The 72089-nt window shown below is 30.4% G+C and overlaps 4 protein-coding genes and 3 pseudogenes across 6 annotated transcripts; all 7 read right to left on the reverse strand.

Annotated features, from left to right (window-relative positions):
* LOC114733206 (vicianin hydrolase-like) overlaps nucleotides 1-1745 on the reverse strand; it is a 4086-nt pseudogene extending 2341 nt beyond the window's left edge.
* Nucleotides 1746-7796: 6051 nt separating this feature from the next.
* Nucleotides 7797-13790, reverse strand: LOC114732817 (vicianin hydrolase-like). The gene is made up of 13 exons (XM_028920218.1): nucleotides 13620-13790; nucleotides 13220-13289; nucleotides 11644-11702; nucleotides 11277-11352; nucleotides 11101-11172; nucleotides 10856-10943; nucleotides 10098-10350; nucleotides 9838-9953; nucleotides 9026-9243; nucleotides 8853-8884; nucleotides 8469-8571; nucleotides 8220-8328; nucleotides 7797-8095 (listed from the first exon to the last, which is right to left on the reverse strand). The coding sequence occupies exons 1-13, from the start codon at nucleotides 13788-13790 to the stop codon at nucleotides 7927-7929; spliced, it is 1536 nt and encodes a 511-aa protein (XP_028776051.1). The 3' UTR covers nucleotides 7797-7926.
* A 1756-nt stretch (nucleotides 13791-15546) lies between these two features.
* On the reverse strand, nucleotides 15547-19219 carry LOC114733375 (vicianin hydrolase-like; annotated as a pseudogene).
* Nucleotides 19220-26214: 6995 nt separating this feature from the next.
* Nucleotides 26215-38779, reverse strand: LOC114732984 (vicianin hydrolase). 3 transcript variants are annotated; one of them, XM_028920429.1, is made up of 13 exons: nucleotides 38600-38779; nucleotides 38374-38443; nucleotides 38168-38226; nucleotides 29713-29788; nucleotides 29530-29601; nucleotides 29336-29423; nucleotides 28976-29228; nucleotides 28621-28736; nucleotides 28046-28263; nucleotides 27900-27931; nucleotides 27078-27180; nucleotides 26837-26945; nucleotides 26215-26554 (listed from the first exon to the last, which is right to left on the reverse strand). In XM_028920429.1, exons 1-13 carry the CDS (start codon nucleotides 38777-38779, stop codon nucleotides 26386-26388), a joined length of 1545 nt encoding a protein of 514 aa, XP_028776262.1. In that variant the 3' UTR covers nucleotides 26215-26385. The 3 variants fall into 3 exon arrangements, with proteins under 3 accessions (XP_028776262.1, XP_028776386.1, XP_028776325.1); XM_028920553.1 differs by lacking the exons at nucleotides 38168-38226; nucleotides 38374-38443; nucleotides 38600-38779 and adding exons at nucleotides 29895-29953; nucleotides 30360-30429; nucleotides 30581-30676; XM_028920492.1 differs by lacking the exons at nucleotides 26215-26554; nucleotides 26837-26945; nucleotides 27078-27180; ... (5 more) ...; nucleotides 29530-29601; nucleotides 29713-29788 and adding exons at nucleotides 33459-33714; nucleotides 34224-34332; nucleotides 34511-34613; ... (5 more) ...; nucleotides 37631-37702; nucleotides 37830-37905.
* A 3767-nt stretch (nucleotides 38780-42546) lies between these two features.
* Nucleotides 42547-47750, reverse strand: LOC114733468 (vicianin hydrolase-like). The gene is made up of 13 exons (XM_028920970.1): nucleotides 47566-47750; nucleotides 47312-47381; nucleotides 47137-47195; nucleotides 46785-46860; nucleotides 46642-46713; nucleotides 46393-46480; nucleotides 44778-44841; nucleotides 44510-44625; nucleotides 44093-44310; nucleotides 43230-43261; nucleotides 43026-43128; nucleotides 42820-42928; nucleotides 42547-42715 (listed from the first exon to the last, which is right to left on the reverse strand). Exons 1-13 carry the CDS (start codon nucleotides 47737-47739, stop codon nucleotides 42547-42549), a joined length of 1350 nt encoding a protein of 449 aa, XP_028776803.1. The 5' UTR covers nucleotides 47740-47750.
* Nucleotides 47751-52573: 4823 nt separating this feature from the next.
* On the reverse strand, nucleotides 52574-59195 carry LOC114733566 (vicianin hydrolase-like; annotated as a pseudogene).
* Nucleotides 59196-64297: 5102 nt separating this feature from the next.
* On the reverse strand, nucleotides 64298-68534 carry LOC114733287 (vicianin hydrolase). The gene is made up of 13 exons (XM_028920763.1): nucleotides 68332-68534; nucleotides 68073-68142; nucleotides 67897-67955; nucleotides 67550-67625; nucleotides 67405-67476; nucleotides 67156-67243; nucleotides 66732-66984; nucleotides 66464-66579; nucleotides 66039-66256; nucleotides 65448-65479; nucleotides 64982-65084; nucleotides 64771-64879; nucleotides 64298-64666 (listed from the first exon to the last, which is right to left on the reverse strand). Exons 1-13 carry the CDS (start codon nucleotides 68503-68505, stop codon nucleotides 64498-64500), a joined length of 1539 nt encoding a protein of 512 aa, XP_028776596.1. The 5' UTR covers nucleotides 68506-68534; the 3' UTR covers nucleotides 64298-64497.
* Nucleotides 68535-72089: the final 3555 nt, after the last annotated feature.

Here is a 72089-nt window from a genome sequence, read left to right on the forward strand (position 1 = left end):
TATATATATATATATAAATGAGTAAAAAATAATATTAATAATTTGGAGATTAACTAAAAAAATAGGCTGACCATTTGCTAGGAGTTCATTTATGACATTGTTGTAGAATTGGACACCCAGTTCATTCACTTTTCCCCTGCCCTCTGCACAAATAAAAACAAAGTAATAATTATTACTTTGATGAACAATATATATGCATCATGAACGTATTATAAATATATTTCCACCTTTTTTTTCATGTCATCATTTTATTTTTCAAAATTATCTTACCATCGTTTAATTAAAAAGAGAAAATAATAAAACTCACCAGGGAAAATTCTGGGCCAAGAGATGGAGAATCTAAAGGAGTCCAGCCCAAGTTTTTTCATGAGATGTATGTCAGTCTGCAATAGGGAAAAATGGTAATTTATGCGTATAAAACAAATATATAAAACAGAGTTCGTGAGTATTTGATAAAATAGCTGAGTTAATTATCCAACAGGAAAAAAATAAATAAAATTGATGAGTTCAGATTGATGAGAGCACCTTGTAGTGATGATAGAAATCGACTGCCACGTCGGCATTACTATGATCCACAATCTTTTCTGCTCATTATTGCACACCAAATTAAAAATTAATCTCCGTGAAGTTTAACTACTTAATTAATTGAGCCTTTGATGATTAATGACAGAGAATGAGAGAGATTAATCACATCCACATATATAAGATTATTAAATAATAAATTCAAATTCGATCCTTTAATGACTTTGTTCAATTTTTCTAATGACTAGATTTTTTTTCCCCGCGTGGTTCTCAAAACGCATGATACTATCTAGCACGAGGGATCATATAATTCATTTTAAAAATTGAAAAAAAAACTTCTAAAAAAAGTTTGAAAAAATAAATAGCGTGATTAAATGTAGCGTGAATAATGATAAAGAGGATTATTTAACAAAAACAAAAACAAAAAGGAAGGGACAAGGGCATCGAACTTTTGGTCTTTTCTTTCCACCCAAAGGAAAATACATTTTATTATAAAATAATAATAAGTAGATTTTATATTTAAAATTGGAGGTGGTACATACAAATTCAACTTCAGTTTATGCAACAAGACCCGGCACAATTCCTAAAAAATTCTAAAGCTGGAGACACAAGGCCCAAAAGAGAGAGAGAACAGAAAAAAGATCCTGACAAGGAGATGGCAAAATAAATTTATTGAATATATATATAGATTTTATATGAATATATTATTTCTAGCGGAAAAAAAAAGAAATATACTAAAATATAAAATCGAAAAGTCCGAAAGAGATAGAGAGAGACCTGGGTGCTGCTTGGTGAAGGTGTCCCAAATGCTGGGTCCCTTTCCATCAATATTAGCTGCTCCTTCGTTCTGTGACAAAAAAGGGCCCCAGGGGGAAAAAAAAAAAAACTTATCAGTCGAGAATCCAGAATCTTCATCACAATTAATTTGCTGATCTCGAAAGCAAATGATATTATTATGTGTGAATCATTAGCAGAAATGAAGGAATGAAGCACATATGTATATCACCTGATAAGAAGATGAACCAGCTCCGAAGACAAAATCGTGAGGGAAAAGGCTTCTGTTGAACGGAACCGAGTAACGGCCGGGCTTTGCAGAGCCACCAGCAGCCGCTGCGACGGTAGCCGCGGTGGCCACCGCTGACACAAACAGGAGGAAACCTCCACCTGCCATTCTCATATCCCTCCCCCTCTGCTATTACTGCCTTTCACTTTCTCACTGCTCACACTGCGGAGCTCATCATTTGCTTTCTCTATATTTATAATGAATAATCGCACACGTGGCATTAAAATAAACACGAGAGGGAAAATAATTGGGGAGAAGCCAAATTTATCCGATCCTTAATATAAGACCCATTTAATTAATTTGATTAGATTAAGGAAATTAGGTAAGTTAGTTAATTATAAGAAAAATGACACATTTTTCCTAAAATACCATAATCATCTTTCTTAATACCCCCTCTCCCTCTTCTACTTGATTATGGTTGAGAGAGTATCCATAGGGGTAATTTAGAGAAAATTGATAAATATGAGAAATGAGTCTTATATTTAGAATCAAAACTAATACAAAATTAGATCCTATATTAAAGATAAAAGGAGTAACTGTATACCTTTTCGTAAACCCTGTGACACGTCTGTCTCTGTCCTGTATGAAATTTGGACTTAATGGGACAAACATCATTTATAATTTATACAAAATGTGATTTGTGAACATTTTTAAATATTATATGAAATAAGTAGTTGCTCCACGCAAGGCCTGATTTTGAAATTAACCTGAGCATGCTATTAAGTATAATCTGGGCTAGTTGTTCAGTGTACTGTATCTGGTCATTGATTTAAGAGTCAGTTTATTAATGTGGAAATATTAAAGAAAATGTTAAGATGCAAATATATCATAAAATTTTTTTACCCATAAGTATTAAGTATCTTGAAAATTTCTTTTAGCAGGTTTACTTTAAAAATTTAAAATTGTAACAATATTATCATCTATCATTAAAAATGTTAACCGTCAACGTTACTATTTTAACTGTTAATGTTAATTTTTTTAATAGTACGAGACAATATTGCTACAATTTAAAAATTTCTAGAGCATATTTGCTCACAAAAAAACTTTTAAATATTCAGAGTTTCAAAATAAAAACTTTTGAGACAAATTTGTTCCTTAACCCATTAGAAAATTTAGTTATTTGTCATAAATATATATTAGTCTCTCTAAAATATCATTTTCATTCATGTGCATTGAATGATCAAAATTATCTTTCAGTGCAAACTCCTCACAATCAATGAAAATATTTTTTAAAAAAAACGACAAAATAAACTAAAATATTATATTTAAGATCAAATTAAACTATAACTAATTCTTATATTAACTATGGATGGGAATATTTTATTTGATCAGTCTCCTCAACATTTTTGAATGTTTCGATGGAATTGAATTTTATATCTTTTTGTTAAGCTTGTAAATTTGTCGTTTAAAATTAAAAAGTAACAATCCATAATATATGGATATGAGTGCTTTAATAACGCTATTTTATTTGAGTATGCGTGGTTTGTATCATATAACTTTATTTGTGACTAGATTGACCTGGATCCAGCCATAGCTAGATTTTTTTTTTGTTGCCAAAGTATTGTTAGATTAGTCATTAGTGATTTTGAATAATTATGTCAATCAAACCCGACTTTGGATTCTTTGCCAGAGAATGAGAATCACGTGGTCCTGATGTGATATTCCACCAATGCCCCCCTTGCAATCAATCTTACGTGGAAGCCCCTACATCATCTTCAAACATGTCTCCAACCCCCAAAATTTTAAAACCAGGACCAAAATAATTTTCGAAACTCAAAATAAAACCAAAGACTTGTTTACGTCTGTTTATTTTTTAAGTATTTGTAAGTATTTTATATCAGTCAAAATAAATTTTTTATCACATACTTATCTCGTATTCTATATGTTATTATTAAAAAATTACTTATAAACTATTTTAAACAAGCTATAAAAATATGTTCATCTTACATACAACTTATAAGATTTGAATTTTCTTCAAAAGTATGCAGTCAATGTTATGGATGTCTACAAGTTTTTGAGGTTTTAATGAAACCACAAAAATTACAATAAATGCAGCAATTTTACCCTAATAGTTATCTCAGTTAATTTTAAATTTTAGTTTGACCCAATTACTCACATGGCATGTCACATGGCATGCTTATTTTCTAAGTTCACACTAATTTAATTCTCATTAAAAAAAAATAGAAAAAGGTAATACAAAAAGATAAGTTTTAATAAAAATAAATTTAAAATATTTTATTCATTTAGTGCATTTTTAGCATGTAAGAACAAGAAAAAAATGAAAAAAAATATTATAAATTTTAAAAAATAAATAAGTCATGATGACTATTCTTATAATAATTTTAACTATAAATATAATAATTTTTACTACTCAAAATTCATTAAAATCACTTATTTATTATTTTAAATTTTTTTCTGTCATTTTCTTTAAGAATAAATTACAAAGTGAGAACGGCATCATTAAAGGGGTTCAATTTAAAAACAAACAGATCCCAATAAATTCAATGGTACAATTAACATCAAACATTGGTAGCATTCGATTGCAATTAGTGTAGTTGTCGTAACGATCAATTGACCGATCAAATGAAAACAAACGAGGCTTTGAATTATATCCACACAACAGGGGACCCACACGCCCGGCAAGCTTTTTCACACAGTATATTGTGGGACCCAGCCAACCATGACGCAAAATTGCAAATCAATATGAAGGAATTCTTGGGTACTTTGAGAGTACCAACTCATCTAAATATTTGTCCAATCACAATGCACCGTCATGCTGTCAGATAAATGAAATAATACCTCACGCCCGCTCTTCCTCTTCCCGCACTCTTCCGGTTCCTGATGCCATTAACTCTCTCACTCCTTGGCAGAACAGAGGAACACGGCCCCAAGGAGTGAGAGAGTGAAATTAAAAAAAAAAAAAAGCCGCAATTGGGTCATCCATCAGCATACATTATGCAGCCCTTAAAAGCTCCTCAAAGTGGGATCATCAAGGACGGCATCTTTTCGGCAAGGTTTTTTTTTTAAATTTTAAAAAAAGGATGAGAGAATCACAAAAAAAATCCCATAAAATTAAAAATTACATATAAGAATCTGTTCATAAAAATTGTTTTCAAAGCACATACTAATATTGTAACGGATCCCTATTTATGATTTTTTTATTTCTGCAGTTTTTTTTTGTAATTTTCCCAAAAAGAATCCTATCCTTTTGTGGACAAAAACAAAAAAACTTATTTAGTAATTTGTTTTTAGTTGAGTGTTTTAAAAAACAAAAAATAGTAACATGTTTTTAAAAAATCAAAAAACCAAGACGACATTTAAAAGTTTTTTGTTTTTGTTTTTGTGTTTTTTATTTTTTGTTTTGAAAAGTTTTGAGAAATCTTCTTCTCTTCTCACCTACTATCTACCACTTATTATTAGCAAAGACAGCTATCACTTACCAAGTATGATTTTTTATAATTTTTTTTAAGCATGATTTTTTAAAATTATTATCCAAACAAATTCTTTTATCTTTTGTTTTCAAAACTTATTCTAAAAAACAGTTATATAAAATTATTTAAAAATAAGAAAACAAAAAACAAAAAGAAACACACCCTGAATAACTTGAAAATATTTACAAATGAACGTTTAATATTTCAAAGTTTTTTTTTGTTCTGAAATATTTAGGAAGTTTTATTTCATAATATTTTTTAGGGAAAATTTCAGAAAAGGTCATTGGAATATAAGAAATTTCAGATTTGGTCATGGAATTTCAAAAACAACAAAAAGGGTCAGTGACCCAATCTGTCATTTGTCAATTAAGAGGAATTGACAATTTTGCCCTCATTTGTATTCATTCACTACAATGATTTAAGGAATCACTATAAGGGTTTAGGCATTATCTAGATTCATGTAGCGAATAACTACTCACTTTTTCATATTCAGGTGTCTTGTTATTAACTACAACTAATTTTGTAATCACTAGAACAATGTAAGTATTACCTAGATTCGTGTAGAGAATAACTACTCACTTTTTCATAGTCAGGTATCTTATTATTATCTGGTACCTTATTATTAACTACAAATAATCATGTAATCACTAGAACAATGTAAGCGTTATCTAGATTTTTGTAAAGAATAACTACTCACTTTTGTTTAGCCAGGGGTAAAATTGTTAATTGGTCTTAATTTCACAAATGACATATTGGGTCACTGACCCTTTCTGTCATTTTCGAAATTCCAGGACCCAATCTGGAATTTCATATATTCCAAAGACCTTTTCTAGAATTTTTCTTATTTTTTATCTTAAATTGTAATTTACTGTTAAGTTTGGCTGTTTTAAAAAACATGAATCCAATTTGACTGTGATAATAACTCCTTAAAAAAAGAGAAGGGTGAAAAAGAAAGTGTAAAGGGGGGGGGGGATAGAGCACGTCCATAGAGGTACCAAACAACTATTAAGGATTCCTCAATTATTGATCGATAAGTAATGGTTCCTTAAAATTAATAGACTCGTAATATATCGATTTTTTTTTTGTCTTGGTCAAACGATTATAGAATATAATGTAGAATGTAAAATTTATCTCACATTCTACTATTGATAAATTATACATTATACTCTCTCCTCTATCTTTCAATTCTTTTCTTTCAAAACGACAATAGAGGACTAAGTGGAATTGTTGCAATAATATGAATATTTGAGGGAAAATATAATTTCAAACATAATTAACTAATTTTATTGGAAAGGTCATATAATTTTTATTAGAAATACTTAGGTTAAATTCCTTATGTTTATTATATTAAATTTTTTGACGTGCTTTTCATTTTACTCTTATTTTAAAAAAATCAATAATCAATTATCGTCGTGATCATCATTTGTCTGTTTATAGGTGTCACTATGTCAGACTGTGAGTCTCCCTTTCTCATCATTTACTGATTCGACTCCTTCTCTTTGGACCCCTTCTCTCCTTTTGTTATCATTTTATGTCACTTCACTTGGAAAAGTTTGTCCATGTGTTATTATTGGCTCTCTGTTTTTTCCTTTTTAAACCATGGGTTGTTGGCTTATTTAGGATTATATCTCTTTTTCTAAATATAAAGTCTAATTTATAATATAAATTTGGTTAAAATTGAGATATTTTCCTATGAAAAATAATCTTATTAAAAGGCACTAGTATAAGCATTCCTATTAATAGCAATTTGAACTTTAATCTATTTAATCTATTACAAGAGATTAGTCTCTCCTACCAAATCTAGTCTCGGAGAAGATTCAGATCACCCATTTCAAAAAAGACATGCACATATGGGTGTGTTTAACTTAACATCTGTCCCATTCTCTGTTCCCTTCCTTTTTCTGACCTATTTTAGTCACCCACTTACCCAATGTAATAGCTATCATGGCCCCTCTTCCAAAAAAAAAAAAAAAACTTAACGGGGTATCTTGTGTAGAGCATGGAGTTTAAAAAAAATTATTATGAAAATAAAAATTGTTATAATTATTATATTCATTTAAGATTTTTTTGGCTAAGTATTATATAAGATATTACCTCATCATCATGTTGATGTGATTATTACGTAGATCAACATATATTTATGTGCGCAAACATTCTTTAGTGATGGCCAAAGATCAAAAGATGGGAAGACAAATGAGTTAAAATTGTATCTAATTCAAGAGGAACAACACTTACAAAAAAAAAATGAATATAATAATATGTAGATTTGGAAAATTTTGTTAAAAGATACTATAGCACTACTCCTTAATATAATAGCCAATTCACTATGAAACTTAAATGCCTAAATCGCAACTGGGATACACACACACACACATCCTTATATTTATAACGGTTTGAATTAATATCTACAATATTTGAAACTAGATTTATTAAATAAACAAAGAATGAACAGGAATCGGGGGATTGTTGTCTTCTTCAAAGAACTCTCATCTCGTTCGTGGAATACAAAGGATTCGAAATAATTCAAACTCTCTCTGTGTGTGTGTGTGTGTGGTGATACAAACTTAAAGAGAGGATCCTAATTAATTACAACGCTAATATATAAGCACACACACACACATGTCCATTTTTTGTATAGCATCTAATGTAAGAAATTAAACTGATGACATCACAGCGTCAACAAGGTCATATTTATTTCTAAGTCTTCATTTATTTAAAATTGAGAAAAATTACATGATGATCATTTATTTTGGAACATGTGGCTAGTGATCAAATAAAGGAAATTACAAGTTCATTTGGAAACGCTAGGATATGTGGTAATTTAAACCACATTTTTATTGTGTTGCCAATCATATAGACTGTAAATAAACCTGAAATATTACATATATTTCACTCCAAAGGCTTGAATTATTAACGTAGGAGGAACATCTTAAACCAATAAGCAGAATCTTTGAGATATCTCTTAAGGTTGTTCTTGTAATCTACATACGTTAGTCCAAATCGAACTGCGTAGCCAGAAGTCCACTCAAAGTCATCCATAAATGACCATGCATAGTACCCCTTCACGTTCACCCCATCCCTAAGATACATATATATAATCAAACACAAATTAATTAGATCAACATAGTTAATATTCAATATATGAACAAGCATTGTTATCATAAAGTAATGCGTGTGCGTGTGCGTGTGTGTGTGTCACTCACTTGATAGCTTGAAGAAGACTTCTGAGATGGCTGTCATGATATGTAATCCTAATACTGTCTTTGATGGCTTCTTGAACTGGTTTTGATGCATTATTTGCTTCAGCAACCCCTACAAATTTTCCTCAAACAAATCGATATTACAATTGACAAAGCTTAAAAAAATAATTATAGACAGAAGTGCTTCTTATGTTGTTTATGAAAAGAAGCCATAAATATGAAAGTGTATAATATATAGTTAAAGTTAATTACCATTTTCAGTGATGTAAATTTGTGGGTTTTGGTATTTGTCCTTTATGTATACCAAAAGTTGATGGAGTCCCTCGGGATAGATATATAGCCAGCTCAAATCAGTCTACAAAAGCAAATTAAGAAGGGGGGGAAAAAACATACATTATATGTCAATTATTTGGATCCTCTTAATTAAACTGTACAGTCTCATGATTATTATCTGAAGAGAGGACAAGGATAACGATAACTGGGCGACTCGTATCACTATATAATTATTAACTATGCATTTAGTATTCTCATCTTATTTTTCAGGTGTATCTAACATTTCGATTTTTTATATGATGCATCCAGCACCCTAATATTAATATATTAAAAAGTATCCAAATCTGCAGAAGAGGAACTTACCGGGGTACCAATGGGGAGGCCATTTCTTGAGGCTGAGATTTTGGAAAGAAAGTAAAGTGAATTAATATAAAATGTCAGTACATTAATTAAAGGGCAATTTTTGAAGAAAGATTAATCTATGATAGTAGAGTTATACCAATAATATTTTATTTTAATTTAATTTAATTACTTACTTGAGAAAGTGACATGGATATCAGAAGTGTAACTTTTATTAACAGTGCTGGTAGAGAGAGAATTTTCTGCATAATTAGCAGTATAATAATTGATCCCAAGAAAATCACAAGACCCTTTCAACATTTCTGATTCTGATTTTGTGAATTTTGGGAGCCTATCTCCCACAATAGACCTCATGCTTTGAGGATAGTCTCCATACGTGATAGGATGAGCATTCCTACAATATTATTAACCGATTAGCTTTATATTTGGCTAATTTAAAGTTGATAATCTGAAAAAATTATTATTAATATACTATCTCCGGTCCTTAATATAAAAGCTAATTTGACTTTTAATTTGGTCCCAAATAGAATATCCTAATCCATTTTATCACTTATATTCTTCTATTTTTTTTCAAGATAGTCTTTGTAGTAGTTGTTTATGTTAAAGGTTTTATCAAATAATAGCTCCAACTAATATAAATGATTAGTAAAAGTATTTTATAAAAGACAACACATATTTATTACAAATAACTAACTTAACAAATTTTCTTAATTTACTCAAATCAGTTAACTAATTCTTATATTAAAGACCGAAGATAGTATATATATATATATATATATATAAAAGGGTTAAGGAGCAAATTTGCCCCAATCATAATAATATTGTCTGATGCGGTTAAAAAATTAATGTTAACCTTTAACATTTTTAATGATGGGAGACAATATTATTATGATTTTAAATTTTCAAAACAAATTTGTACCTTAACCAACTAATATAAACTGTCAACATTTGATTTAATTGATCCAAAACTCAAATTTTTGTTGGTTACCATCCAAAGGAAAAATCTAGAGCTCGATTTGCAGCCTCACGGTTAGCTGCGGCTTCGGACTTGAGCACAATCCAATCTGTCGCCAATGAGATACCCATTTTTCCTTTTTGAGCAGCCTGTATATAAGCATAATAGTTAAACAATTTGGTATCACATATGTTTGTGTAAATAATTTTCAAGAGAAAAAAATTAGAGATTACATATTTTAAACCATAATAATAAAAAGCTGAATCCACACAGAACATGATTTGAAATGAAACCTGATATTTCGTCTTGTAGAGTCTCGCAGCAGCAGCATGAGAAAGAAGGAGATGGTGAGCCACCAGGTAAGGCTCAGTGGCGGAGTCGCCGGCAGTGCAATTTCCGACATAGTTTGAACACCTACTCGGTGCATAGATGCCACCATTGTAGGCGTTCATAGTGAATATGTGAGGTTCATTTAGAGTGACCCAATCTTTGACTCTATCTCCAAACGTTTTAAAGCAAAAGTCTGAATACTCTTGAAAATCACCCCTAAAATCATCAAGCAATTAGAAAATTAACAAAAATACAAGTATAATGGTATTTGATTCCATCATCTTCAAATATCATAAAACTTTTAACCTTCTATATATAGAGGATTTTTAAAATTTGATAGTATTGAATTCTTCAGCTTAGCTTTGCATTATTAATTGATCTATCATTTCACCAATATTGAAAAATTACTTAAAATACAATCGTATGATAATATCTCATTATTTTAATTGCCAATTCAAATAAACTTAAATTAGTATATGTATATCTTATGAATAATACAATTTGTAATAGAATTTTAATATAAACAAGCATATTACATAGATATAGATTATTTATAGAAGATTGAGTCATTTGGCTCAACTGATACCAAAAACCACTTTAGGTCTTGGTTTAAGTCAGAAATTGTGAGTTTTGACTTTTTATGAATATGATGAAGGTAATAATTTTTTTTTTCTTTAGGTGAAGAACAGAAAAGAATAATTTATATAATAATATTACTTACACTACTTTAGGATTGAGAAATCCACCGTACTCATCTTCAAGAGCTTGAGGAACATCCCAATGAAAGAGAGTGACAAAAGGTACTAAATCTACAAGTCAACAACTACAATAATGAGTCAACAAATTTGAAAAAGAAAAAAAAAAGCTTATTATACATTTCAAAATTAAAGTTCATGTTATTACAGAAATTAATTAGTAATAATTTGGATATTAGTAAATAATTAATTGAAGGGATGGAGGACTTACCATCAGCTAGGAGCTCATTTATGAGATCGTTGTAGAATTTGACGCCCAAGTCATTCACTTTTCCCCTCCCCTCTGTACAAAAGGGAACATGCTAAGTTTTTCTCCATGACACAATTATTTTTGGTAAATAAAATTATCATAATTAATACCAGCGTTTAAAAACAAAAACAAGTTACCAGGGAAAATTCTGGACCATGAGATGGAGAATCTAAAAGAGTCCAGCCCAATCTTTTTCATCAGCTGAATGTCACTCTGCAATATTTGAAAAAAAAAAAAGAAGAAGAAGAAGATTAGCATTTATTTACGCCCACACATCTAAAAATCTCACACTGACTTTTTGAAATGTGAAAAATTTACAGCTGTTGTTAAAAATTTTCAATATTTAAAAAAAAATTAAAGAAAAATATTTAATTAATAGTACTAATTTAACTGCAAAAATTGTACCCTGAGTTTTCATAATTGAATTTGATATATGAACGATTTGAAATGAATGTTCCAACTGTTAGCGTAGCAAATTGAATTAAAGTTGATGATTATTATTACCTTGTAGTAATGATAGAAATCGTCGGCCACTGAACCAGTGCTATGATCCGATATCTTTTCTGCTCATTAATTACAAACCAAAAGTTAATCTTTGTATAGTTTAAGATCTGATCTTTGCTTCTACATTATATGATTAATTAATGGTATCTTTCAATGTTATATACAATGAGATTCAATTTACATCTAAGATTACATGAAATGAAACAAAATATGAGGTTGTGTAGAAACAAATACTCTTTCGGTCCTTAATATATGACCTAATTATTGAATTAATTTTGGTCCTAAATATAATACCTATTTCTCATATTTATCAATTTTTTCTAAATTACTTTTATGGAAATTCCCTCAAGTCTTAACCATAATCAAGTAGAAGAGAGAGAGAGAATATTAAGGAAGATGATTATGGTGTTTTAGGAAAAACATGTCATATTTCTTATAATTAACTAACTTACCTAACTTCTTTAATCTAATCAAATTAGTTAAGTAAGTCTTATATTAAGGACCAAAGGAGTAATAAAGTTAAGCTCCAAATTGAATAACACAAATACAAGTTTTAAAGCATCATTTCTGGTCCTTACTATAAGAGCTAGTTGACTAATTTAAGTAGATTAAAAAAATCAGTTAAGTTAGTTATTTGTAATAAGTAGGTATTATCTTGCCTAAAATACTTTTACTAATGAAGTGTTATTTGATTAAACATTTAACGTGTGTAACTACTACAAGGACTATCTTAAAAAAATGGATAAATATAATAAACTAAGTGAATTGTGGTCTTATGTTTATAACCAAAGTAAATGTCAAACTAGCTCTTATATTAAAAATCAAAATAATATAAAATATAAATTACCTTAAGGTCAAAGTTTCAAATTCGAAATTAAGTATTCATTAGTCATAATCTTTATTATCCAAAAACAACAAGGGAGTAAATGTAATTTCCCCTAATTTTTAATTTGTAATAGGGATGTTTTCTCTCTTAATTAAATTATTTAATTATATTTGGTTAGTGTTGTTAATTCTTATAACTTTGCTCTGTTACTATCGTTAGTCCTTATATAAGAGTTAATAGTACTAAAAAATAGAGTTAAATGATTTAATTAGGAAAAAATATACGAATATCAAATTAAAAATTAAAAAACAATGCATGTACCTACTAAAAGATTTTTCCAAAATAAACAGATTTTTCCAAAATAGCTCGAGCCCAAGTCCCCCTTCTATTTTTTTTTGACCAACCCCAAGTCCCCCTTCTTGGGTCTTATAAGAACGGAATCTAATAATAGCCATATTAAGAAATGTGAAAAAATGGATATAAAGGAAGCTCTACTGTTGTACCAAAAAAAAGAAAGAGAGAAAGCGATGCCACAAAGAATTAGATATATTGAGCTTTCGTGTATGTTCTCTCTCAGAGAGAGATCTAATGTTATGGACTTATAGTCACATGGTATGAAAGTTTTTACTTTAAGTGAAGGTCGTAAATTTAATCCGTTTGTAGTTTCAGGTCATTCATTAATACTATTCTTTTTAATAATTTGAAAAAATAAAAATAAAAGGAGAGAAAGGGAGGGAAGACGGTGGAGACCTGGGTGCTGCTTAGTAAAGGTGTCCCAAATGCTTGGTCCTTTTCCATCAATATTTGCCGCTCCTTCCGACTGTTATTATCAACAAACCAGGAAAAAAAAAAATTCAGAAGCTTTTACATGCACATAAATAATTACAATTACAAATAAATAAATAAATGAATATATATAGGTACTGTTGATAGAAAAGGACTATTGATGTCATAAATCTAAGAGCTTTGGTCGCTTAAATAAGATATTCTGAATTCGAGTCCTTACAAGTACAAAAAAGGTTTTAGAAAAGTTATTTTGAATTAAACTCGACAATACTCGAACTTGAACAAGTCGATCAAATAATTATATAAGAAAAATATTAGAAATATATGTATATATATAGAGAGAGAGAGAGGCATGCATGCGGACCTGATAAGCAGCAGAACCAGCACCAAAGACAAAGTCAGAAGGGAAGAGGGTTCTATTTAAGGGAACGGAGTAATGGCTGGGCTTTGCATCGCCACCGGCAACCGCCGTGAGAGTGGGGGCGGTGGCCACCAGAAACACACACAGCAGGACAGCAATACCTTCAACTCTCATACCTCCTTAATCTTGATATTGCTACGCACAATTGTAATCACCAACTTATATTCTATCTTGCCTACTTAATTTATAGCCATAAAATCTACAAAATAAATGAGGCAACGCTAATTTAATTTCTTCTCATCTTTGTGTGTGTTGGGGGGGGGTTTAGAGCATGATGTTCGGAATCAAATTTTTTTATTTAGATGTTACTTCTTCGATCCTATTTATAAGTCACTTCCAACATGTTTTATATAAACAAAAAAAATCTTAAATTTTATTAACTTTCATTTAAAATTTAACAACTTTTCAACTTTATCCCTATTTAATATACATTATACCTCAAATAAACAAAGTTATCATAATAATAAATAAGGGGTAAAATTGTATATTCATATAAAAATTTTCGCTCAATACCTTATAAATAGGACTAAAAAATATTTTTTCTCCTTACTCTATAAATAGAACCAGACGAATATATTAAATTGAAAAAGTGGATTTAAATCAACCTAACTAATTAATTTTTCCAGCTACTTACCATTTCGGCCCCCCTGCCCTATACAGGTCTTTAATAAAGTGGGCTCCCTGGTTCCCCCGCCACCCCAGGTCACAACCTCCCCACTACGTAAATTACGTAAATTTAAAAAAAAAAAAAGCACCATATGATATTATAAAAATACTACTTACAGCTCTTAGTATAAGAGTTAGTTGACTAATTTGAGTATATTAAGAAAATTAGTTAAGTTACTTATTTGTAATAAACAGATGTTATATTTTCTAAGATATCCTTACTAATCAAATGTATTAACTAGAACTATCATTATTATAAGAACTACATTAAAAAACTAAATAAATATGAGAGACAAAATATATTGGGATCTTATATTAAGGACCAAAATACAATTTAAATAAAGTCTTATATTAAGAACTGGAGGTAGTATTTTTTTGAAAAAATAAAGGGAAAAAAACAAGAAGATGAACATGTACAAAAGAAAAGGTCATTGGAAGTCCCACTGGGACTATTAATTGTTCATGGAAATGCTTATTACTGTGTTTTACTATATGTAAGAACTTAGAGGATATCGGTAATGTAGTTTTTTATGCCATCATCTATAATGTAATTTAAGATTGAAGAATTTGTAGTATGTTGGCTTTTATAGCTTCAGGAGCTCCTCAAATACTAATACTATAGCTGTAAAAAGACTCCATGCATTATTATTAATATATTTATAATCATTATTTTATTTTATTAATTGCAAAAATATAAAAATATTAAATTATTAATAAAAAATTAATTTTACACGATTATAAAACTAAAACTGTAATAATGCGTGCAGTGATTAATAAATTATTAGGTCTTTTTTGGGGGGGGGGCGTTGGGGTAAGGGGGAAATAGCTTGAACCCTTTTATCACTTCGGGGATGAAGGGCTCTAAAGATTTGTCTGTGTTTTCAAAAAAAAAAAAGGGGGGGTCTTTTTTTTTTTTTTGCAAAAGAGTCGATTTGATTTGAGATCGAATTATAAGTAATTGTAAACAATATTTGTATTAATGATAGTGAAAGGTCATATATTTAAATTTTATAGAAAAATGTAATATTTGAAAAACTACTATTTTTTATAGAAATTTTGTTTAAAAAAACTACTTTAAACGCTATTGATAGCATTTAAATAGAATATTTTTTTTCTTTCTAATAATTAAATATGAGAAACAAAATAAATTGGTGTTTTATATTTATTACTAAATTAAATGTCAAATTAGCTTTTATATTAATAATTAAAGATAATAGATAGTCGTAAAAAAGTTATACTTTCTTGTTTGGTATCTGATCCTGATACTGTCTTTAATGGCTTCTTGAACTGGTTTTTGACGCATTATTTGCTTCAGCCACCCCTACAATATTTTCCTCTAAACAAATTATTGTACGTATATATTATATGCTTTTTGAGTAAATGTATTATTTAATAATACAGACAGCTCTTTTGGATATATAAGTTGCTTATTATAAAAAGAAGTCACATGAGACTTGAAAGCTAATTGAAAGAGTTTAATATATATATATATATATATATATATGCCATTTTCAGTGATGCAAATTGTTGGGTTCTGGTATTTGTTCTTCACATATACCAAAAGCTGATGGAGTCCCTTGGGATAGATATAAAGCCAACTCAAAGCAGTCTACAAATTAACAGCAAAAAACAACTCTCCATATATAAATGGCCCAAAAAAAAGAAAAAGGTTACAGTGTGATCTGTGTTCGAAGAGGAGATAGAGATATAGTGATAAAAAGAACATAGCGGCGTACCAATAGGGAGACCATTTCTGGAGGCTGATATTAGAAGAAAAATGAAGTGAGTTTATGTATTAATCACACATATTATTTAGGGAAAATTTCACTGTAGGACCGCAGAAGACAATTAATCTCAAAGAGCCCCCAAAACTTTCTGAAATCTCACTGCAGGACCAAGGGGCCAATTTGATATTAATTCCACAAACGAAATGACGCCACTGCCCCTAGTAGAAACTTATTTCCTTGAGGGAACAAGTGCGGGAGAGCGCATTTGCAAGAGGAACTAGCCAATTTGCAAAATAAATACATATATTCACACGTGGAATCAGTCCGTTCACATGTAGACTGGTTCAGTTGAAGCATGTGTCCGTGAGGGAACAAGTGCGGGAGAGCGCATTTGCAAGGGGAACTAGCCAATTTGCAGAATAAATACATATATTCACACGTGGAATCAGTCCGTTCACATGTGAACTGGTTCACCTAAAGCATGTGTCAGTGAGGGAACAAGTGTGAGAGATCGCATTTGCACGGGGAACTAGCCAATTTGCAGAAGAAATACATATATTCACACGTGGAATCAGTCCGTTCACATGTGGACTGGTTCACCTGATGCTAAGGGTAGTGGTGTCATTTCATTTGTGGAATTAATATCAGATTGGCCCCTTGGTCCTTCAGTGAGGTTTCAGAAAGTTTTGGGGGCTTTTTGAGATTAATTGTCTTATGCGGTCCTACAGTGAAATTTTCCCTATCATTTAAGGTTTGAAAGATATATAATAGGGAAGTTTTTATGAGATACTTGAGTTATAAACCAATAATATCTTAATTATTTAATTACTTACTTGAGATAGTGGCATGCATATCAGAAGTGTAACTTTTATTAACAGTACTGGTAGAGAGGGGATTTTCTGCGTAATTAGCAGTGTAATAATTGAGACCAAGAAAATCATAAGATCCTTTTAACAGTTTTGATTCTTCTTTTGTGAATTTAGGGAGTCTATTTCCCACCACAGATCTCATGACGTGCGGATAATCTCCATACGTGATAGGATTGGCATACCTGCACAAAACCATTAGCTTTATTCACTTTGGCTAATTTATATAAATTTCATAATTTATAAAAGAATATATCATCATCATCATCATCATCATCAAAACATAAACATAATGAACTAGTCTACACCATTTAAATTTGATTTGAGCGGTCCAAAACCTCAACAAAACAGAACTCCCATGCTTATCTGACTTACCATCCAAGGTGAAACTCTAGGGCTCGGTTTGCAGCCTCACGATCTGCTGCAGTTTCAAACGTTGGCACGATCCCATGTGTCGTTAATGTGATTCCTATTTGTCCTTTTTGGGTAGCCTATAATTGTAATGAATCATTCAGTATATTAAAAAAGAAAAAAGTACATATATATATATATATATGGGGAATGCTTTTCCGATTCTAAATATATATATGAGTAATTAAGAAACAATTTTTTATCATAAATGCAGGTCTTTGATCAATTTTATTTATCATATTTATCATTTTTCCTTCAAACTAAATTTATCTGACTTATAAATTTATATCTAAACTAATATTACATGTGGGTATTTTGAGAAGATTATATCGTATTTGTTAAAATTAAATAATTTTTTTAATTTATCTAAATTAATTAGTTAAATTACTTTTATATTAAGAATCAAATCGAAAGAGTCCAAAAAGTTGAATCGACATGCTAATTTCCCAAGGCTAAAAGAGTATGATTTGCAAGGGAACCTGATATTTGGTTTTGTAGAGTGTAACAGTGGCTGCATGAGAAAGAAGCAGATAGTGGCCCACCATGCAGGGCTCGGTGGCAGAGTCCCCGGCGGTGCAATTTCCGACGTAGTCAGAGCACCTGCCTGGTGCTGAAGCACCATCGTTGTAGCCTCTTACAGTGAATATGTGAGGTTCATTTAGAGTAACCCAGTATTTAACCCTATCGCCAAACGCTTTGAAGCAGAAGTCAGCTTAATCTCGAAAATCATCCTTAATATAAAATCATTAATCAATAATTAACTTATTATTTCACTAACACATATATAAAGAGATTTGATGTACAATGATGTAACATTTACACTATTTAGGATTAAGAAATCCACCATACTCATCCGTGAGAGCTTGAGGAACATCCCAATGAAAGATTGTGACAAAGGGTAGTATTATACCTATACATCAACAATGACGAACAATATTCCCATTAATTTCGGAAAAGTGCATGCTATCATATTACAGAAATTATTAATTAATAACAATTTGGATATTAATAATCAATAAGTGAAGGGATAGAGAGACAGAGCCTGACCATTAGCAAGGAGCTCATTTATAACATCATTGTAGAATTTGACACCCCACTCATTCACTTTTCCTTTGCCCTCTGCAATATTAAAAACAAATAATAATTATTTTTAAATCACTTTGATCAATATTATGCAAAATTATCTTTACCGTCGTCTAATTAGAAATAAAGAAAAAACTTACCAGGGAAAATTCTAGACCATGAGATGGAGAATCTAAAGGAATCCAGACCAATTTTTTTCATCAGTTGTATGTCACTCCGCAAATTAAATATGCATTTTCACTCAAAAATTATATTTGTGCGTGTGTCTATATATATATAAGGGTTGGGGAATATTGATAAGATAGATATGAGAACCTTGTAGCGATGGCAAAAATCGTCGGCCACTGCACCAGTGCTGTGATCTGACATCTTCTCTGCTCATTAATTAATAATTACACATAAAAAATCAATATTTATCTGTATAGTTCAAGATTTGATATCTTGCACTCTAATTTTTGTACATATTCCCTCTACTAATTAATTAAACCTTTCACAACACATATCCCAATGAGATTTACTTCACATTTAATATTGCAGTGTTTTCAATCGATCATTCAAAATCCTTTGTTTTTGTCTTTGTTCATCATGGGCCTTATGATATGTGTTCAAGGGATCTCCAGATTTCAGATTATGGTATTAATTTTATATTTTATTATTGATATTAATCTTAAAAATTGGGTAAATTTTGTGTGTGTGTGTGTGTGTACTCTGGAGGGGGAGAGAGGCCTGGATGGTGCTTATTGAAGGTGTCCCAAATGCTGGGTCCTTTTCCATCAATATTTGCCGCTCCTTCTGACTTTGAACAACCACATTTTTTAACATCACAAAACCATTATCAGTTACCCAGAAACTTCTATACATGCATATCTTGCAAGAAAAGAGAAGGATTTTATTTGCATGTTTCTAACATTTATTTATTTAGGTACGTACTTAATCAAAACAATCACAAAGGAGGCACCTAATTCCCTTCATTATTTATCAATATTTCGGCTTATTAATTTGCTATGCGCCATACATTTATTTATTTAGGTACGTACTTAATCAAAAAGTCGACTTAAATCAACCTAACTAAACTATTTACTTTTTTTTTTTGGCCAGCTGTATTTTTATACTTCTCTCCCCACAAGTCCTGCCCCGGTACCACCACAGCCTCCTTTGTTACCGTATGCTTCCTTCAATTCCACGTATGATTAAAAGTTTAATTGAATTGTGTGAATTTTGGGCTCACTTGTTATGAGATACTTCTAACATTTTTACACATATTAAAAAATTATTATTATATTTATTTATCAAAAGAATTATACACTATCTTTATTAATAAAATGAATATTTTGTTAAAAAAATAAAATGAATATGAAGCCTCCACTCACAATTCGTAAACAAGTCGACAGAATTTTACAGGCAAAATGTTTTTAAAAAAATTATTGGATACTTCTTTATGACACCTTATATTTTGAATCAAGAAATCCTTTTAGGAGACTTCTTAAGAACAGAAGGGAGTATATTATAATATAGCTACAATGAATTATAATTTCATTTTTTTTATTAATAAATCAAACTCACATGCATAAAAACAATAAAACATACATCTTTTTATAAACAACTAATTTAAGTGTTATTTTTTTAATCTCTATAAATCAATTATCAAGTTTTTAAATTTAGCATAAGAGAGACTATCGTTTTTATTGACGATTCACATTGGTGATATGCTGATTTAAATATTTTATGATTTTGAATTATGAAAAAATGACTTGGGCCATCTGATCCGGAACAGCCGAGGGCTGGATAGAGGTGGGGCCACATATTTAAAAGCCTGTTTTAAAATGGGGATGTGAATCACTTGGTGTTAGGGAAAGTTTGGTAACCCTAAAAAGTATTTTTGGAAAACACTTTTTTATAAATCCAAGTAAATTTTTCTACATATTTACTTCTTATACCGTAAAAACACTTTTAAAATCATGGTTTTGTTTCTACCCAAAAATTCCCTTAATCTTTAAGAGATAATAAAATACGATAGTTGGTTTTTCCAGCTTAGCTCTCCTTTGTATCAACAACAACAACAACAGGCCTTATCTCACTAGGTGGGGTTGGCTACATGAATCACACAACGCTATTATGCTCTATCAATGACAAAGTCTTTAGATATGTTGTTGACTAGGAGATCTCTTTCAGTGATTTTATTGAGCGTTTTTCTCGGCCTTTCTTTGCTCATTTTTATGGAACTCCATACTGTATGATATACTCTCCTCATCGGGGCCTCCAATGGCCTTCTCTGCACATGCCCAAATTACCTCAAGCGATGTTCAACCATTTCTATACGATAGGTGCCACACCGACTCTTCCTATGATATTTTCGTTTCGGATCTTATCTTTTCTTGTATAATTACACATCTATCTCAACATCCTCATTTTTGCTACCCCAACTTTATACTTTTGTTTTTCCTTTATTGCTTAACATTCACTATCGTACTGGTCTTATAGTAGTCTAATAAAATTTTTCCTTAAACTTCTCAAGTACCTTTTTATCGCAAATAACTTTGGTAGCCTTCCTCTCTTGTATAAAAAAAAATAAATACAGAGAGCTCATGTGTGGGCATAAACAGTGTTTGATTTTTTGTTTTAAACATACAGTTCTTTCTCTTTTTTAAATCAAGACACACATTTTCTAGTCTAGTATTTGTTTGAAATGACAGTAGAATTATTAAAAAAATAATTTTTCAATTGTAATTTATAAAGTAAATATGTAAAGAAAATTATTTAAAATTATTTGAATAATTGCTTTTGGAGTACCCTATTATGATCCAAACAAACACTAAATTGATACGTGTGCGCATAAGAATTTGGATTTAAAGCGACATATATATACCATCTTTTTTAAGATTCATTAGTAAAAAGATATTACCTATATTGTAATTATATTATTTTCCGAATTTTTATATTTTAATAGGTAACTGTTTTATAGATTGAAACATGATTCTTTCGTAGAAATGTTATTTGAGCAATGTTTGTCATAACTTGTAAGGCTATAAGACCAAAAATCATTTTTCCCCATATTATTTACAAGTTGTAAGGTATTTTTTATTTAATTTCTTGCTTATGATCAATTTATTCCACAAGGTAACTATCCTATATTCAAATGCTTGCATTGATTTAAAAGAACTGGAAAAAATTATGTTCATTTTGTTCAATTGCAATTATATCTTTAAAGAAAAATTAATCAATTAACCCTTATAATCTTACTGAGTTCGTAACTTAGTCCTTATAATTTGACTCGTCTCTTGACTCAATCCTTAAATGCCCCATTTAATATGATAGAAGAGTTTTTGATGGAAGTGGAATTAGAATTAGGAGTGGAAGAGGAAATAAGTTGTAAAACATGTTTGGTACAATCATAGAAGTGGGATATAACTTTAAATTGAAATATGCATTAATAAAATAAAAATACCAAATTGCCCTTGGAATAAAAATCTCCCTGCCAAAAAAAATCTCCTCCACCACCATATGCAAAACACAATCAAAGGAACCACCATCGAACAAGTGATTTCAGTTTGAATGGGAGATTCACAAGCTTCAGCTTTGCATATTGCAATTACAACTTTAAAGGAAAATTAATCAATTAATTCCTGTCATGTTACCGACTTTGCAACTTAGTCCTTAATTCTTACTATTTGACGTTTCGTGACTCAATCTTTAATGCCTTGTTTGATATGAAGAAAGAGTTTTTGACGAAACTGAAAGTAGAATTGAAATTGGAATTGGTACTGGAAGTGAAAGAGGAAGTGAGTTTTAAAACATGTTTGGTACAACCATGGATGTGGAATATAAATTTTAACTGAAATATGCGTTAGTAAAATGAAAATACCAAATTGACCTTGGAAAAAAATCTCCCTACCAAAAAAAAAGTCTCCTCCACCCCAGATGCAAAGCACAATGGAAGGAACCACCATCGAACCAGTGATTTCAGCTTGGATGGGAGATTCACAAGCTTCAGCTTTGCATATTGCAAGCTTTATTTTGAGATTCACAAGCTTCAGTCACAAATGAAGAACAGGAAAGTGGAATGGAGAAGACGGGATCAAAGGGGGATGAAATGTGGTGGTAAGTGAGGAGGCGTGGAGAAAGGAAGAAGATGAGATCTGGTGGTGAGTGAGGAGGCATGGAGAAAAAGAGGAGATGAGATCCTCGCTGCTCCTCCTCCGTCACCGTCGCTGTGCTCTCTACTCCAGATCCAACGCCAGCAAGAGCATCGTTGGGGCCTTTGAGAAATCTAAGAGCTTCGGCCAAGGAGACGTGGTCCATCATCGTGCTCACTAGAGTCGTCGCCGCCAGCCGTCGTTATGCTCGTCCGAGTTGTTGCCATCCGCCATCATGCTAGCTGTGGTCACTGTTGCTGGTGGGCGTCAAACAGAAGGAGGGGTAGGGATAGGGCAAAATGGTCAGAGACCAGTTCCATAAGAAGTGGAACTATTTATGTTTTAACAATGTTAGAATATACTGAGTGGGAATGTTCCCCACCAATCTTAGAGGACGACCATGATAAATCCCCCGCCCCATATCGCATTGAAGAAGTTGAAGGTAAAGGGCTATTATACAAGTTGCAGCATCTGGGGACTCTTTGCACTGTTCGTTCGCTTGCAATTCTTTTGAGCAAGAAGCAAGTGGTGGCCGACAAGGTACGGCTCCGTGGCGGAGTCACCGGAAGTGCATGTTTCTGACGAAGTTAGAACATCTTCCCGGTGTGAAAGTGCCGATGTTATAGCTGTTGGGACTAGATGCATAGGGTTCATTCAAAGTAACCCAATGTTTAACTCGATCAACAAGAGTTTTGAAGCAAAAATCAGCATGCTCATGAAAGCCCTAACTAGATCAGAACATTAATTAAAAAAAAAAAAAAGTGTTACTTTGTTTTAGGGCTTGGGGGAGATCCCAATGGAAGAGAGTCACAAAAGGTGTTAATCCTGTATATATGCAATAAGGGTTTGGCTTCCCTCCGCTGTATTTATCCTCCGCTACCTGTCCGCTGCTTGCATACGGCACTGTTTTTAGCAAAATGGAAAGAGAACTAGAATTGAAAAAAAAAAAAAAAGACCAAGAGGATTTGGCAAATGGACAAAGGCAAAATCATTCAAGCGAGAGGAGAAAATAACTGTTCATCCCTATTTGTGGGACCCGCTCACCTCCAAAAGATCAATTAAATACCTTTTTTTTCCCCATCAATTAGACAAATACATAAGAGAAAGAGAAAACTAATTAGCTTTTTAGGTTAAGGTATAAATACGTAAGGGTGTTATATTCTTGACCATGAGATGGAGAATCTGAAAGAGTCAGATCCTATCCTGTTCATCTGTTTGATGTCACACTGCAACAACATGCATGCCGCCACATATTTATGTTAACAAATCACGATTTAGTATTTATTTGTAGGGCCAGAGCAAATATCAATGATGGAAGCACTCTGATGGGCTAACATTCACATTGAGGGGTGAAAGCTACACACTTTACTGTTATGAAAAATCTCAACAATAAGTGAATAGTTAAAACATATTATTTTTATATTGGGATTTGTTATTAAAAGCTACTCAGTTATTATGAGATTTTTTAATAATTATCTTTCTTTTTTGAGATCTTATAGCAATTCTTCCTTTTAAATGTAAGGTTATCCTATCAACCTATTCCTATACCTAAAGAATTAATTAACTTATTTATCTATAACTAATACGCAGAGAGCTAGACTTCAATTTGGAACACTTTTTCAATAATAACCTTGCCGTTTAATGATTAAATTTAATACACATGAATGAAAATTTCCTAATAAATATGAGTATTATGAGAAAGAAAAAGAAATAATGTAGCAGATCAGAGAAAATGACACCTTATATTTAAAAACAAAACTAAAACACTCAAATGAACCTTATATTTCGAACCAGAGTGTGGGGATCAGACAAAAAATATTAGCAATAATGAAATAAAAGTGATGAAATTTAATTTGTACCTTGTATCGATGGTAAAAATCTTCTGCAACAGCACCATTACTGTGATCCAAAATCTTTATTATTTCTACATGTATACCAAAATTATTCACACATGTTAGCAGCATTTATGCATACATAGTTTGACATTTTTCTAAGTACTGTATAAGATATGAAGTGCAAAAGAGAAGAAAGATAGGGAACCTGAGTGCTCCTTAGTGAAGGTGTCCCATATGCTTGCTCCTCTTCCCTCAATATTTGCCACTCCTTCTGACTGAAATCATCACAATTTTTAAAGATCAAACAAGAAGTGAAGAAAATTAATGATGTGATGATAATAAACGAACAGTATTGAAACAGAGTTCTATTGAAAGGGACATAAAAATGACCTGGCTTACGATTCTCAGTGTCTCTCAGCACCAAGAGGAAGAAGATGATGACGACGTGGCACGACTTCAATTCAGGGTTTTCAATTCTCATGCTCGACATTAACTATTTTTCTCTTTTTTGCTCCTATATAATTCAATGGCGCGCTCCAAGAGGCACTTCTATTTAAACTGCCAAAACTTAGGGCATTTCGGAAATTACGTGGCAATGTTTATAATATAAAAATTATTATATATATAGGCACCAATTATGGTCATCCTAATCAGACCTGACCATATATAATCCTCGAATCTAACATAGTATTAGTAAAAAAATTTCTTATGATTAATTAGTGTCTATGTCCATTTCTTTTCATTGTTTTCTTCTTTGTGTTTTCGAAATCTTTCTTTTAATTTTTATCACATTGTTTTCATGCACCACATCATCATGTCTGAAGGAAACCGTGTCTGATTGAGAATATAATTGTACTTTTTTACAATTTTACATAGGGAAAATAGTTAAAAAAAAAAGAAAACCTTAGAAATTAAAAATTTGTATACAGGGACACGTTCACAAAAATTGTTGTCACTTACTTATCAAGTATTGTCAAACCAATACTGATATTGTAACAAGTCTCTGTTTGCATTTTTTTTTTATTTCTAAGTTTTTTGTTCTGCAATTTTCTCTTTTTACATATGTATTACATGTCTAAAGGTTCGATTAGGTAGGTATGTGAATGTTTTACTGTCAACATAAAATTAGAACGATATATATTCACATATTGTGAACGTTATTATATATGAACAATTAAGTTTTATGGCATAAACGTTTCTCATTTGTCGTACTTTTGACTCATTATTATATTGAATTAATTCAAAAGCCACACCGCATGTTCCGTGTCTTTGACTCTATATTGAACATCACATTATTTATGGTTATTTTTTTTGGACACACATATGATTTTAGTGGTGAAGATCGATTTGAACAATAACGTAATTTTATTTTCGAAATGTAATTTTTTTAATACTTTGAACAATGTAATTTTCATATTGGAAGCATGAAAAGAATGTAAATGTGGAACAGCTAAGATTTCTCAGGTAATTTATCCCCCCTAATATGTGGATTGATATTTACGATTTAGTAGGAATACTATAACATAATAAATAGGACTATCTTTTTTCTTTTTGCGTAAAATGGATATCATTTCATTTTGTTAGAAATTAGGCTATTTATCAATTTTCTTAGCATGCTCACATAGCTGTGTTGAGCATTGTTTGAATTAGCAAGGGATGGGCCTAGCGGAAATGGCTGTTCTTTTACAATGTAATATTATTTTTCGAATTCCTATTAAGAAAGATGCGGATAGTGCCTGATAGTGTTTTAAATAGGATTATTTCTAATAAAAAACACCTCTAGCAAAAAAAAATATTTTGCAAAGAAGAGAAACAAAAGATGATGATTTTTATTAAATATGACACCATCAGACCCTTATGTATAGAGTCTAACCAACTAATCAATTCCCCGCCATCTTAATCAACTGAGATATCACATATTATATCTCCAACCATTTCTAATTTGTTTTATTTGAAATTTATTAGAAGTAGATGATGATAGAGGAAAATTAACGGAGGAGGAACATCTTGAGCCAATAAGCAGAATATTTGAGATATCTCTTGAGATTGTTCTTGAAATCCACGTAAGTGATTCCAAATCGAACGGTGTAGCCAGCATCCCACTCGAAGTCATCAAAAAATGACCATGCATAATATCCCTTCACCTTCACTCCATCCCTGCCCATATCCATCCAAAAATTCACATGAGTATTATTGTATAATTTAATTTTTGTTTTACTTTAAAAAGTGTTATTTAAACTATAACAATACAATTTTTAGTCTTTTAAAAAAGTATATTAAAATTGAAATTTGTATAATTCCAGAAAAATAATGAAATTTTATTTAATCTACATATAATCAGTTAATTAATTATACCTTTTGCGGATAAAATTTATTTATCTATTTCTTATAGTAATTACTTGATTTCTTTGTTGTTGTAACATAGATATGAGAACTCACTTGATAGCCCGGAGAAGATATCTGAGATGAGCATCATAATATCTAATTCTGATTCCATCCTTGATGGCTTCTTTCACTGGTATAGATGCATTGTTTGCTTGAGCAACTCCTGAAAATTCCAACAATAATTATGTATGATATAAATAAAACCAACTTACATATAGGTGAAATTAAAGAAAGTTTTTAAGGTTATTAATTATAAATAAAAGAAAAATCACGCAGGACCAATAATATAGCTTACCATTTTCAGTGATGTAAATGAGTGGGTTATTGTATTTATGCTTTACATATAACAAAAGTTGATGGAGTCCCTTGGGATATATAAAAAGCCAACTCAATGCTGTCTGCAAAACCATCCAAAACCTTCTTCTTTGTTAAATCTGCTTAGAATGCCTACCAGTTAACTGCTACATGCATTTTTTTAATCAATCGCATCTATTTTTAAATAGAGCTATGGGAATATGGATCATGCGAGTTGGCTAATCGTGGGTTAGGGTGGGCAAAATCAGCCCGGTTGAAAAGATTCCAATCCAATAGTTGTATTAAAAAAAAAAAGAAATTAGCTGTTAAAGTACAAATAGCACTCCTATCTATATTATTTGACAAGGTGAAATCGAAGAAAGCATGAAGGAAGTTTAAGGGAAAATTTCAAAAAAAAAAATTTGAATTTCAAAATTTTAAATTAGTTTTGTTTACTACATTTTAATAGCAATTTACTATGCTTAAAAAGAAATTGACAACACATTTTTGTACTTATTAATTTTTGATTTGGGATTTTAAAATTTGAGAAGTAATTTTTGGGATTTTTTCGAAGTTTAATGACAGTTGACCTTTCAAATGCATTATCTCTTTAATTTTTTTAATAGACGAAAAGTTGACCACAACAGAAATATTAAATTCAAGTGGTAGCAGAATATTAGTATTTAAGCATAGTTACTGGAAGTGAGATTTGAAATCCGTCTCGTGGATTGGGATTTCAGGCTCACAGATCTCTATGTAAAATCACAGGCGAATAACTTATCTGTCATCTAAAGAAATAATGAAAGATGAGGAAGAATAATACCGGGGTACCAACTGGGACGCCATTTCTCACGGCTGAAATAAAATGAAAATAATGAAGTTTTATTTGTGTTATTATGTCGGTGAACATAAACCAACATAATGTCTGTGAGTTTTATGGGAAATTAATTAATGATTAGGTTAAATTACCAGAGAGAGTGGCTTGCATATCAGAAGAGAAACTGCGATTAACAGTACTGGTTAAGGGAGCATTTTCTGCATAATTGGTGGTGTAATAGTTCACCCCAAGAAAATCATATGATCCTTTCAGCATTTCTGATTCTGCTTTTGTGAATTTTGGAAGTCTATCTCCAACTATATATCTCATGCTCTTTGGATAATCTCCAAATGTAATTGGATCAGCATACCTATGCACACAGATCAATTATCGCTTAATAACAGAGATTAGAAATATAGACATACGATTTAAATCACTTCGCATATGTTTCATTAAACTAAGAATTCTATCTTAAAATTTAACAATTTTTACATTTTATTCCTATTTAATATATCTACTATATTTTATGAAAACAAAGTCTATACATTAATAAATAAATGGTAAAATAAAAAATTTAATACTGTGACTTATGAATAGGAATAAAAAAAATTTTCTTTCTCTATCTTATACTATATTAGGTCCTAATTATAAGATTTTATTTATAGATTATAAATAAAGCCTTATAATTAGAGTTGGAGATAATATATAAAACCAGATAAGTATATACCATCCGAACCAAAAGTCGAGAGCTCGACTTGCAGCTTGACGATTGGCTGGAGAGTTTGTTTTTGGCTCCATCCAGTGAGTCACTAATGTGATTCCAATTTCTCCTTTCTGGTACTTCTGTTTCCAATACAACACACACAAAATGACACAAATTCATTAAAAAATACACTCAATCATCACATATATATATAAATATATATATTTTATAATCAAGTGCCTGTATTCCTTTTTGTGATCATACAAAAATATTTTCATTACAACTACTCCTTCACAAAAAAAGAAGAAGATAATTTTGCGTACAAATTAAGTCACAATAAGAAATAGTGAAGGAGTCTATTTGCAGTGAAAAAGGAAACCTGATATTTGGCCTTGTATAAACTGACGGCAGCACCGTGGGCCAGAAGCAAGTGGTGGCCGACGAGATAGGGCTCGGTGGCAGAGTTGCCGGAGGTGCAGTTTCCGACATAGTTAGAACATCTTCCCGGCGCGAAACTGCCTGTGTTGTAGCCATTGTTGCTATACCCAAAGGGTTCGTTCAAAGTAACCCAGTGCTTAACTCGATCACCAAAAGTTTTGAAACAAAAGTCAGCATAATCACGAAAGTCCCCCCTACATCAGACACACACACACACACACACACCAATTAAATTAGGGAAAAATTACTTTATTTGGATAGTTATAGATAATTATAAGTTTAATTAATTAGTATGACTCACACTATTTTAGGACTAAGAAATCCACCGTATTCATCTTCTAAGGCTTGAGGAAGATCAAAGTGAAAGAGAGTCACAAAAGGTTTTAATCCTATATATGCAATAATATGTGAGTTAGCTCAGATTTGTTGTTATTATTATAATAATAATAATTAAAGAGACCTTAGAAAAAGAGAGATAGAGGCAGAGAAGTTGACCATTAGAAAGAAGCTCATTGATGAGGTTATTGTAGAACTTAACCCCCAAATAATTGACTGTTCCTTTCCCCTCTGCACATAACTTAAACAAGTTAATCTGTGCAAATCACTTTCAAGTTTTAACATTAACGTCGTAAGATGCAAATTATTGCATGACTATTGAAAACATAATTAAGCACATACTTGGGAATATTCTAGACCATGAGATCGAAAACCTGAAGGAGTCCAACCCGATCTTCTTCATTAATTTGATGTCACTCTGCAATTAACATGCCAATATTCACAATCGTCAACAACGTCATCAATTTTTAATTTATTTGTGACTGCATATATATATAAATAAAATTGAACATTTATATATGCACCTTGTATCGATGATAAAAATCATCTGCAACATCACCATTACTCTGATCCATAATCTTCTCTGTACATCAAAATATAATTTCTTTCGTTAGCATAATTTCTTGGGACACGTTAAGTATTATTCTTTCATATATCATCTTGTGTCCTAAATATAAGAATTAGTTGGTGGTCATAAATATAAGACTTTAATCCACTTTGCCTCTCAAATTTATAATGTGTACTCAAAAATATCCCTATTGATTGTAAGGTATTTTCACTCAAGTGTAGTTTCAATGTATATGAATAAATAAGCTAATTTAAGAAAAGTAACACATATTTGTTACAAATGACTAACCTAACTAATTTTTTTAATATTGCTAAATTAGTTATCTCGTTCTTATATTAAATACTGAAAGTAGACTTAGCTTCCTATGAATTTGTGGTAACTAATGAAAGAAAAATATGTCTGTGTGTGTGTATATGGAGACCTGGGTGTTGCCTAGTGAAGGTGTCCCATATGCTTAGTCCTCTTCCATCATTATTTGCTGCTCCTTCTGACTGAATCATCATAATGTAATTCAACAACAAAAAGTGAGGGAAAATATGACAAATTATGATAAAGTATTTCATACAAGTTTGTAGAGAAAAGACTTAAGAAATGAAGAAGAGAATTAATGGAGGCATTTTGATGATAATGAAAAAGAGAAACCTGGTAAGCAGCGGAACCAGCACCGAAAATGAAGGAAGGAGGGAAAAGGGTTCTATTGAAAGGCACAGAATAATGACCTGGCTTAGCACTCTCTGTGCCTCTCGGCAGCAACACGAAGAAGAAAAAGAAGAAGACGAAGCTCAACACTACATTATTTCTCCTGTTTGCCATTAATTTCATTATCTCTTCTTTGCCATTCAAATGCTTCAACACTCACTTCTATTTAAAGTTCCGAAGGATAGCGTATTTCAGTAGTTTCTTCACCAATAACGATACCGCACAGTCTTATCACCAATAATGCAATATTGTTGTCATTATCTTTTACAAAATCCCTCTTTTTTACATATAATTTATATCTTATTATCTTATCTCTACATATTGACAATCTAAATTATGTCTATATATTTGATGTTATGAGTCTCACATCACGGAGCTTCACAAATAAAGTGTTGTTTATATATTCAAAATTTTTTTGCCACATAACGTATTAGTCTTTTGAAATGGGCTCCTTCTCATAACATATAATATTATCAAACAATATCATCTTCTCCTTTTTTTTCTTTCTTTTTTTTTAATGTTTTTGTTTTGGCTATTGGATCTACGTCAGATACACTATTAACTTGCCCCATAATTTAGTGATTTTGCTTTTTATAGGTAAATGATTATCAATTTTCTTCTGATCAGTTACTTCTTTGATTTGGCTTCTCCGAATGATCATGTTGTCGGCAAACAAGTCAGATCCGAAGAAATCTGTCCCGATAGTGTATAAAATAATATTGTGAGTGGCAATAATTAATTGATCACGTTAGGTGCGTGAGAGAAAACTCCTCTGGTCACTACTGCAATCTGTATATAAATACATTATATTGGGAAAATCATTACGAGATCCCAAAAAATAACCACTCACCTAAAAATTTTACAATAAATGAGTAATATGTAATGACAAGTTTTAGCATAAAAAATAAGAACAGGTTTATACCTCTCATTTATTGTAGAACTTTTTAGCGATTATATTTAATCAAATCTGATTAAGGTTATGTTTCAAGGTTAGATTAAGCATGCAAAAATTTTAATTTTAAAAACATGTTTGGAAAATATTTGAGTATAGAAAAGATAAGAATTTAAAATATATATTTATTTTGAATATTATAAAATAATGCCAGAAAACTATTAAAAATATGTTCCATGCCAATTGAAACAATACTTCATATATTTCGTGCCTAAGTTTTCTTTCATAAATTTTTAAATGATTAAAAAAATTAGTGCCCGTTCAGAAGTCAACTTGAATGTTAGGTGTCTGCTAATTAAATGTCACGCTGTTTACGAGTTTAGTAATCGCGATCGACTTGAACAACGTAATTTTATATTGAAGCGTGATTATTGTGTCCAGGTTTTTTTTTTTTTGAATACTTGTGTCCAGATTTAATAGAATATGTGGATGTTAAATTGGTTAGTATAATATTTGGTTTTTGAATTTAGCCTTATTTTGATTTTGGTTCCTCAAATTTCAAACTATAGGCTTCGATTCTTTAAGAAGCAAAATGATCCAAATTTTCATTAAATTATAGAGACTAATGTTTTAAATGAAAAAAAAATTGAAAGACCAAAACTTATTATTTTAAATTTGAGGAACCAAAATCAAAATGAAAGTAAATTTAAAGGACTAAAATTTGCATTAACCCCTTTTGAATTTTAGATAATATTACCTTCGGTCCTTAATATAAAAGTTAGTTGACCAATTTGAATAGATTAAAAAAGTTTGTTAAGTTAATTATTTGTAATAAATAAGTGTTATTTTTCCTAGAATACTCTTATTAATCAAGTGTATTAACTAGAACTACCATTACTACAAGGACTATTTTGAAAAAAAAAGTAGATAAATATGAAAAGCAAAGTATATTAAGATCTTATATTTAGAATTAAAATAAAATCTAAATAAAATCTTATATTAAAAACCAAAGATAGAAGGTTTTTTGAAAAATTAGAAGATATTTATAATCAATGCAGTCCATGGAAAATAGTCATAAATAAGGATCAGGGAGAAGGGGAGTGAACGGGGAAGTGCCGGAATCTTGCAAAACTCAGAAAATGGTGGGCCCTGTGGGATGAAAGTTGTCATTTTTCTACTAGTGAGAGCATATACGAATACGAGGCGACACCCGTGGAGCAGGTGAGGGCACATGTCGTTGGAAAATGAAGTTTGTGTGCGTTTTCTTCCCTTGATTGGATTGATGGGCCAAGTCATTCATGTTTTTGGTGCTTTATTTTTTGGCGGGCCCAATTGCTTAAAATTCTATGAATAATATCCATAAAACAAAGTAATAAACTACTAGTAATTAGTAAAACAAAGCATTGGAATCATCACTACAAGAAATTCATACATGCCTGTGCTTAAACCAAAAAAAAAAAAAAAAACGCACACCCATAAGAAGGGAAACAGAAGATACTCCTTCCGTTCCTTATTATAAGAGACATTTGATGCTTATAGCATGTTCCTAAATATAAGAGACACTTAAAAGTTGTCTCTATTTTTTTGTGTTAATTTCCTATTTTACCCATATTTATTGTCTCCAACTCACACTCTCTCTCCTTCCCACTTCTCTTTCTTTTAAGAATTTACTATTGTTCTCTCTCATGCTCTCTCTCCTTATTAATGAGGGTATTTTTGAGAAAAAAAATATACTTTTTACACATTCATTGTTCTTAACTAATTTTAACTGTTTTTTGATCAACGTAATTCGGTTATTCGTCTCTTATAATAAGGAACGGAGGGAGTAATAGATAATAATCTTTTATTAATCACAATAAGACCCTTGTATTTAGAGTCTAACTAACTAATTAACTTCTTGTGATCTGATCTTAAGAACTAAAGTCACATTTTATCTCCCAGTCCAACCATTAATTTATTATGTAGGAGATATGGTGGAGAATCTGAAGAGCAGAGTTATTATTGTGGTGAAGGAACTCAACGGAGGAGGAACATCTTGAGCCAATAAGCAGAGTACTTCATATATCTTTTGAGATTGTTCTTGAAATCTACGTAAATGATTCCGAATCGAACGGTGTAGCCAGCATCCCACTCGAAGTCATCAAAGAACGACCATGCATAGTATCCCTTCACCTTCACTCCGTCCCTGCACATGCATAGCCATTCAAAATTTAGATGAGTTTTGCATTAATTTAATTTTTATTTTACGAAACAAATGTCTTATTTTAACTATTACAAATTAAAATTAAAATTTGTACTTATTGTTTTCAAAAAATGTAAATTAAAATAGAAATGGGTATACTTTCAGGAAAAAAAAACTAATCAAAATTTACTCAATCTATATGTGATGTTTTGCGGAAGGACATATATCAATTAATTAATGGAAAATTTTCAATTAAATCCAGTCCAAACACCAAAATCTAAATTCCTAATAATGCTAAAAGGACTAAATAGAAATTTCAAAATCAAGTTAAATGACCACATTTAAGTGGGAATTTATTAAAAATGCAGAGGTATAAATCTGAATTATGGTATTTTAGCTTAATTTAATTTAAGTGGGATTTTGCCTTACTTAATTATACCTTTTTGGGATACAATTGATTTAAATATTTCTTGTAATAATTATTTGTTGTAATAATATATGTGAGAACCCACTTGATAGCTTGAAGAAGATATCTGAGATGGGCATCATAATATCTAATTCTGATTCCATCCTTGATGGCTTCTTTCACCGGTATAGATGCATTGTTTACTTGAGCAACTCCTGAAATTTTCAACGTAACAAGAGTTATATATTAATAATTTTAAGGCTATCTTATATATATATATATATATATATATATATATATAATAAAATGAACTTACAGATAGGCGAAAGAAATTTTTTAAGGTTATTGTAAATAAAGGACAATAATTCAGGTGGGATCAATAATTTTGCTTACCATTTTCATTGATGTAAATGGGTGGGTCACTGTATTTGTGCTTTACGTACAACAAAAGCTGATGGAGTCCCTTGGGATATATATAAAGCCAACTCAATGCCGTCTGCAAAGCCATCCAAAACTTTCTTCTTTATTAAAGTTGCTAAGGTTAATCGCTCATACCACTACGTATGCATTTTTCGATTAAGAAAAGTATCTTTTTATTAAAAACAATCCAATTGAAGTACTATCAGGTATTAAATATTGGTACATCTCTCAATAGAAAGCTGAATCATTAGATTGTGAGGAATTAGTTTCTTTTATTAAACCCAAACCCTATTAGGAACACTTCTTAATTTTAGAAAGCTGGGAATGTGTGGACCAACCTACATATTACGGGTTGATCCATTAGGGTTTGAGGGTTGTGTAGGGTTGCATTTTAACCAACCCAACCTACAATTCTAGACGGGTAAAATGGGTTGGATTAGTATAAGTTTAACTCATCTCTAGCACTACTTTTAAACACTTTGATTAGCTTTATATGTATACATATAAAAAGTGTTCGAAATGAAGATCAAGGTACTATTTATACAATTTCACAACGCGCAACTGAATAAAGAGTATGAAGGAAGTTTATTTGGAAAAAAGAACAAAAAGAAAGAAAGACGGAAGTTTATAATAATGACAATTAAAAAAGTTTAACCTTTCAAATAATTAACTTATATGTCTGTCATCTAAATCTAAAGGAATGAGAAAAGAGGAAGAAGAATATAATATACCGGAGTACCAACAGGGAAGCCATTTCTCGAAGCTGAAATCAAAAGAAAAATGACGTTTATTAAAGTGATGTTTGATAGTGAATATAAAATAACATAATAATTGTCTTTGAGTGATGGGAAATTAATTAATGATGATTAGGTTAATTAAATTACTAGAGAAACTGGCTTGCGCATCAGAAGAGTAGCTGCGATTAACATTGCTGGATAAGGGAGCATTTTCTACATATTGGGTGGTATAATAATTTATCCCAATAAAATCATAAGATCCTTTCAGCATTTCTGATTCTGCTTTTGTGAATTTTGGAAGTCTATTTCCCACTATAGATCTCATGCTCTTTGGATAATCTCCATATGTAATGGGATCAGCATACCTGCACACACATCAATTATTGCTTGAAACACAGAAATTATTAACCATGTGTTTGGATAGAAAAAGAAAAAGCAGGATGGAAAGAAGCGGAGGGAAAAATTAAACCAGGCATAAGACCAACATGGTTAATTTCTTCCCTAAAGCTTTCTCTTTTAAAAGTGAAGAGATTTTGTGGAGAAAATCAGTTTTCTAAAACTGTCTCGAAGGTTTCTCTGAGTATTATTTTGGTTGTGAAATTACATATTAATTTCCTATTCTTCTTCATTTCCCCACTTTTTTCCCTTTCGTCCATTTTCTTCACTTCCCATTCCTCACTTCGTCCAAACAGAGAAAATCGAAGGGGGAAAAAATAAATGAGATGAATTGATTTTTTTTTATACTAAGATAAATTGATATTAGTTACACTCTACTTCTGTAATCATATTTACAAGTTACTTCCATCAAGTTTTACATATATAGAGAAAATTTTTAAACTTCGTTAAATTTTTCCTAAAATTAAACAAATTTTCAATTTTATCCCTATTTAGGGAGTGTTTGTGTTTGGATCCACTGAAAAGCATTTTTGAAAAATATTCTCACACAAATCTAAATAAAACTCAAATAAACTCAAATCAAATATTTACTTTATATATCGTAAAATCTTTTTTAAAATTATGATTTGGTTTTTATCCAAACACCACATTAATATACATTATATCCTCTGAGAATAAATTCAACATAGTAATAAAAAATGGTAAAATTATATACCACTCTGTTTCTATTTATAAGTCACTTGTAGGGAAAAAAATTTGTCTAAACATAAGTCATTTAGAGGGTAATTAATAAGTTTTTCTAATTTTATCACTGTTAACTTAATAAATGCATAGATAGACAAAGTGAACAGGTAAGAGAAAATATAAAATATATTTTTAATGCACTTTCTTCAACAAAAAAAAAGCAAATGTAAAAAAATTATCAATTTAATGTATTTCGTGGTTTGCGAACTTAGAGTACAAGTAATTTATAAATATTCATATGAAAAATTTATTTCACTTTCTTCTATAAATATGATCAAAAAAATCATTCTCTTTCTGCGCTGTAAATAAGAATAGGGAGTATATGCATACCATCCCAACCAAAAATCCAGAACTCGACTTGCAGCTTGACGATTGGCAGGAGAGTTTGTTTTTGGCTCCATCCAGTGTGTCACTAATGTGATTCCAATTTCCCCCTTCTGGTATCTCTGTTCCCAATACAGAATACACACAAAAAGACACAACAAGATACGTCAATTCATTGAAAAAGAACACGCAGAGACGCCAAGTTCCATTGCTGCTGTAATTTATTTGTTTTTAATGAAACCTGATATTTGGTTTTGTATAATCTGACAACAGCGGCGTGAGCAAGAAGAAAATGGTGGGTGACGAGATAGGGCTCGGTGGCGGAGTTGCCGGAGGTGCAGTTTCCGACATAGTTAGAACATCTTCCCGGCGGGAAGCTGCCAGTGTCGTAGCCATTTTTGCTGTACCCATAGGGTTCATTCAAAGTAGCCCAATGCTTAACACGATCACCAAAAGTTTTGAAGCAGAAATCAGCATATTCATAGAAGTCCCCCCTAGATCATCATATATTTAAATATCAATTACATTAGGGGAAAAAATAATGACATAAAAAATTGACTTCATTAGGATATATATTTTATTGATCGGTAATAATTTTAATCGATCATTAATATGACTTACACTATTTTAGGACTGAGAAATCCACCATACTCATCTTCTAAGGCTTGGGGAAGATCAAAATGAAAGAGAGTCACAAAAGGTTTTATTCCTGTGGATGCAATAACATGCTGTGGGTTTAGACTTGTTTGGTTTACAAAAAAAATTTGATAGTAAAGTTAGCTCAGATAAAAACTCAGACATATATATATATATATATATATATATAATTATTTTTCAATATATATATATATATAATTGAAGAAGCCCGAGAGAGAGAGAGAGAGAGGTTAACCATTTGAAAGGAGCTCATTGATGAGATTATTGTAGAAGCTAACTCCCAAATAATTGACTGTGCCTTTCCCCTCTGCGCATATATATATATAAAACAAGTTTTCATTAATTTGTGCAATTATCACTTCCAAGTTTATTATAATGTCGAAAGATGCAAATAATTGTATAACCATTAAACATATACTAGTATAAGTACTTACTGGGGAATATTCTGGACCATGAGATGGAGAATCTAAAAGAGTCCAACCCTATCTCCTTCATTAATTGTATGTCACTCTGTACAATTAATGTGCCATTATCACAATCACCAACATCATTTCCAATGGCAAGCGAGGTCCCATGCAAAGAAAATTATTAAGAAGTCTCCAGTATTTATTATTTTTAATATCAGAACTTGTTATTACATGCTATTGTATATGTTGTCATTGGGAATTTTTGGTAATTATGTTCAATTCTTGAAGCTTCACATCAATTCTACATTATTTAAACTATATATATATATATATATATATATATATAACAATGAGCACATACGTACCCTGTATCGATGATAAAAGTCCTCTGCAACATCACCATTACTCCGATCCGTAATCTTTTCTGTATATCAAAATGAACTCTCCGGTTAGCATTATTTCTTGGCTTACATTTACATACTATTCTTTCATACATACATACATACATATTCACAAGTTATGAACAGTTAAGTTCTTGTGAATGTGTGTGTCTATATATACACACACACACCTGGGTGTTGCTTAGTGAAAGTGTCCCATATGCTTAGTCCTCGTCCATCGATATTTACTGCTCCTTCTGACTGAATCATCATGATGTAACTCAACAACAAAAAGTGGGGAAAAGTATAGTAATAAATAATTATAGTATTTCATACAACTTTGTAGAGAAAAGGCTTAAGAGATGAGGAAGAGAATTAATCAATGGAGGCATTTTGATGATAATGAAAAAGAGAAACCTGGTACGCAGCAGAACCAGCACCGAAGATGAAGGAAGGAGGGAAAAGGGTTCTATTGAAAGGCACAGAATAATGACTTGGCTTAGCACTCTCTGTGCCTCTCAGCAGCAACACGAAGAAGGAAAGGAAGACGAAGACGAAGCTCAACGCTACATTATTTCTTACGCTTGCCATTTTCATTATCTCCTCTTTGCCATTCAAATGCTTCAACGCTCACTTCTATTTAAAGTGCCGAAGGATAATGTAATTTTCTAATTTACTGTTGCATTAATATAATTTTTTATCCTTTAAATTTAAGTTTATTTTGACTTTGGTTTTTTGAATTTCAAACCCTTAGTTTTGGTTTCTGAATTTAGTTTATCTTAAAAATTTAGTCCTTGAAAGCGTAATGGTATTAAAATCTACTCCTCCAATTATAAATATAAGACTCTTTTTGTAGTATAATTTATACAACAAAAAAGATTTTATATTTAAAACTGACAGAGTACTATATATGAACTTACCAAATGATACCTATTTAAATGTTGTATGGATAACAAATTATTTAAAAAAAGACTATACCCTCAAAATGTGGCTGCGTAGCACTCTTTTTCTCATTGTTCATTTGAACAATTATTCGCTACACTATATTTTGAGAACTTATCTCTTTCTGTACAATCACTCTTTGTATTGTGTTTTGAAGACTCTTATTTATATATATATATATATATATATAGGTTATTCATGTAAGGTTCAATTAAGTGTCATTTGATAATTTTACGTTATTTTTAACATCATTTATAATGCTTCAGTAAATTTTAATATTTATTATTTTTTTAGTAACTAATATTTTAAAATCCAAAAAGAAAGAAGCACAATTTCCTAGGTCTGATCACCCTTATTGCAATAGTTATCTTTTTGCAGAAGAGAAAATTTCATGAAAAAATTACAAATAAAGACTTCCTAATATGTAAAATTATAATTTGGGATTCTAAATATGGAAAATAGTAGATAAGGACTAGGTTCCACTTTTGCAAATATAAAATCATGATGAAATGTCTAAAATGCCTCTTAGTCAAATTGTGATTTGATCTACTGAAATTATCATTTGTTAAAGTAAACTTGTTATTTTTCATAATCAACTCGTCATTTGACATATCCTCAGCTAAGTTATGATTTGGTCTATTAAAGTTGTCATTCACTAAAATTAATTTGTCATTTTCCAAATTCAGCTTGTCATTTAGTTGATGGGCATTTCAAACATTTCACTATGATTTCATATTTACAAAAGTAGAATCAGGTCTTTATTTGCTATTTTTTAAATTTAGGATCTTAAATCATAATTTTACATATTAGGGGGTCTTATTTACAATTTTTTCAAATTTCATTTGGCGGAGAAAGATTCTCTCTTCTGCCGTCCTTTTCCATCACCATCATCACATCTAAGGCGCGTAATTTAATATTTTATGAAAATAAATAATATTATAATTTTATTTAAAATATATATAAATTAAATAATTTTAAATTATTAAAATTGTACAACTGTAAATTATTATTATATATTTTCAGTTTTTTCCACGTCAGATCTATAGAAATGTTTTCTAATAGGACAAACTTAGGGAGAATTACAATTGGTCTCAAAAAAATTTTAATTATTCTAAAATCTATTGACAAATAGAACAATAGAAAGTGAGTATTGACAAGTTTTAGACTAGAAAAATGATAATATATTCAGAATAGTCATATGTTATAAAATTTTTTGATAATTAAATTTTTTTAAAAGATTTATTATTGCTTCTCCCCATAACTTATCATGTGTGGCCATAATTAATTGATCAAACTTGCGAGAGAATTCTCCATCGGTCAACTACCATGTGCATATAAATATACATATACCAAAAATACTTAAATCAAATTTTTTATATTTGCTATTATAAGTTCTTCACATGTGTCTTTTTTTTTTTAATATAAACTTATAATTCAATGATAATACTTTAAAAATAAAATACATAATTATATGTCACATAAAAACTTGACATAATAAATAATAAATATAAGTTACTGAACACAAAGTATTGTCTTAATAGATACTAAAAGTGATAAGATGCTTAAATACTCTGGAAGTATCAATGAAGGAGTGCCTAGTACTTGGAATTGTTTTTAGTTTTTATATTTTTATCACAAAAATATATTGGGCGTTATCCATCATTAAATTTGACTATTAAAATATACAGCTTGAATTTATCAAAAAAAAAAATAGTTTGATCGGTATCTTTAATGTTCAAACTTAACAGTAGATAATTAGGAAAGACATGTTACAAAAATAAACTTTCAGAACATATAAAAACAAAAAAAAAAACTTTTAGGTACTAAGTGCTCCTTTGTTGATATTTCTGAGGTATTTAAGCACCTTATCCTTATACTAAAATATAATCTAATCTGATTAAGATTATAGTTTCATTTTTCATACACACGTGCAGAATGTTTAATTTTAATTTTTTTTAAAAAATTATTTAGAAAATATTTGAGTGTAGAAAGATAAGAATTGAATATACACACATACATTTTTGGTGATCGCGATCCATTTGAACAGTGTAATTTTATATTGAAGCATGAAGATTGTGTCCAGATATTACTGCAATACGTGGATTTTAAATTTCATTTAATAATTTTTTTAGAAAATGGAGGATATATATAATTAATGCAGTCTATAGGAAATAATAAATATGGGGTAGCTAGGTTGCGAATTTCTTTTTCCGAAGAGGAAAATTAGAAGTGTATTATAGTTTAAGGTAGTTTGTCCAAATAAACAAATGAAAAAATGACAGCTTTTGTGACTTCAAAAAAAAAAAACTCCATCCTGTTCTTATTATAAGATTTTTTTTTATAGTCTACAAATAAAATCTTATAATTAAGACCTAAGGTAGTAATTGACAATAAAAAAATATTAATGAAGGAATTAGTGTTCAAAATAACTAAATTTCATGAACATGAAAGTGAAGTTAAAAATATTGCATTATAAGTGGCAATATCAAGGGGAGGCGAATTATATTTATCAAATTTTCAAAATTATTAAACTTTTTCATTGCGAAAGAAGATGATCCCTTATAACATGGTAAATTAAAGCTTAAAAATCTGGTAGACGATTGTTTGCATTTACTATCAGCTGTATCTTGATTATAGGATTATTCTCAGTAGAAAGATAGTTATGAGTTAAAAAAATGCAAGGGAAAGTGTTATCTACCCCAATCATTGAAGCATGCTTTTATATGTTATTATAATTTTGTGATAATCAATAGAGATTAAGTCTAGCAGAATAAAATATTCTCTCACATCATGATAAACCAATATTTAAATTCCTGTTAAGAGACGTATTAACATTTAGTATTTGATAATATCTCAAACATGATTGTCTCTAATAAAAAAAATATTTATGCCTAGTAAAAGAATTTTGTGGTAGATGTTCAATACTTCAACTTCTACTATCCCCAGTCCTAAACGTAGCGTCTAGTTTATTTAGGACAGGAGGTAGTATATATTTATATATTAACAAAAACTTGTCAAGCATTCGAAAGTAAAAATGATATTAATTTTACATTGAAATATTTTCCAGGTTTCATGTAATATTGCATCTAGGTTTTTGCATATTCCAAAGTCCAAATTCGGGATTTGGAGTCTTACGCATATAGATATACTTTATGGATCATTAATAAGTAGCTCGCTCTCTCTCGTACACGTCTATAACACTTGTTAAAATCAAGATATTAAAGATATTAAAGTCAAGACTTCATTTATTTATTTAAAATTCATAAAAAGTACATGATTATTTATTTCAGAACATGGCAATAAGCAACCATACATGATGCTGATGTGATTCCAAAGGAAATTAAAGCCTCGGATATTAAATATACTGCAAATTAATTGCTCTCCAAAGGCTTGCGCAACTAAGGAGTCGATGATGATTATGACTAATGGAGGAGGAACATCTTGAGCCAGTAAGCAGAGTACTTCATGTATCTTTTGAGATTGTCCTTGAAATCCACATAGGTGATTCCAAATCGAACGGTGTAGCCGGCATCCCACTCGAAGTCGTCAAAAAATGACCATGCATAATATCCCTTCACGTTCACCCCGTCCCTGTATATATAATACCCAAATTCAATTTACTTAATATTGCGTTCGGTGTTTAATATAAGGTCTAGTTTATAATTTTGATTTATGTATATGCATGGATCACTTACTTGATAGCTTGAAGGAGATTTCTGAGATGGTTATCATGATATCTGATCCTCACACTGTCCTTGATTGCTTCTTGAACCGGTTTTGACGCATTATTTAATTCAGGCACTCCTATAAATAATTACCACAAATTACTTAAAAATTAAGGATATCATGAACTATATATGTGATCATGAAAGTGTTTGATGATGATGATGATGATATATACCATTTTCAGTGATGTCAATAGGCGGGTTCTGGTATTTTTCCTTGACATACATCATAAGTTGGTAGATTCCCTTGGGAGCAATATAGAGCCAGTTCAAAGCAGTCTGCACAATTGTAATAATCAGGCTTATGGCACAAATGGTCTGATTGGAAGTTAATTAAGGATGTGTTTATGTATTTAATAACACTAAGAAGAAGAACATACCGGGGTACCAACATAGAGACCATTTCTCTTGGCTGAGATCGCAAGGAAATAAAGGTGAGGTGGTTTCATATGTCAATATATACATTAAATTGAGAAAGGAAGATATATAGAAATGTAATTTTTTAAGGAAAAATTAATCTGCCAGTACCTATATTTTTACCGGATTTTTAATCGCATTTCTATACCTTCTTTTTTTTTTTTTTCCAATTTCATCACGTTTTTATAAATTGCCTTGTTTTAATTTTGTCCCTGTAGATAATTTTGTTTCTTTAATTTTTATCATGGCCTCCTTATAGTTTCATATGATTTTTAATCAGATCTTAATAGTTTCTCCCCCCCACCCCCGATCAGCCACCTGAAACTATAAGAATCTGATTAAAAACTATGTGAAATCATAAGGAATAGATTGAAAAGAAGCTACAAATGATTAAAATCAATTGTACAACTATAAGAACATGATAAAAGAACAAAACTTTACAAACCTGATTAAAAATCAAATAAAATTATAATGACATGCACAATTATCTTCCTTTTTTTAAGGAAAAAAACATATATGATACTCCTCCGGTCCTTATTATAAGATCCAATTTGACTTTTTATTTGATCCTAATTATAAGACCCAATCCATTTTGTCTTTTATATTTATGCATTTTTTTCCAAGATAATCCTTTTAATCATGATAGTTTTAACCAATATACTTAATTAGCAAGGATATTTTAGGAATGACAACACTTATTTATTATAAATAACCAACTTAACTTACTTCCTTAATCTCCTCAAATAAGTCAATTGGGTCTTATAATTAGGACCGGAGGAGTATATTCTTGAGTTCCGGGGATATGTTAATTTGTTCGATTACTTACTGGAGAAAGTGACACGCATATCAGAAGTATAACTCCGATTAACAGTGGAAGCAGAGAGGGAGTTTTCAGCATAATAGGTGGTATAATAATTGACACCAAGAAAATCATATGATCCTTTCAGCATTTCTGATTCTGGTTTTGTGAATTTTGGAAGTCTGTCTCCCACATATGACCTCATGATCTTTGGATAATCTCCATATGTAATTGGATCAGCATACCTGCATAATATCCACTTATTTTCCAGATTTTTTTTTCTTTCCCCTAATTGACTGTTTAATTTGACTATATGATACTAGCTAGAATATATTTCACTGGGGAAAGAATTATTTTTTAAAGTTAAATTTATTTTTGAACAATTCAAATTTAATGGAGACATGTTGAGAGGCAAATTCTTGGCCTTATGTCTTTATCACTTACCATCCAAAGAAAAAATCGAGAGCTCGATTTGCGGCAGCATGATCGACCATAGTCTCAGACTTTGGCTCAAACCAAATTGTCACTAAAGTGATCCCTATTTTTCCCTTCTGAGTAGCCTATAATAATTACAATAAATAATTGAGTATATTATTCACTTGGGAAAAAAAATTTTAAAGTCAAATTGCATATTTCGTTTGATAAAAAATTGATGAAGTAGGATTAACATGCTTCGGGGGAACATAATAATTGGAAATTAAATAAAGAGAACCTGAAATTTGGTTTTGTAGAGCTTAACAGCAGCCGCATGAGAAAGGAGGAGGTGGTGAGCCATTTATAATATATTAATTCTTATTAATATATTTATTAATAACATTTATGTTAAGTAAGTTAATGTTACAAAATACTCCCTCCGTTCCTTATTATAAGAGACATTTGATGCTTATTGCATGTTCCTATATATAAGAGACACTTAAAAGTTGTCTCTACTTTTTTGTGTTGATTTCCTATTTTACCCATATTTATTGTCTCCAACTCACACTCTTTCTCCCTCCTACTTCTCTTTCTTTTAATAATTTAATTGTTCTCTCTCATGCTCTCTCTCCTTATTAATGAGGGCATTTTTGGGAAAAAAATTATATTTTTTACACATTGATTGTTCTTAACTAATTTTAATTGCTTTTTTTATCAACATAATTCGGTTATTTGTCTCTTATAATAAGGAACGGAGGGAGTAATAAATACATAGTTATATATTAAAATATTTATTCATATCTGATATACATTTAAATAAAATTCGGCGGTATTGTAGAATTTTAGGGGTTTCTTAATATATTTTCACATCTATTAAACTTTTTTACCTTAAACACATAAATAATATATATATATGCATCTGTATATGCAAATAAATTGGAAAAATGGACCCGATGGATATATGCATATTGTATAGAAAATCAAATATGACAAGATTTGACCGAATAAACCTAATTAATACCAGTAAATTGATGTAAATTTTGTCTTTTAAAAAAAAAATACCACTTTCATTTTGAATATAAGAAATAGATAAGATATTCATTTTAACCCTAAGTATAAGACTTAGTTTATTTTGCCTCTGAAATTTGTAGTTTTCTTCCTTAAATATCCTTATTAATTATATACAGTGAGAAAATTTTTATGAACAGGTGAGACGGTTATAATGTATATGATTGTAAAAAATATTTTTAAAAAATTAACACATATTTGTTATAAATAATTAACACAACTAAATTTTTTAATATTCATAAATTAGTTATCTAATTTTTATATTAAAGATCAGAAGTAAAAGTATGAGTGTGTGACAAGTTAAGTAAAAATTGACAAGTTAGAAAATTTATCTAAATGTCACTTAAAATTTAAAAGAAATTGCAAAATTGCAATAACAATCAAAGTTTAATAAGTAATAAAATAGTTTTTTCACTCAAAAAATTAATATATATAACTATTTATTTGTTATTTTACAACATTAATTTAGTATAAATGTTATAAATAAATATTTTTAACGTATTGCTGGGGAGGGCACGTTGGTGGAATGGGGTTACTAATGAAGATTTTTGGGGTCGTTTTCAAATTTGAATGGCTGACGGATTTGATGGGTTGATGAAAGAGAGAAAAAGGGCATTGTTGGAAGTGAAAATGAGAGTTAGAGAGAGGCATTAAATTCACGGCGAGAGAAATTATTAAATGTAAATTTTTGTGGTACCCATGACTATTGATTTCTCTAACCAATAATGTCATGTGGGACTGAATTTATCTGAATTGGTTTCATCTAATTGGAGAGATCACAAATGACGTGGTGCTCCAATGCATGTAAGAATTTGTCTGATGGATAACGGTGTGTTATTACTTACACAACTTTAGGACTACAAAATCCACCATACTCATCTTCAAGAGCTTGAGGAAGATCCCAATGAAAGAGGGTGATAAGTGGTGTTAAACCTATACACATGTCCACAATTATTCAGTCAATAGATATGAAAAGGGCTTGATTATTAATTTGCATTATTTATTTCAAAAGTTCATCTTAATACAGAAATTAATTAATATAATGATGATTTGGAGGTGATTAATCGATTAAGTAAAAATAGGGAGGGACTGACCATTAGCTAGGAGCTCATTTATAACGTTGTTGTAGAACTTGACTCCCAATTCATTCACTTTTCCCTTGCCCTCTGCAAAAAATCAAGTAATAATTATTTTTAAATCACTTCATGCCATAGTCGTTTAATGAGAAAATTCTTACCAGGAAAAATTCTAGACCATGAGATGGAGAATCTAAAAGAGTCCAGCCCAATTTTTTTCATCAGCTGTATTTCACTCTGCAATATTTTGGGGGGGGGGGGGAAAGGCATTTATTCACAAATACAACCACACAATACAAAAGCAAAAGACTTGTGATTTTAATGTAGTGACATAAAAAACTTTCCGATAAATGGAAGGTTGTGATTCGATCTCACATCTAATCCTAAACTGTTATTACTTAATTACCCCTTTAATTTATTTATAGATATACACACTTGTGTGTGTTTGTGTGTGTGTGTGTGCAAGGGTTGGTGAATATTGACAAGATAGATGAAGTTGATGATGAGCAGCACCTTGTAGCGATGATAGAAATCATCGGCCACTGCACCAGTGCTATGATCTGATATCTTTCCTGCTCATTAATTACACATATTAATTAAAAATCAAATTTTTAAAAAATATTTTATACTAAAAACATTAGAAAAAGGGGAGAAAAGAGAAAATGAAACATGCATGGTTAGAAGAAACCTGGGTGCTGCTTAGTGAAGGTGTCCCAGATGCTTGGTCCTCTTCCATCAATATTTGCTGCTCCTTCTGACTGTTCTTATCAACAAACCAGGGAAAAAAATATATCTATAAACTTTCACTCACACATCAATAATTAAAAATGAATATATATACACATTTATAAGTTGTTCTTAGTGCTTTGATAGGTTTAACAGTTATTCCCAATTGGATCCCACAATACTTAAAAAATATAAAATATACAGACGCACGCGGACCTGATAAGCAGCAGAGCCAGCACCAAAGACAAAGTCAGAAGGAAAGACGGTTCTATTGAAGGGAACGGAGAAATGGCGGGGCTTTGCATCGCCACCGGCAACCGCCGTAAGAGTGGTGGCGGTGGCCACCAGAAACACACACAGCCGGAAACCACGACCACCTTCAACTCTCATGGCTGCTCCTGGTTTAGTGGTTTATCAGTTGTGGTGAACTACTTGATCAAGCTCATCTATTTATAGTGGTCCTTTGATTAACAACTGAACTAGTTTCAAATACTCATTAGATGAACACTCCAAGATCAACATATCTGGATCATTTATATTTAATTTGGATGGTTTAAATTTAAAATTTTTTTATTTTAGTTTCGAGCATCCTAAACTCATCATATTTGGACTATTTAGATCTAATTTTGATGATCTAAATTTATTTTCTTTTTTATTTTAATTTTTTAAAAATAATTATTTTAATGAGTATGAAATCTAAAATAAAGATAATCTTTTAACTATTATTTTTGTTGAAAAATAATTTTTTGTTTAAACATAAAAAATTAAATATAAACTATCTAAATCAAATATAAATAATCCATATATGATCAGTTTGGATGCTCTTTACTTGATGTGCACCAAAACTCGTTCTGATTACTAGATTACCAACCGGACATTTTTGTATATTTGGATAGACAGAACTTACCTCTTTATTATTATATACTACCTCCGGTTCTAATTATAAGAGCCAGTTGATTAATTTGAGGAGATTAAGAAAGTAAGTTGATTTAGTTATTTGTCCTAAATAGATGTTGTTTTTCCTAAAATATCCTTACTAATCAAGTGTATTGACTAAAAATATCATTATTAGGAGGGCTGCTTTGGAAAAAATATATAAATATAAAAGAAAAAGTGGATAGGGTCTTATATTTAGGATCAAAATAAAAGTCAAAAAGGGTCTTATATTAAGGATTGGAGGTAGTATAATATATTTTTCGAACAACAATATCAATTATCATTTTCTTACTTCACTGTGTATCTTTAATTAATTTTTGTCTTCTTCTTAGAAAAGAAATTCAAATATTGTCTTATAATGAGAGGGCACGTTATGATCTATCGTAAAATTGTTTTTTAAAAAAAACGCGAAATGAAAGAAATAATTTCTCAAACGTTATTTTACAATTCTAGTACAAATTTTAAATATGATTTCAAATTTTAGAAGTAACAACCATATGTTTTGCCCAAGAATAAGTAAATTAGTTGAGAAAAATTACAATATCCCGATCTGCATGTAGATATTATACCTACTATCTTGTGTATGTATAGTCTGTTATAAGTAATGTGTGTGGGTAAATTTATAAAAGAACAGTAAATTGCTAAACTTTCTTGTTTGATGTTCGGTTCGGGTTTTAAACTATTCGATTGTATCAAATATACCACAAATAATTTCTTATAATTAAAACTGGAGGTAATATATGAAAAGAAAACTTAAATTGTCATTTTAAAATTAAAACAAAATAATAAAAATGCTCTTTATTAGAAATATAAAAAAAAAATCCCAATTCCCCGTCGATGCCACAACCTCAGGGGAGGTGGATGCCGACTTGCCAATAGAGGTTTTTTTTTTTTTTTGGAAAATCGGGTGGAGGTGGGATTTGCCACCACTTGTGGTTTGTGCTAAAATTAATTATGATCATTGAACTACCAAAACTTTATTGTTAATATAATGCAAAAAAATACTACCTCCGGTCCTAATTATAAGACCCAATTGACTTATTTGAGGAGATTAAGGAAGTAAGTTAAGTTAGTTATTTGTAATAAATAAGTGTTGTCATTCCTAAAATATCCTTGCTAATTAAGTATATTGGCTAGAACTATTATTATTAGAAGGATTATCTTGAAAAAAAAAATGCATAAATATAAGAGACAAAATGAGTTGGGGTCTTATAATTAGGACCAAACAAAAAGTTAAATGGTGTCTTATAATAAGGACCGGAGGTAGTATATATATAAGCCAACCACTTGGTTTTAACTTCTTGTTGTTACTAATTTTTGTATAGGTGTTGATTATATTTTAATAGATGTTAATGACATTCATTTAACAAGCAATAAGACTGCCTTTTCCGGTCATTTATAACTTCTGGATGGGTATTGACTACATTTCAATTGGGACTAAAAATTTTTGTTTAATACTAGCTCCCGTCCTTGATATAAGAGCTGATTTGACTTTTATTTTAGTCTTAAATATAAGATCCCAATCCATTTTGTTTCTCATATTTATCTATTTTTTTCTAAAGTAGTCCTTATAATAATGATAATTCTAGCCAATACACTTTATTAGCAAGAATATTATTTTAAGAAAGATATTACCTATTTATTATAAGTAACTAACTTAACTAATTTTTTTAATTTGCTTAAATTAGTCAACTAGCTCTTATATTAAGGATCAGGGGAAATAAGTAATATGGCCACTATTTTCATGTCATTCAAAAAAAATTTATAAGTATTTCAATAATAGGTATTAGCAACTTTAGAATATAAATTAACAAGTGGCAATTTTAACTTAAATAATAAATAATTATTACATCTTGTTAATTTCAACAATTATTGTTTTTTTTTATTTTAGGTTATTAAAGTATTAGATATTATATATGTTACAATATGCATAAGTTCGCAGTGGAATGCAGGCGTGTCGTTTCAGTGAAATACGTATGGCTTAACCTGCTTTGTTAGTCATTCACTTGGTGAGCCTTTTATAAATATAATTGAATATATTATAAAGGATTTAAATATGCGGTTAAAGATATCATTTCTTTCTATAGAGGAGAGGAGCTTTTTTTATATTTCTATATCTAAGATCCGACTTATATCGATAATAGTAATAAGAAATGAAGCATTATAGTAAGAAAAAGTTCGATTCAAAGAGGGAAGAAGAGGCAAAAATTAGAATAAAAATATCATTTGATTTGTCGATCCTCAAATAAAAAAAAATAAGTAAAGTTTCATCGTTAAGTGATAAATGGAAAATTCATGAAAAGTTATAATCACCACCGCGTGATAGTATACCTATACTTTTTCATTGACATTGTTTTTTGACTGGAAGATTAGGAGCTAATTATCGAGATTTTTGCCAGCTAGTAGAACTAGGATGTGTAATATGATGTTAATTATGATGCTTCTTTAAATTAACTGAAAGGCGTGTGTAAGAGAGAAGGTACAAATAATTCCTGACTAATGATTATTATGCCTTTTTTATAATAATTATTATGTTTTGTTAATTTTTATTCCAAAGTTATTAATACATACTGAAGTATTGTTAATACTCATAAAAAAATTGTGAATGACCTAAAAAAGTGGTCTTGTATGTTAGTTAAACGAAAGTTATTAATACCTATTAAAATATAGTCAATACTCATACAAAAGCTGAAAATGACCTGAAAGAGTGACTTTATTACTTGTTAAATAAAAGCTGATAATATTTATTGAAATGTAGTTAATATCTATATAAAAATTGTCAACAAAACTAAGTAACAACTAAATCACACAACTTATAAAGTTAGTTAAAATTGATTACAGACAATAAATATGTAAAGATGAAGTGGAAAAGAATGAGCAGAAGAAGATATAAGAGAAAATATAAAAAAGGATGAGAGAGATATATAATTAATCATGAATAAAAAAGTTGCATTAAATAATGAAATAACTTCAAATTATAGCTTATTAAAAAAAATCAAATCCCTTCAAAAATTAGTGCTTATATTTTGAACCTAAAAGAGTGTAGAGTTTTTTTTTTTCTTTTCCCCGTATTATATGAATGGCAAAACTTTAGCAGCTCAATGATATCCTTTATTTTTGTACAAACCGCCAAGTGGTGGTGAGATTATCCCACCTCAACCCAATTTCACAAAAAATCCTTCCTCATCGGTGGTGCCAATGGGCCTTTACTGAGGGGTTTGGATTTTTTTTATATAGTACTTCGATTTTAAATATAATATCTATTTTGTAGTACAATTTGTATTATAAAATAAATTTTATATTTAAGATAAGAAAAGTATATTTTTTTGGTAAATACAGTTTTTTTTATATTTTTTTAAGTAAAAGGCATTTTTTTATTTCAATTTTAAAATGATAAGTTAGATTTTTCTCACATTATAGTATTATGAAGTGTTAACTTCTAAAATTGAAATTTCATATTTTTAGCCTTTTTTTTTTCTGGTTATTATCCAGTACATCATTAAAAAGTTATGAGCTTGAGCCAGCTGGTCTCTCTCTTATTTTAATTTACTTTATTGGAGACTACGGAATTCATGAACTGTCCAAATTGCCCATGCTCTGTGGCCGATAAAAAAGGACCGCCATCCCGTCATGTCCCAGGCCCGTGGCCCTCCAATCTTTTACTTTCCAAAATCTTTAATATGAGAAAAACCAACCACACATCACCTCTTATTTTTAATATAAAATCTTATTTAATTTTTATTTTGATATTAAATAAAATCTTAATCTAATTTATTTTTTATATTTATATATATTTTTAAGGTAGTTCTTCTAATAATGATAGTTCTAACTAATATATCTAATTATTACGAATATTTTAAGAAAAATAATACATATTTATTACAAATAACTAACTTAACTTATTTTCTTATTCTACTTAAATTAGTCAACTAGCTTTTATATTTAGGATCGGAGGTAATATCTTTTATCAATGGAGAAATTCTTGCATACACTCAGCGCACCACATCATTCATACTCTGACCAGTAAAAATATGCCATATCACTCATTTTAATCCTACGTGTAAGCTTATGTGTTAGTCTTGGAATTTATTTTAGATTGATTGATTCCTCTTCTTTCTCTCTCTCCCTCCCGGTCAACCATTTTCTTTTGGCGCCACTATTCTCAAATTCAAACCAAACACAGCTTCATTACTTTGCCTCTGGACATGGCTTCTTCTGAAACTACAGTGGCAACATCTTCACTCAACCCTTCCTTTGGCTTCGGACGCTCCCATTAAGGCCACCGTCTTCATGACTCACGGCGACTTCTCCGACACTGGCCTTTTAGTAGATCTGCATTCACTACGGCTGCAGGGGTTACACGCGGTCTTTTGTCGCTGACTTCCTTGGCCACAAATCTGACCGCATTTGATGCTACCTCGGTAACATTGAGAAGGCCGCTGCCACTTTCCTCTCTTTCTTTCTTTCTTTCTTTCTTCATGTCCGCTGTACAAGGATCTTCCTGCTTTCCTCTTTGGCGAGTCTATGGAGCAAAGGAAGATATTCCTGTAGCTTTGAGAACAGAACCGTAGCGTCTCTCAGAAGAAAAGGTTAACAAGAAGAGAGAGTTTGAGAAAAAAGATTAAGGTTGAGCAAGAAGAAGACGGACCAAAAAAGAGGACTATGAACTATGAAGAGAATGAAGAGGAAGAAAAAGTTAACAGGGGAGAGAGAGTATGGAGAGAATGAAGACGAACGAAAATGAACAGGAATGAGCGAATGAAAAAGGTGGCACGGGTTCCAAAAACAATTGTTAAGTTAAATTATTAATCTAAAATAAGTTTCAAAGCTGACACATAAGCTTACAGGTAAGATTAGATCAGTCACATGGCATATTTTTACTGGTCAGAGCATGAATGATGTGGTGCGCTGAGTGTATGCAAGAATTTCTCTTATCAATGGTCTTAAAGAGCATGGCCGGTGCCTGAAGGTGTTTTATTTCCTTAATTAGTTGATAAATTTATAAAATATTAATATTTTTAGTAGAATAAATGTAAACATTTAAATTTTTGTTTTGGTGAACCGTAAATAATTAAAGTTAAGGATTTTTTTATGTACTGAAAAGTTTTTTTTTGGGGGGGGGGACAAAATTTGTACTGAAAAGCTAATAAAGTTTTAAAAGTAGAAAGAAATGAACTTTCAAGTTGTATTGTTTTATAGGATATTTGGATTAGCATTTTGAAAGTGTGCATATAATTACGTAAGAATAATTTTATTTCGAATTGCGTGTAAACTAAGATTTGAATTACATGGTCCCCTTTATGAGATTTAAATGGTAGGTTATCAATTGCCACAATGATACTGTCTGGCAATATGTGTGGATGAGATTTCGAGTCCAGCTTGATATGATTTCTGGAATAATGAGTTGTATAAGAAAATGTAAGCTAAGGAAAGTTTTAAGTTACACGAAAAAGGTTAATTTGTACAAAGTTTTAAAAAATTATTTGTCAATTAATTTCTTAACAAGTGATTTATTCTCAGACTTTTCTTTCATTATTCTATCAATCTTTTATATTTTGGATTATAATTTTTTTCAGAGGACTTGTTATGTTCCGGGAGTATTAATCGTAAAAGGACTACGTGTTGAGCTGCAGACGATAAGTCGCATGCAGGGAGGGATTCAATCATCCGTGGATTAGACAGCAACGTTAGCAGGTTCATAATTCACATGCAAGTTGCGTCTCCCTGCAGGTCACGTCCTATAATTAAATTTAATAAAACTTTTTTATTTTAATAAATGGGTTAAAAATTACTTTGTATATAAAAATGAAGGGAGTAGTGTTTGTTAATGTGTGAAACGTGTCATATTATTTAAAATTTCATTGATATTTGGCATTGAAAAATCACAAAGATAGATGAATAAAGATATAAATATGAAATTTGAAGGAAAAAATATTTTGTTTTATACAGAATATTAAATTTACAGGAAAATACAGCATTTATAAATTGCTACTTTAAATTCGAAATACAAGTATTAAACCTTTTTGTTATACAAAAAGCATCGAATTTTTCAATAATAAAAAAGTATACTCTTGTTGAAGCAATCTAATTTAATGTTGGCACATTTCGTCATAAAAATTCAAATTCTAATTTGTCAGATTATTAGGGATTAATTTTAGAAAGCTGGGAATGTGTGGACCAACCTATATAGTACTGGTTGACCCATTAGGATTTGAGGGTTGTGCAGGGTTGCATTTTAACCAACCCAACCTACCATTCTAGACGGGTAAAATGGGTTGGATTAGTAAGTTTAACTCATCTCTAGCACTACTTTTAAACACTTTGATTAGCTTATATGCATACATATAAAAAGTGTTCGAAATGAAGATCAAGGTACTAGTTATACTATTTCACAACGCGCAACTGAATAAAGAGTATGAAGGAAGTTTAGTTGGCAAAAAAGAAAGAAAGACGGAAGTTTATAATAATGACAATTAAAAAAGTTTAACCTTTCAAATAATTAACTTATATGTCTGTCATCTAAATCTAAAGGATGAGAAAAGAGGAAGAAGAATATAATATAACCGGAGTACCAACAGGGACGCCATTTCTCGAAGCTGAAATCAAAAGAAAAATGACGCTTATTAAAGTGATGTTTGATAGTGAATATAAAATAACATAATACTCCCTCCGTTCCTTATTATAAGAGACGAATAACCGAATTACGTTGATCAAAAAAACAGTTAAAATTAGTTAAGAGCAATCAATGTGTAAAAAATATAATCTTTTTTCCAAAAATACCCTCATTAATAAGGAGAGAGAGCATGAGAGAGAACAATTAAATTATTGAAAGAAAGAGAAGTGGGAGAGAGAGAGTGTGTGAATTAGAGACAATAAATATGGGTAAAATAGGAAATCAACACAAAAAAGTAGAGACAACTTTTAAGTGTCTCTTATATATAGAAACATGCCATAAGCATCAAATGTCTCTTATAATAAGGAACGGAGGAAGTAATTGTCTGTGAGTTTTATGGAAAATTAATTAATGATGATTTGGTTAATTAAATTACAAGAGAAACTGGCTTGCGCATCAGAAGAGTAGCTGCGATTAACAGTGCTGGTTAAGGGAGCATTTTCTACATACTGGGTGGATAATAATTGATCCCAACAAAATCATAAGATCCTTTCAGCATTTCTGATTCTGCTTTTGTGAATCTTGGCAGTCTATTTCCCACTATAGATCTCATGCTCTTTGGATAATCTCCATATGTAATGGGATCAGCACACCTGCACACACATCAACTATTGCTTGAAACACACAGATTATTATGTTTGGCTGGACAGAAAAGTAATTCGAGGAAGAGAAAACAATCAGAGGAAGAATAATGGGAGGTTTTACCCTGTTTGGATAGAAAGAAAAAGTAGTATGGAAAGGACAGTGGAGGGGGAAATTAAACCAGGCATATAGAGCTCTACATGTTTTCTTCTCTTTTTAAGGTGACGAGATTTTGTAGAGAAAATATGTTTTCTAAAACTGTCTCGAAGGTTTCTATGAGTATTATTTTCATTGTGAAATTACTCATATTACTTTCCCATTCTTTTCCATTTCCCCCCATTTTCCCCTTTCGTCCATATTCTTCGCTTCCCTTTTCTCACTTCGTCCAAACAAAGAAAATCGAAGGAAAAAAATAAAATGAATGAGATAATTTGATATTAGTTACACTATACTTGTGTGATAATATTTACAAGACAGCTTCTATCAAGTTTCACACATATGGAGAAAAATTTTAAACTTCATTATATTTTTCTTAGAATTCAACAACTTTTCAATTTTATCCCTTATTTAGGAGGTGTTTGGATCCACCAAAAAACACTTTTAAAAAGTATTTTTATAATAAAATCTAGATCAAATTCATATCACATAATTACCTTGTATACTGTAAAATTACTTTTAAAGTTATGGTTTAGTTTTTATCAAAATACCCTCTTAATATACATTATATCCTTTGAGAATAAAATCAACATAGTAATAAAGGAAGGATAAACTTATATGCCATTTTGTTTCTATTTATAAGTGACCTGTAGGGAAAAAAATTGTCCCTAAATATAAGTTATTTGGAGGATAATTAATGAGCTTTTTCTAATTTTATCACTGTTAACTTAATAGCATAGATAGACAAAGTGAATAGATGAAAGAAAATATAAAACATTTTTAATGCTTTCTTTAATAAGAGCAAATATGAAAAAAAATTATCAATTTAAATCCTATAACTATGATCAAAAAATCAATTTTTCTCTGCACTGTAAATTAAATGAGGCTAGGAAGTACTCTCTCTGTCCCTTATTATAAGATCCAATCTTGTGAATGGGTTTGTCTCTTTTTATAAGATTCTTTTTGAGTTTGTTTGAGCATTTAATACAGTATTACCTATTTTACCCCTAATCTAATGTATTTAACACATTCTCTTTCTTTATTGATCTCACTATTACTCTCTCATATTTATCTATTTATATATAGGGGCATATTTGGTAAAAAAAATTATATTTGTTATATATTAATTGCTTTTAACTAATTTTAACTGTTTTTTTAAACCACACAATTTAATTAAAAGAATCTTATAATAAGAAACAGAATAGTATATGCATACCATCCCAACCAAAAATCCAGAACTCGACTTGCAGCTTGCCGATTTTTTTTTTTGGCCAGATGCAGCTTGCCGATTGGCAGGAGAGTTTTTTTGGGCTCCATCCAGTGAGTCGTTAATGTGATTCCAATTTCCCCTTTCTGATATTTTGTTCCCAATACAAAATACACACAAAAAGACACAACAAGATACGTCAATTCATTGAAAAAGAACACACGCAGTAGACGCCAAATTCCATTGCTGCTATAATTTATTTGTTTTCAATGAAACCTGATATTCGGTTCTGTATAATCTGCCAACAGCGGCGTGAGCAAAGAAGAAAATGGTGGGTGACGAGATAGGGTTCGGTGGCGGAGTTGCCGGAGGTGCAGTTTCCGACATAGTTAGGACATCTTCCCGGCGGGAAGCTGCCAGTATTGTAGCCATTTTTGCTGTACCCATAGGGTTTATTCAAAGTAGCCCAATGCTTAACACGATCACCAAAAGTTTTGAAGCAGAAATCAGCATATTCATAGAAGTTCCCCCCTAGATCATCATATATTTAAATATCAATTAAATTAGGGGGAAAAATAATTACATAAAAAATTTACTTCATTAGAATATATATTTAATTGATTATTAATATGACTTACACTATTTTGGGACTGAGAAATCCACGATACTCATCTTCTAAGGCTTGGGGCAGATCAAAATGAAAGAGAGTCACAAAAGGTTTTATTCCTGTGGATGCAATAACATGCTCTGGGTTTAGAATTGTTTGGTTTTAAAAAAGATCTGATAGCAAAGTTAGCTCAGATAAAAGCTCAGACTTATATATATAAATATATACTCCCCGCTTCTTAATATATGATCCAATTGTTGAGTTGGTTTTAGTTCTAAATATAAAACTCATTTTTCATATTTATCAATTTTTTCTAAATTACCCCTATGAATACTCCCTCAACCATTATCAAGTAGAAGAGCAAGAGGGGGTATTAAAAAAGATTATTATGGTATTTTAAAAAAAACATGTCACATTTCTTATAATTAACTAACTTACCTAACTTTCTTAATCTAATCAAATTAGTTAAATGGTTCTTACGGAGTATGTAATTATTTTTCAATATATATAATTAAAGAAGCCTCAGAAAAAGAGAAAGAGAGGTTAACCATTTGAAAGGAGCTCATTGATGAGATTATTGTAGAACTTAACTGCCAAGTAATTGACTGTGCCTTTCCCCTCCGCGCGCGCACACACACATATAGATAAAACAAGTTTCATTAATTTGTGCAATTATCACTTCCAACTTTATTTCAACATTATAATGTCGAAAGATGCAAATAATTGTATAACTATTAAACATAGTACCACTATAAGCACTTACGAGGGAATATTCTGGACCATGAGATGGAGAATCTGAAAGAGTCCAACCCTATCTTTTTCATTAATTGTATGTCACTCTGTCCAATTAATTAATATGCCATTATCACAATCAACAACATCATTTCCATTCACAAATGAGATCCCGAGAATTATTAAGAAGTCTCAATTACAAGCCAGTAATTATCATTTCTAATGTGAGAATTTGTCATTGCATGTTACTACATTATTACTGAGATTTTTTTAGTAATTATGCTAATTTCTTTAAACTTCACAGCAATTTTCCCTTATTTGTAACTAAACACACACACATAACAATGAGCACATATGCACCTTGTATTGATGATAAAAATCTTCTGCAACATCACCATTACTCCGATCCGTAATCTTTTCTGTATGTCAAAATGAACTCTCTGGTTAGCATCGTTTCTTGGCTTTCATTTACATACTATTCTTTCACTCACACACACACACACACACACACTCACAAGTTTTGAACAGTGGAAGTTTTTATGAATGTGTGTGCCCATATTTATATATAAATGGGTGTCGCCTAGTGACGGTGTCCCATATGCTTGGTCCTCTTCCATCGATATTTACTTCTCCTTCTGACTGAATCATCATAATGTAATTAAGCAACAAAATTTGGGGAAAAGTATAATAATAAATTATAGTATTTCATGCAACTTTGTAGAGAAAAGACTTGAGAAATGAAGAAGAGAATTAATGGAGGCATTTTGATGATAATGAAAAAGAGAAACCTGGTAAGCAGCAGAACCAGCACCGAAGATGAAGGAAGGAGGGAAAACGGTTCTATTGAAAGGCAGAGAGTAATGACTTGGCTTAGCACTCTCTGTGCCCCTCAGCAGCAACACGAAGAAGAAGAAGACGAAGCTCAACGCTACATTATTTCTTACGCTTGCCATTTTCATTATCTCCTCTTTGCCATTCAAATGCTTCAACACTCACTTCTATGTAAAGTGCTGAAAGACACTGCAATTCTCTAATTTACTGTTTGGGTTAATATAATTTATGATTCTTAAAATTTGGATTTATTCTGATTTTGGTCCCTCAAATTTCAAACTTTAGTTTTTGTTTCCAAAGCTCAATCTGTCTTAAAATATTAGTTTTTGAAATTATAACGGTGTTAAAATATATTGCAGTGTTGCAACTAGCATTAAATGGTAATACGAAGTCATCAAATGATACCTATCCAAATTTTACTTGGATAACAAATGATTAAAAAAAAAATGTCTTCAAAATGTGGCTGTTTAACACTTTTTTCCTTATTGTTCATTTGAACATTTGTTCACTACATTGTATTTTGAGAACTCGTCCTCTCTTTATAATTATTTTCTGCATTGTGTTTTGAGAATTTATTCTTTTTTTGTCCTGTTATTTACACAAGGTTTAATTAAATGTCATTTAATAATTCCACATCATTTTTAACATTATTTATGATGCTTCACTAAATTTTAACATTGTTTCGTCTTTAAAAACTAACATTTTAAGATTAAATAAATTTCACGAAATAAAATTACATGTTTACAATTTAAGAGATCACCTATAACAATTACTTTTAGAAAAAATGGTAAATAAAGGCTTTTAATATGTGAAATTGCTATTTGGGACTCTCAATTTGAAAAATAATTTTAGAAAACCCAATCCCATATTATAATTATGAAATCTTGGTGAAATGTCTGAAATCACAACTCAGGTATGCTAAATGACAAGTTAACTATGAGAAATGACAAGTTCACTTTAATGAATGACAACTTCTATAGACCAAATCATAACTTGGTTGAGGGACATTTCAGACATTTCACTAAGATTTCATAATTGCATATGAGACCGGGTCTTCTGAAACTATTTTTCAAATTAAAAGTCCCAAATAATAATTTTACATATTATGGGGTTTTTATTTGCTATATTCCCTTACTTTTACCGCAGTCTTTTAGTCCAAAAAGAAAAAAAAGAGGATAATTTTCGAAGTCGGGTCACCATTATTGCCATCATGCTGTTGTCGCTGTCTTTGGCAGAAGAGAAAATTTCATTAAGAGACAGTTGTAGTGATGGGAGAAAGATTCTCTCATCCACCGTCCTTTTCCATCACTATCATAATAATCATTACACCCAAGAATTGAAATCTAATATTTTGTAAAAATAAATATTATTACCATTTTATTTAAAAATATATAAATTAAATATTTTCTTTCAATTTTTTTCACGTGAGATCTGAACAAATACGTCCTAAGAGGATATAATTGAGCGAGAATTATAATCAAATTTTAAGAAATAAATTTAATTATTTTAAAGTCCATCAACAAATAAAGAATAAGTAATGATAAGTTTCAAAATAAAAAAGGAAAAAAGATAGAAAAATGCTACTTAAACTTCATAATTCCCAAATTGTATGTTAAATTTGAGAAATTCCAATTTGGTCTGAAGAGACCAAATTGGGATTATTATGTGAAAAGAAAAGATCAAATTGCCTTTGATTTTAAATATTGTTTTTAAAATATCACAGTTCCCATTGGCCGGCCGATCATCGGAGCTCCGGTGGTAGCAGTCACCAGAGCTCCGGCGACTGGCCGACAATTGGTCACCGGAGTTCCGTCGGTCGAAAAAAAATTTTTTGAAAATTTTTACAACTTCAGTATAACAGTTAACAACTTTTGTAATGCTATTAACAACTTCAGTATAGCAATTAACAACAGGTTTTTTGGAAAATTCAACAAACTCCAGTGATCGGAAACAATTTTTTAAAATTTTTTTACAACTTCAATATAACCTTTAACAACTTTTGTAACGCTATTAACAACTTCAGTATAGTGGTTAACGACAGGTTTTTGAGTTTGTTAACGGCATTACTGAAGTTATAAAAATGCCACTTTTTGAATTTTTTAAAAAACTTGTTGTTAACTGCTATATCGAAGTTGTTAACCGTTATACTGAAGTTGTAAACATTTTTTAAAAAAAAACATAATTGTTAACGTTATATTAAAGTTGAAAATTTTTAAAACTTTAGTATAACGGTTAACAACTTTTATAATGCTATTAACAACTTCAATATAGCAATTAACAATAGATTTTCTGGAAAATTCAACAAGCTCCGGCGGCCGGGAATAATTTTTTTTGAAAATTTTTACAACTTCAGTATAACGGTTAACAACTTTTATAATTCTATTAACAACTTCAGTATAGCAGTTAACAACAGGTTTTTCAAAAAATTCAAAAAGTGATATTTTTATAACTTCAGTAATGCCTTTAACAAACTCAAAAACCTGTTGTTAACTGCTATATTGAAGTTGTTAATAAGGTCATAAAAGTTGTTAACCGTTATACTGAAATTGTAAAAATTTTCAAAAAAATTGTTTTCCTCCGCCGGAGCTTCGGCAACCAATTGTTGAATTTTTAAGAAAATCTGTTGTTAACTGATATACTAGAGTTGTTAATAGCGTTACAAAAGTTATTAACGGTTACATTGAAGTTGTAAAAATTTTCAAAAAAATTGTTTCCGGTAGCCGGAGTTTGTTGAATTTCCCAGAAAACCTGTTGTTAATTGCTATATTGAAGTTGTTAATAACATTACAAAAGTTATTAACCGTTATACTGAAATTGTAAAAATTTTCAAAAAAAAATTTTCTGACCAACGGAACTCTAGTGACCAATTGTCGACCGGTCGCCAGAGCTCCAGTGACTGCCGCTGAAGCTCCGGTTACTGGCCGGCCAGTGGGGGCTATGATATTTTTAAAACAATATTTAAAATCAAGGGTAATTTGATCTTTTCTTTTCATATAATGAGACCAAATTGGGATTTCTCAAATTTAATATACCATTTGGGGATTATGAAGTTTAAGTAGCATTTTTCTGTCTTTTTCCCAATAAAAAATAACAATATGTTCAAAACTAGTCACATTTCACTAAAAAATTTTAATAATTAAATATCTTTCCTGTAGCCTCTTGATAATTCTCCCCCATAATTTATCATGAGTGGCTATAATTGATTGATCAAAGTTGGGTGGGAGAATTATCCACCAGTCAACTCCAATGTGCATATAAATACATATACCAAAAATACTTAAATCAATTTTTTTATATTTGCTATTATAAGTTCTTCACGTGTGTCTTATTTTTTTTCATATAAATTTATAACTCAATGATAATATGCTAAAAATAAGATACATAATTATATGTTACAAAAAACTTGACATAATAAATATAAGTTACTTGACATAGAGTATTGTGTTAATATATATTAAAAAAGATAAGGTGTTTAAATATCTTGAAAATATCAATGAAGAAGCGTCCACTACCTACAAGTTTTTTTTAGCTCTTATATGCTCTAGAAGTTTATTTTTGTAACAAAAATACCTTGACTGTTATCTATTATTAAGTTTGACTATTAAAATATACAATTTGAATAGTATTTTTAATGGTCAAACTTAATTATGGATAACAATAATTTAGGATAGTAATGTTACAAAAATAAACTTCTAAGGCCTATAAGAGCAAAAAAAAAATTTTCAGGTACTGGGCATTTCTTTGTTAATACTTCCAGAATATTTAAACACTTTTTTCCTATACTAAAATCTAAACTAATTGAGATTATACTGTTATTTTTCACACACACGTGCATAATGTTTCAAGGATAGGTTAAGCATATAACCTTTTAATTTTTTTAAAAAAATTATTTAGAAAATATTTGGATGTAGAAAGATAAGAATTGAATATATATTTTTTGCCAACAAGAATTGAATATATATATTTCAAATATCATTAAGAATATATAAGTTTCATGGCAACTGAAATGCTTCGTATATTTCGTAGAGTATAAGTTTTTTTTTTTAAAAAAAAATAAACAAAATTTTTAAATGATTAGACAATTCTAGTGTCTTCAAATTAAATGTCACATTCCGATGTTGGTGATCGCAATCCATTTGAACAGTATAATTTATATTGAATGAAGATTGTGTCTAGATATTACTACAATACGTTGATTTTAAATTTTATTTAATAATTTTTTTCAAAAAATGGAAGATATAAATAATTAATGCAGTCTATAGGAAATAATAAATATGGAGTAGCTAGGTTGCAAATTTTTTTTTTTCTGAAGAGGAAGACTAGAAGTGTATTATAGTTGAAGGTAGTTGTCTGAATAAACAAATTAAAGGAAAAAATGACAGCTTTTGTGATTTAAAAAAACTAATTGACAATAAAAAATATTGATGGTGAAATTAGAGTTCAAAATAACTAAATTTCATTAAAAAATTTATGAAAGTGAAGTTAAAATATTGTATTATAAATGGCAACATCAAGGGGAGGTGAATTATATTAATCAAATTTTCAAAGTTATAAAACTTTTTCGTTGCAAATGGAGCTAATCTCTTATAACATGATAAGTTAAGTTTTAAAATATGGTAGATGAGTGTTTACATTTAGTATCTAATTGTATCTTGAGTAGGATTATCCTTGGTAGAAAGATATTTATGTGTTAAAAAAATACAATGGAAAGTGTTATCTACCCCAATCGTTGAAGCATGTTTTTATATGTTATTATAATTTTGTGGTAACCAATAGAGATTAGGTCTAGCAGAATAAGATAGTCTCTCACAACATGATGAACCAATATTTAAATTACTGTTGAGAAACGTGCCTATATTTAATACCTAATAGTGTCTTAAAATAATTATCTCCAATAAAAGAATATTTGTGCCAAGTAAAAGAATTTTGTGGTAGAAGTTTAATACTTCAAGTTCTACTATCCCCCGTCCAAAATATAAGGCCTGGTTTGTTTAGGATGAGAGGTAGTATGTATTTATATATTAATAAAAACTTGTTAAGCATTAGAAAATAAAAATGATATTAATTTTTCATTGAAATATTTTCGAGGTTTCGTGCAATATTGCATCAAAGTTTTTGCATATTCCAAAGTCCAAACTGGGGATTTGGAGTCTTACGCATATAGATATACTTTAATTTATAGGTCATTAATAAGTGGCTCGCAGCTCTATCTCATACATGTATATAGCACTTACTAAAGTCAAGACTTCATTTATTTAAAATTCATAAAAAGTACATGATTATTTATTTCAGAACATGGCAATAAGCAACCATACGTGGTGCTGATGTGATTCCAAAGCAAATTAAAGCCTCGGACATTAAATATACTACAAATTAATTGCTCTCCAAAGGCTTGCATAATTAAGGAGTTGATGATGATTATGACTAATGAAGGAGGAACATCTTGAGCCAATAAGCAGAGTACTTCATGTATCTTTTGAGATTGTCCTTGAAATCCACATAAGTGATTCCAAATCGAACTGTGTAGCCGGCATCCCACTCGAAGTCGTCAAAAAATGACCATGCATAATATCCCTTCACGTTCACCCCATCCCTGTATATATAATACCCAAATTCAATTTACTTAATATTGCGTTCGGTGTATAATACAAGGTCTAGTTTATAATTTTGATTTATGTATATGTATGGATCACTTACTTGATAGCTTGAAGGAGATTTCTGAGATGGTTATCATGATATCTAATCCTCATACTGTCCTTGATTGCTTCTTGAACCGGTTTTGACGCATTATTTAATTCAGCCACTCCTATACATAATTACCCCAAAATTACTTAAAAATTAAGGATATCACAAACTATAATAATATTGTGCCTGTGACCATGAAAGTGTTTGATGATGATATATATACCATTTTCAGTGATGTAAATGGGCGGGTTCTGGTATTTGTCCTTGACATATATCATAAGTTGATGGATTCCCTTGGGAGCAATATAGAGCCAGCTCAGAGCAGTCTACACAATTGTAACAATCAGGCTTATGGCACAAATTGTCTGATTGGAAATTAATCAAGGATGTGTTTATGTACTCCTCCGGTCCTAATTATAAGACCCAATTGACTTATTTGAAGAGATTAAGGAAGTAAGTTAAGTTGGTTATTTATAATAAATAAGTGTTGTTATTCCTAAAATATCCTTGCTAATTAAGTATATTGGCTAAAACTATCATTATTAGAAGGATTATCTTGGAAAAAAATGCATAAATATAAGAGAGAAAATGGATTTGGTCTTATAATTAGAACCAAATAAAAAGTCAAATTGGGTCTTATAATAAGGACCAGAGGAGTATTTAATAAGAAGAAGAAGAAAAGAACATACCGGGGTACCAACATAGAGACCATTTCTCGTGGCTGAGATTGTAAGGAAATAAAAGTGAGGTGGTTTTATATGTTAGTACATTAAATTGAGAAAGGAAGATATATAGAAATGTAATTTTTTTAGGAAAAATTAATCTGCCAGTACCTATATTTTTACCTGATTTTTAATCACATCTCTATACTTTTTTTTCGAGGTTTTTATAAATTACGTTGTTTTAATTAAGTCCCCGTAGCTAATTTTTGTTTCTTTAATTTTTATCATGTCCTCCTTAGAGTTTCATATGATTTTTAATCAGATCTTAATAGTTTCTTGTTTTCCCCCTTTTTGTCAGTCACCTGAAACTGTGAGACGCTGATTAAAAACTATGTGAAATTATAAGAACTAGATTGGAAAAAAAAAAAAAGCTACAAAAATCTGATTAAAATCAAGTAAAATTATAAGAACATGATAAAAAGAATAAAACTTCGGAAACTTGATAAAAAATCAAATAAAATTATAATGACATGCAGAATTATCTTCCCTTTTTTTAGAAAAAAAATATATGATATATACTTGAGTTCCGGGGATATGTTAACTTGATCAATTACTTACTGGAGAGAGTGACGCGCATATCAGAAGTATAACTCCTATTAACAGTGGAAGTAGAGAGGGAATTTTCAGCATAATTGGTGGTATAATAATTAACCCCAAGAAAATCATAAGATCCTTTCAGCATTTCTGATTCTGCTTTTGTGAATTTTGGAAGTCTATCTCCCACATATGACCTCATGCTCTCTGGATATTCTCCATATGTAATTGGGTGAGCATACCTGCACATCCACTTATTTTTAGCTTAGCGTCCAGATTTTTTTTCTTTCTCTTAATTGACTATTTAATTTGACTATATGATACTATCCAGCGTATATTTCACTAGGAAAAAAATTTAATTTTTAAAGGCAAATTTATTTTTGAACAATTCAAATTTAATGGAGACATGTTGAGAGGCAAATTCTTGGCCTCGTGTCTTTATCACTTACCATCCAAAGTAAAAATCAAGAGCTCGATTTGCGGCAGCATGATGGACCATAGCTTCAGACTTTGGCTCAAACCAATTTGTCACTAAAGTGATTCCTATTTTTCCCTTTTGAGTAGCCTATAATAATTATAATAAATAATTATTGAGTATATTGTTCACTTGGAAAAAAAAATCTTTAAAGTCAAATTGCATATTTTGTTCAATAAAAAACTGATGAAGTAGGATTAACATGCTTTGGGGGAATATAATAATTGGAAAATAAAGAGAACCTGATATTTGGTTTTGTAGATATTAACAGCAGCAGCATGAGAAAGGAGTAGGTGGTGAGCTACCAAGTAAGGCTCGGTGGAGGAGTCACCGGCAGTGCATTTTCCGACGTAGTTAGAACACCTGCCCGGTGCGAAGGTGCCGCCATTATATCCATTCACACTGAATGAGAAGGGTTCATTTAGAGTAACCCAAATTTTAACTCTATCTCCAAATGACTTGAAACAGAAGTTTGCATACTCTTGAAAATCATTCCTAAAATCATCAATCAATCAATTAATTAGAAATCAGAAGAGATATAATGATAATGAGATTATGACATATGAATTAACCACAAATAACTCAAAATTTAGGAAAATTATTGCAAAAGAAGTTTTGAAAATACACATAAAGAGGTTTGATGGATAATGGTGTGTTATCACTTACACAACTTTAGGACTACGAAATCCACCGTACTCATCTTCAAGAGCTTGAGGAAGATCCCAATGAAAGAGGGTGATAAATGGTGTTAAACCTATATACATGTCCACAATTATTCAGCCAATAGATATGAAAAAGGCTTAATCATTAATTTGCGTTATTTATTTCAAAAGTTCATGTTAATACAGAAATTAATTAATATAATGGTGATTTGGAGGTGACTAGTCGATTAAGTAAAAATAGGGAGGGACTGACCATTAGCAAGGAGCTCATTTATAACGTTGTTGTAGAATTTGACTCCCAACTCATTCACTTTTCCCCTGCCCTCTGCACAAAGTCAATTGATAACTATCTTTAAATCACTTCATGCCCTAATCGTTTAATGTGAGAAAATGCTTACCAGGAAAAATTCTAGACCATGAGATGGAGAATCTAAAAGAGTCCAGCCCAATTTTTTTCATCAGCTGTATGTCACTCTGCAATATTTGGGGGCGAAAAAGGCATTTATTCACAAATACAACCACACAATACAAAAGCAAAAGACTTGTAATTTTAATCTAGTGACATAAAAAACTTCCGATAAATGGAAGGTTGTGATTCGATCTCACATCTAATCCTAAACTGTTATTACTTAATTACCCCTTTAATTTATTTATATATACACACACTTGTGTGTGTTTGTGTGTGTGTGTGTGTGTAAGGGTGGTGAATATTGACAAAATAGATGAAGTTGATGATGAGCAGCACCTTGTAGCGATGATAGAAATCATCGGCCACTGCACCAGTGCTCTGATCTGATATCTTTCCTGCTCATTAGTTACACATATTAATTAAAAATCAAATTTTTTAAAAAATATTTTATACTAAAAACATTAGAAAAAGGGGAGAAAATAGAAAATGAAACATGCATGGTTAGAACAAACCTGGGTTTTGCTTAGTGAAGGTGTCCCAGATGCTTGGTCCTCTTCCATCAATATTTGCTGCTCCTTCTGACTGTTCTTATCAACAAACCAGGGGAAAAAAATATATCCATAAACTTTCACTCACACATCAATAATTAAAAATGAATATATATATAAATATATAAAAGTTGTTCTTGGGGCTTTGACCGGTTTAACACAGTTATTCCCAATTGGATCCCACAATGCATAAAAAATATAAGATATACAGACACACGCCGACCTGATAAGCAGCAGAGCCAGCACCAAAGACAAAGTCAGAAGGAAAGAGGGTTCTATTGAAGGGAACGGAGTAATGGCTGGGCTTTGCATCGCCACTGGCAACCGCCGTAAGAGCGGTGGCGGTGGCCACCAGAAGCACACACAGCCGGAAACCACGACCACCTTCAACTCTCATGGCTGCTTCTGGTTTAGTAGTTTATCAGTTGTGGTGAACTACTTGATGAAGCTCATCTATTTATAGAGGTTCTTGTTATTACCAACGAAACTACTTTCGGTAACTCTAATTAGCACCCCAAACTCATTATATCTGAATCATTTATATTTAATTTAGATGGTTTAAATTTATTTTTTTTATTTTAGTTTTGGACATCCCAAACTTATCACATTTGAACCATTTAGATCTAATTTGGATGGTCTAAATTTAATTTTCTTTTTATTTTTATTTTTTAAAATAATTATTTTAATGAGGATAAAATCTAAAATAAAGATAATCTCTTAATATCATTTTTTTAAAATAATTTTTTGTTTAAAAATAAAAAATACGAACAGTCCAAATCAAATTTAAATGATCTAGATATGATGAACTTGAGGTGCTTTTTCACTTTGATAAGCACCAAAACTCATTCTGATTACTAGATTACCAACCAGACAATTTTGTATATTTGGATGGACAGAACTTATCTCTTTATTATTATATATAATATATTTTTTAAACAACATTATCAATTATCATTTTCTTACTTCACTGTGTATCTTTAATTAATTTTTGTCTTCTTAGAAAAAAATTCAAATATTGTCTTATAATGAGAGGGCAAGTTATGATCTATAGTAAAATTGTTTTTTTGAAAAAAAAAAACGCGAAATGAAAGAAATAATTTCTCAAACATTACTTTATAATTTTGGTGCCAATTTTAAATATGATTTCAAATTTTAGAAGTAACAACCATATGTTTTGGCCAAGAAAAAGGAGAATGGTTGAGAAAAATTATAATATTCCGATCTTGTAGATATTATACCGCCTATCTTATGTATGTATAGTAATATTTCTACATCTAAGCTCCGACTTGTATTGTTGATAGTAACAAGAAATGAAGTATTATGGCAAGGAAAAGTTTGATTCAAAGGGAGAAGAAGAGGCAAAAATTGAAACAAAAATATCATTTGATTCGTCGATCCTCAAAAAAAAGAAATAAGCAAAATTTTGTCTTTAAGCGATAAATGGAAAATTCATAAAAAGTTACAATCATCACTGCATAATAGTACACCAACACGTCTTCATAGATGTTGCTTTTTGACCAGAAGACCGAAAGCTAATTATCGAGATTTTTGCCAGCTAGAACCAGAATGTGTAATATGATGTTAATTATGATACTTCTTTAAATTGACTGAAATGTGTGTGTGAGAAAGAAGATACAAGTAATTCCTGAATGATGATTATTATGTCTTTTTTATAATAATTATTATGTTTTGTTAATTTTTATTCCAAAATTATTAATGCATACTGAAATATTGTTAATACTTGTAAAAAAATTGTGAATGACCTAAAAGAGTGATCTTATATGTCAGTTAAACAAAAGTTGTTAATACCTATTAAAATGTAGTTAAACAAAAATTAAGTGCTTATATTTTGAACCTAAAAGAGTATAGATTTTTTTTTTCCCCGCATTGTATTAATGGCAAAACTTTGACAGCTCAATGATATCCACCCAATTTCACAAAAAAAAAAAAAAATCCTTCCACCTTGTCAATGCCCGACGAGGGGTCGTGGTACCAATGGATCCTTTTTTTCTTTTTGGGGCCTGAAAGGTACCGATGGGTATTTAGCTAGAGGTTTGGATTTATATATATATATATATATATATATATATTTGGTAAGTAGGTTTTTTTAAATTTTTTTCCAGTAAAAGGCTTTTTTTTCATTTCAATTTTAAAATGATCAGTTAGATTTCTCTCTCATTATAGCATTATGTAGTGTTAACTTCTAAAATTGGAATTTCATATTTTTAGCCTTTTTGGGTTATTATCCATTATAGCATTAAAAAGTTATGAGCCTGGACCAGCTGGTCTCTCTTTTATTTTAATTTACTTTACTGGGGACAACGGAATTCATGAACTGTCCAAATTGCCCATGCCCTGTGGCTAATATACGAGGACCGCCATCCCATCATGTCCCTGGCCAGTAGCCCTCTAATCTTTCACTTTCCAAAGTCTTTAATACGAGAAAAACCAACCACGAACAACTTGTCAGTCTTTAATATAAAATTTTATTTAATTTTTATTTTAATATTAAATATAAGATTTTAAATCATTTTATTTTTTATATTTATGTATTTTTTTTAAAGTAGTCTTTTTAATAATGATAATTCTAGTTAATTGACATGATTATTAAGGATATTTTAAAAAACACAATACGTATTTATTAGAAATAACTAACTTAATTTATTTCCTTCATCTACTCAAATTAGTCAATTAATTCTTATATTTAGGACTGGATGTAGTATTTTTTATCAATGGGTGTATGGCTAGTGCCTGAAGGTGTTTTATTTCATTAGTTGATAAATTTATAAAATATTAATATTTTTGGTAGAATAAATGTAAGCATTTAAAATTTTGTTTTGGTGAACAGTATATAATTAAAGCTAAGGTTTTTTTTTTTGGGCACTGAAAGGCTTTTTTTGGGGGGACCAAATTTGTACTGAAAAGCTAATAAAGTTTTAGGGGTAGAAAGAAATGAATTGATGATATTGATTTGTGGGATATTTGGATTAGCATTTTGAAAGTGTCCATGTAAATATGTTCCGTGAAAGTTAAGATTTGATTTACATGGCCCCCTTGATGAGATTTGAATGGTAGGTTATCAATTGCTACAGTAATACTGTCACGCAATATGTGTGGATGAGATTTTGAGTCCAGCTTGATATGATTTCTAGAATAATGAATTTTACTAGTATAAGAAAATGTAAGTTAAGGAAAACTTAAATTACACGAAATAAGTTAAGTTGTGCAAAGTTTTAAAAAATTATTTGTCAATTAATTTCTTAATGAGTGATTTATTTTCAAACTTTTCTTTAATTATCCTATTAATTTTTATATTTTCGACTATAATTTTTTTTCAAAGGGCTTATTATATTACGGGAGTATTAATTGAAAAAGGACTAGGGAAAATTTCGTTTAAGGACCGCAGTACAGAATTAATTTCAAAGAGCTCCTAAAACTTTCTGAAACTTCATTGCAGGATCAAAGGGGCAAAATGATATTAATTTCACAAAGAAAATGACCCTATTGCCCCTCATGTGAACAAGTATGGGAGAACCCATTTGCAAGTGAGGTTAGATAATTTACAACATGCATAGATATATTTACAATTAAAATTAGTCTATTTACATATCACCTTTTTCACTTGAAAAATGTGTCTAAGTGAACAAGTGTGGGATAGCCCATTTACAAGTGGGACTAGACAATTTGCAACATACATATATTTATTTACAACTGGAATTAGTCCATTTACATGTCACTTCCTTCATCTGAAAAAGGTCTCTGTGAGTGAACAAGTGTGGGAGCGTCCATTTTGCAAGTGGGATTAGTCAATTTGCAACATACATACATTTATTTACAATTAGAATTAGTCCATTTACATATCACCTCCTTCACCTGAAAAAGGTGTCTGTGAGTGAATAAGTGTGAGAGAGCCCATTTACAAATGAGACTAGTCAATTTGCAACATACATACCTTTATTTACAACTGAAATTAGTCCATTT

This window comes from Neltuma alba, unplaced genomic scaffold, assembly GCF_004799145.2.
Source record: "Neltuma alba isolate B1F8T4 unplaced genomic scaffold, ASM479914v2 tig00000410_pilon, whole genome shotgun sequence".
Lineage (NCBI taxonomy): Eukaryota > Viridiplantae > Streptophyta > Magnoliopsida > Fabales > Fabaceae > Neltuma > Neltuma alba.

Excerpts from the sequence above, each read along its gene's own strand:
- LOC114732817 (XM_028920218.1), bottom strand. The coding sequence starts at position 13,790 with ATGAGAGTTGAAGGTATTGCTGTCCTGCTGTGTGTGTTTCTGGTGGCC. Across the intron at positions 11,173-11,276 it reads ATGGTCCAGAATTTTCCCTG|AGGGGAGGGGAAAAGTGAAT; the intron begins GTAACTTGTTTT and ends CCTTTTGTACAG. Across the intron at positions 10,944-11,100 it reads AAATGAGCTCCTAGCTGATG|ATTTAGTACCTTTTGTCACT; the intron begins GTAAGTCCTCCA and ends GTTGACTTGTAG.
- LOC114732984 (XM_028920429.1), bottom strand. The coding sequence starts at position 38,779 with ATGAAAATGGCAAGCGTAAGAAATAATGTAGCGTTGAGCTTCGTCTTC. Across the intron at positions 38,444-38,599 it reads CTGGTTCTGCTGCGTACCAG|TCAGAAGGAGCAGTAAATAT; the intron begins GTTTCTCTTTTT and ends ATGATGATTCAG. Across the intron at positions 29,602-29,712 it reads ATGGTCTAGAATATTCCCAA|AGGGGAAAGGAACAGTCAAT; the intron begins GTATGTGCTTAA and ends AGTTATGTGCAG.
- LOC114733468 (XM_028920970.1), bottom strand. The coding sequence starts at position 47,739 with ATGAGAGTTGAAGGTGGTCGTGGTTTCCGGCTGTGTGTGTTTCTGGTG. Across the intron at positions 46,861-47,136 it reads ATTTCTATCATCGCTACAAG|AGTGAAATACAGCTGATGAA; the intron begins GTGCTGCTCATC and ends AAAATATTGCAG. Across the intron at positions 42,716-42,819 it reads AATCTCCTTCAAGCTATCAA|GGACGGGGTGAACGTGAAGG; the intron begins GTAAGTGATCCA and ends TTATATATACAG.
- LOC114733287 (XM_028920763.1), bottom strand. The coding sequence starts at position 68,505 with ATGAGAGTTGAAGGTGGTCGTGGTTTCCGGCTGTGTGTGCTTCTGGTG. Across the intron at positions 68,143-68,331 it reads CTGGCTCTGCTGCTTATCAG|TCAGAAGGAGCAGCAAATAT; the intron begins GTCGGCGTGTGT and ends TGATAAGAACAG. Across the intron at positions 66,257-66,463 it reads CTTGATTTTTACTTTGGATG|GTATGCTCACCCAATTACAT; the intron begins GTAAGTGATAAA and ends GTGGATGTGCAG.